General features: G+C 33.5%; 1 long non-coding RNA gene across 2 annotated transcripts; it reads right to left on the reverse strand.

Annotated features, from left to right (window-relative positions):
- Positions 1 to 6,829: 6,829 nt before the first annotated feature.
- On the reverse strand, positions 6,830 to 26,570 carry LOC134695736 (uncharacterized). Of its 2 annotated transcripts, XR_010102837.1 has the most exons (5): positions 26,423 to 26,570; positions 24,219 to 24,262; positions 20,885 to 20,928; positions 7,936 to 7,978; positions 6,830 to 7,109 (listed from the first exon to the last, which is right to left on the reverse strand). It is a non-coding gene; the product is annotated as an uncharacterized LOC134695736 (long non-coding RNA). The 2 variants fall into 2 exon arrangements; XR_010102836.1 differs by lacking the exons at positions 6,830 to 7,109; positions 7,936 to 7,978 and adding an exon at positions 18,689 to 19,073 and having other exon boundaries at positions 26,423 to 26,564.
- Positions 26,571 to 72,089: the final 45,519 nt, after the last annotated feature.

Below are 72,089 nucleotides of genomic sequence, written 5' to 3' on the forward strand. Positions count from 1 at the left end.
GCTCTTTCAACTTGTCTTTTATGTTTTAAATGAATTTATATGATCAACTAGAAATAGTGCCATACAAAGGATCTGTTTTCACCGATTAAATGTCCGGCTTTTTTCGATTTTTTTTTAATAAGACAGCATAAAATGTAAAATCTGACGAAATTGTTATAGTTGATGTAAAATCTGATATTTATACAAATAAGAAGGGATGTTACATAAATATATTCACCAAAGTTTCACCAAAGTTGCATACAATCCCCCTTTTTAGCTCACCGGGCCCGAAGGGCCAAGTGAGCTTTTCTCGTCACTTGGCGTCCGTCGTCCGTCGTTGTCCGTCGTCCGGCGTTAACTCTTACAAAAATCTTCTCCTCTGAAACTACTTGGCCACATTAAACCAAACTTGTCCACAATCATCATTGATGTATCTAGTTTAAAGTTTGTGTTTTTTGACCCGGCCAACCATCCGAGATGGCCGCCATGGCTAAAAATAGAACATAGGGGTAAAAGACAGTTTTTGGCTTATAACTCAAAAACCAAAGCATTTAGAGCAAATCTGACATGAGTTAAATTGTTTATCAGGTCAAGATCTATCTGCCCTGAAATTTTCAGATGAATCAGACAACCCATTGTTGGGTTGCTGCCCCTAAATTGGTAATTTTAAGTAAATTTTACTGTTTTTGATTTTTATCTTGAATATTATTATAGATGGAGATAAACTGTAAACAGCAATAATGTTCAGAAAAGTAAGATTTACAAATAAGTCAACATGACCAAAATAGTCAGTTGACCCCTTTAGGAGTTATTGCCCTTTATAGTCAATTTTTAACCATTTTTCGTAAATATCCATGATCTTTTACAAAAATCTTCTCCTCTGAAACTACCGGGCTAAATTAATCCAAACTTGGCCACAATCATCATTGATGTATCTAGTTTAAAGTTTGTGTTTTTTAACCCGGCCAAACATCCAAGATGGCCGCCAAGGCTAAAAATAGAACATAGGGGTAAAAGGCAGTTTTTGGCTTATAACTCAAAAACCAAAGCATTTAGAGCAAATCTGACATGGGTTAAATTGTTTATCAGGTCAAGATCTATCTGCCCTGAAATTTTCAGATGAATCGGACAAACCATTGTTGGGTTGCTGTCCCTAAATTGGTTATTTTAAGGAAATTTTACTGTTTTTGGTTATTATCTTGAATATTATTATAGATGGAGATAAACTGTAAACAGCAATAATGTTCAGCAAAGTAAGATTTACAAATAAGTCAACATGACCAAAATGGTCAGTTGACCCCTTTAGGAGTTATTGCCCTTTATAGTCAATTTTTAACCATTTTTCGTAAATATCCATGATCTTTTACAAAAATCTTCTCCTCTGAAACTACCGGGCCAAATTAATCCAAACTTGGCCACAATCATCATTGATGTATCTAGTTTAAAGTTTGTGTTTTTTAACCCGGCCAAACATCCAAGATGGCCGCCATGGCTAAAAATAGAACTTAGGGGTAAAAGGCTGTTTTTGGCTTATAACTCAAAAACCAAAGCATTTAGAGCAAATCTGACATGAGTTAAATTGTTTATCAGGTCAGGTTCTATCTGCCCTGAGATTTTCAGATGAATCAGACAACCCATTGTTGGGTTGCTGTCCCTAAATTGGTAATTTTAAGGAAATTTTACTGTTTTTGGTTATTATCTTGAATATTATTATAGATGGAGATAAACTGTAAACAGCAATAATGTTCAGCAAAGTAAGATTTACAAATAAGTCAACATGACCAAAATGGTCAGTTGACCCCTTTATGAGTTATTGCCCTTTATAGTCAATTTTTAACCATTTTTCGTAAATATCCATGATCTTTTACAAAAATCTTCTCCTCTGAAACTACCGGGCCAAGTTAATCCAAACTTGGCCACAATCATCATTGATGTATCTAGTCTAAAGTTTGTGTTTTTTACCCGGCCAACCATCCAAGATGGCCGCCATGGCTCAAAATAGAACATAGGGGTAAAAGGCAGTTTTTGGCTTATAACTCAAAAACCAAAGCATTTTGAGCAAATCTGACAAGGGGTACAAATGTTTATCTGGTCAAATCTATCTGCCCTGAAATTTTAAAATGAATGGGACAACTCGTTGTTAGAGTGCTGCCCCTAAATTGGTAATTTTAAGGAAATTTTGCTGTTTTGGGCTATCATCTTGAATATTATTATAGATAGAGATAAACTGTAAACTGCAATAATGTACAGCAATTTTAAACTCAAAAATAAGTCAAAATGACCAAAATGTTCAATTGACCCCCTAAGAAGTTAGTATCCTTTATAATCAATTTTTAACAATTTTCATAAAATTTGTAAATTTTTACTAACATTTTCCACTAAAACTACACGGACAAGTTCATTATACATGTAGATAGAGATAATTGTAAGCAGCAAGAATTTTCAGTAAAGTAAGATGTACAAACACATCACAATCACCTAAACACAATTTTGTCATGAACTGTCTGCTTCCTTTGTTTAATTCACATATACCTAGGTGAGCGAAACCTCTAGTTTAAGTATAAAAATTCACTACTTAGGAAAACGTCAAATCTAAAATTTATAAAAATGGAAAGGGAGCTTATGTCAATAGATATAAACAATTTATCAAAGTTGCATAAAATTTTGTGAAAGTGTTAGTTATTGTCCCAAAATAGGAAAATCCCCACTTTTTTAAGCATAAAAATTCATAACACGGAAATGTAAAATCTGAAATTTATCAAAATTGAAAGGGAGCTTACAACAATAGATGTTAACAATTCACCAAAGTTTCATGGACATTGGTGAAAGCATTTTTGAGTTATTATACGAAGTGTTAAAAGTCCACCTTTTTTTTATGAATAAAGCCCCATAAATCCAAAACTTAAAATCTGAAATTCATAAAAATTGAAAGGGAGCTTATGTCAATAGATATAAACAATTCACTTAAGTTTCATGGAAATTGGTGAAACTGTTTTTTAGTTATTGTCTGAAGTGTGGACGGACAGACGGACAACGGTATACCATAATACATGTACGTCCCGTCTAAAAGACTGGCGTATAAAAAAAAACCAGTGGAATAATTTATATAGCTTATACAGCTTCATGGCCATGGACCAGCTATAAAAATAACTGTTATAGAATGAGATTGAACTAGGAATTTTCAGGAAAAAAATAATGAGATCCAGAAAAAACTATATTTCTATATTGGAGCAGACAGTAGAAATATGTTTGATTTGGGGCTAAATTGAATACAAAAATATATAAAAAAAACTATTGATGAATGGCCGACTGAATGACACAAAACTATAAAATACTCTATTATATTATTTGAACATTTATTGGTAAACATGTTTGATTATTAATTCTTTAAATGCTACGAACATGAAAAAAGACAGTATTTCAACATCCATAATATTGGGATATATATGTGTTTATAATATTTCGTTATTTGCAGTCAGTTTGGTTATATTTCTACACAATATACTCCAGGCATCGTATATTAAAAATCATACATTTTGCAACCTTAAATATTTTGTGGACTAGGTTTGCGGATGTGTTCGACACGATTCATTTATTCATTCATTAAACTGAAACAAGACAAAACAATATTCTGATACAGATAATATAATACTTTTTCAATATCAAGTATGTTTCATATTCATTTCAGACATGGAATATGTGGTCATACAATCCTAGAATCATGGGTCTTTTACAATTACACGTGCTTGTAAATTTATCTTTATTCATATATACATACATTCGTTGCCAGTCTTTGGAGGACATCTTGATCGAAAATGTTATGTTTCCAGATGAATTTTTACAAGTTCAATACAATGTATTTTATTTTATTTCCTTTTGATTAGGTACGTAATAACTTATGTAATACTAGAGCGATTGGGTCAATTTGGTAAACATTTATTTCAGTTCTACTGCCCCTTAAAATATTTATAAAAGATATCCTTTCAAAACAGTTTATTACCTATAAACATATTGTTTAACATTTCTACTACATAAGGAAACAATAGTGAGCATATCCTTTCATATATAAAGGAAGTCTTTAGAACTATGTGCAATTTCGTGAATCCTTAAACTATTGTTAATGTATGATAATATGTAACATTTATTTAAATTACAAATTAACGTAAAAAATATTAATCTGATATTATCACTTATAAAATAATCTGTCAAATGCTACACATGACCCCTTCTCCCCTTAAACCAAAAGCATATAACATTTGGTTGAGGAAAACTAAAGTTAGAGAAGAAAACTATATTTTGAGACGCGCTTGCAGACAGATGAATAAACAGTCAGACGGACTGACAATGGTCACACTTAATGCCAACTGTAGTGAAATAATGGGCATTACTATATGTATAGTATACACATTTTGATTGAAGGACAGCAAACGATTAGGATAGGTAACATCACAACACAAATGTTTAGGATTCATCAATTAATTTTAGAAGACATTGAACAGAAAAGAATGTTGCATCTTATATCAAAGTTTTGATATACATAAATCATCATAGTATTAACTTGAAGAAAAGCTTTATGCAGGTTCTCTTTGAGCATAATATTTCAGTTCCTATGTATCCCTCTAACTATTTTGAATTTTAATTATTCAAAATAATCCAAAACTCCCAGCCGGTTCAAACCAAGTACTGTACAATTGAATCGGCATGATGTGTTTTGTTAGGGAAGCATGGCATCCTGTTAGAAGTAACAGCAAATAGGTAAAACGAGAAGTACAATTAAGCAGCAGTATAATGTGTTAACAAAAAGTTGGTTTCAGATATCAATCACTCTAAAAATGTAATGTTCCTCTTTTGTATGTCTTAAAATACAAATGACCTACGTATACATATACCCGTTAACACTTAATAATACCATTGATATTTTGTAGGTCACCAGAATACTACGTAGTATAGTCATGTGAGTGATTAGGACTTTACGTTTAAAAATAGCTCTTAAAAGTCTTAGTTTAAATATAGTTTATGGAATTTATGGCTAAACATAGTAAATGAAAATTCCGATTGATAGTATTAATAGTAAAAATTAATAGTTCAAAGCCTATTTTCATCATGCTTCTTATTCAAACGTGTTTTTGAAAATAAGCCAATAATTGATTGTTTTATTCAAAAATAAATTTGAAGTGAATGTACGTGTTTTAGCCTATTATGTAAATAAAACAGGCTGAATTTGTTTTCAATTTGAAGTATCATTTAAAAAATTCAATTTCAATAATTGATGACATTTGTCTTTTTATTATGACATAATATGCTCATTGGTTCAGACTGTAATGAAAGTATTGTATATTAAATTCATAATTGGTACTTTTTATACATGTATCTTTTGATATGATTGATTTGAAACATAAACCGTCACATCTGTGGCCTGCATCATCATAATATGTGTTATAAATTTTAAACACGTTGTTAAATCTAGATATCAAATATTCGTAAGTAATTACACACTGTACTCCATATATTTAAGAGTTATCAGTCCATATTGCGTAATTATTTTTAGCATTGGATACAATAGATTATGGCAATTCCCAGTTATGATAAGATTAAATGGTTCAAAATATTATGTCAAGGATTTCGTCTTTCATGTATTAATCATGCTAATGTTTGCTTTACTGATTTCAGTGCAGTGTAGAGATTAATGAAAACGAATCACGCGTCCTATATATCGCAATTAAATTCTGGTATCCTTGATAAATTTTACAATGCATGATAGTACAGTAAGACCTTATGTGTTGATTTGACATAGAATGGTCAATTTTAAAGGGTTACAAAATACTGAATATTCCATTAGACTAAGTTTGTTTAGTTTTTCACGTAGTAGTTAAGAAAAACAGTAAATAAAAATAATAAGATATTTAGTACATGAGAGTTCGTGAATAAGGTTGTCGTTGTATTTTTAGAATTTAATGGGAATTTTAAAGATCTATTTTTAACTGGTGATTATAAAATGGGAAACACACTGACCTTAGTCATCGGTGTTGCTGGTATAGATCTATGTAATAACCTTTCGTCATTGAATTTACCCGGATCGTGACATTCACTTTTCCGTTCACTGAATTATTTATTTTTGTATTTTAATTATCTTTGTTGATCTTCGAAAAAAAGTGTGAGATAACAACATCAACTACCAAAAACAAAACTTTTAATAACATATTATTTCAATCAGTTTAATTGATCAGGTCTGAAGTTGCTAGTAGTTTTTGTTAATTTGTGTTAATTTGTGTTTCACTGTTCTCACTATCTTTTATTACTTATTCTCACATCGGACTCGGTCTTCTTTTTAAAGTTAGTTTCACTGTAGGTATACTTTTTGATTTTAGTATTTTTTTTTGCTTTTAAGTTGAGTATGACGTCTATTTTTACTGAATTAATATACATGTTCATGTAGAAGCCAGTTGAGAACCACCTCCTGTTGTTGGATTTTCGGCTGAATGATCGGGTTATTGTTTCTTTGACATATTCCCCATTCACAATTCAACTCTCAATTTTATTTTGTGTATAACATATCGTATATACAAAGTATTGATATTTCTTCAAATTTGACGCCTTTTCATTCCTCTCTTTGTGCTCCTATGATTTAAAAGATATTGAGCACGTTTAAATATGTCTTTCTACACGTACATTTATATATATATATTGAGGTCAAGCGCCATACTACACAGTCGCTTTAGCTTAAAACTGATTCAATATTTTTCATTTAAAGTATATATTTAATCATTCAACGCTTTTGTTTGTTATCTTTCACAACGATCACATACTCACAGAAGGCCAGTGCTATGAAAAGTAAAACAATAAAAGTGGCAAACATGGAATAATGCTATATTTTATCAGTAAAATTGCAGTTGAAAAGATTATATAATTTATACTATATTAAACATGACATTGAAGTATAATAAATTTAAAAAAAAAATATTATAAGAAATAATAAGTGAAAATCCAAGTCTTTGACAAAGTCAATACGACACTTGTGAAACGTGGAAATATTTTGTAGGTGATATAAACGTCGTTCCTCTACCAGACGAAGATTTTCATGGCTTAATCGTCTCCCATCGAGACGTTATTTCACCATGTTAATTTCGCACCTACAATAGAATACAAACGATAGATCATGTTACTCAATCAAGTAATAAGGGCTAAATCAAATATAGAACACATTAAGAAAGGATGATATTTTTATAGTTTGCACGCAATTGATTAATGCTACATCACATGTTGTACAAATGAGTTAATGTTGTCTGTTGATTTTTTTAAAAACAGTAGATGATATTCAGGTCTGGTTTCGAATCAATCAATATGATTGGCATAGTCTGCAAAATTGGCACAAGATTACCACCATAAATGTAGTGAGACAATATCTGTACCTACCCCTTTTTTATTCCTACAATACTTACACTAGGCATCAGATGTGACAATTATAACCGAACGGATGGTTAGCGTATTTACTTACGATAGCATTATACAGTCACCACTTTATTTATTTTCCTAACGGATATAAAATCAAAAACAACAATGATGAACATACTCATATACCCTTGTCAAAGTTTGGATTCAACACAGCGAAAAATGACCCATATAAATTGAACTGAAAGCCAACAAAGTTCAAACTAGTGTAATGGACATCTTTTTTCTAATTGAATCTTCCTATTTGATTGATTAGAAACGTTTTACCTGTAAAAGTTTCGGTTAATAGAATTAATCGCGTATGTCTTACATGGAACAAATAAAACAGAAATAAGTATGGGCGACTTCCAATGGAAAGATACTATAAATTTTACGCCATCCAAATCGACACTGCTGAATTGGAAAACAGTTGTTATCGCGTTTATCAAACTACGAAGACACTCGTTGTCAAAAAGACTAGATGATAACCCAGTTAAACGATAATTGTTAACTTTGTTAAATACTCACAATAGATTTGCCAGTATGATATGGCTCTTGTATTTTCGTAGTCCTGAATGAAAAATATAAATGCAATTGACTTTTACATTACTCATTTTTACAACACAAATATTGGGAAAAAACAAACAGCAAGTTCAGTTATATGTTTAAGTTTCAACCAAGCCGTTGTTTTTTCTTTTTTTGATTGGATCTCATTTTTGTTCCATTCCAAGCCTTTCATTACTTTCGTTCTTATTTATCTTTGTAGATATTTGCTGATTCCCCTTACCTTTTTAGAAATCATGAATTGGTTTGCTACATTCATAAAAAAAAATCCAGTTTATCGTATATAAGATAATCATTTCAATGTCATCGTCGTATGACAAATCAAAAAAGTGATTGCGTTTTACCACATGTTACCATTCGCTTGCAGTGTATTATTTCACGCATTTAAGGTGCAGTTATTGACAAAAGTGTCAGCTGATCTCCGTCTGATTAAAGTTTACAGTATAGAGAGTTATTTAAATAGAATAAGTATTTGGTGGATTGATTGTTGGTTGCTTAACGTATACTAGCAAATAGTCCGAGATTACAGCGCATCTATTTTGATATGGGTCGAGCTCTGACGTCCCATGGCCCCACCTTGTCTGGCAAAACAGCCGTTGGACGTCAGAGTAATCTCGGACTAACTAGAAAACAGATTATTCATGTTCAACATGAGAGATGAGAACAAACAAAAACACGAATTACCAAAAGAGTTGTTGCAAGAGTTCAAATCATACAGTAAGCGTAGAACGCTTTCTCAAGAGGAATCGTATCTATCGTGCCAATTCTCACCGGATGTAGCTGTGAATTTTAAATGTACATGTTGTTCATCCCGCACAACCGAATTGAAGCCCACTTTGACAAGGGTTTTACTGCCGTTCGAAAGAAAACCAATGCTTAATTGATTGTTGGTTGCTTCACGCCGCAGTAGCACAAAAAGGCTATATAGCGGCGAGAGCTAATTCGAATATTTTTACAATTTAAAGCATTTTTTTAAAATAAGACAAAAGGTCCTTCAATACACTAAAATTCTTGACTAAAGCAAATTGATTATATACAAATAAAAATCAACAGTAAAATAACGTGATAAAAATTAAAATCGATTTAAATATAATAACATTTTTATATTTTATAATAAATTCCAATTTCTTTTAAAAAAGCAACAATATTTGTAAATGGAACATTATTAAATAAATCATAGATATTATTGACATTGAAATGCTTCTTACGAATATCAGCAAAGTCAATACAATTAATTAAAACATGTTTAATAGTATACTTGCAGTTGCAAGGAACACATTGTGGTTCATCTTCATTTTTTAAAAGATACTCGTGTGTTATTCTAGTATGACCAATACGACATCTAGTAATAACACACTGATCTTTTCTGCACATAATATTATCAAAAGGTTTGCCTAAATTAGGTTTAATTTCATGCAATTTATTATCGTCTTTTTTACTCCATTTATTTTTCAATATATTAAAAACATATTCTCTAATATTAGATTTAAAATCAGTATATGGTATATCACGGTTAGATAGAGGGTCACCAAGGGCATTATTTGCCTCAAGGTCTACAGCTGTGTTTCCAAGGATTTCAACATGACTCGGAACCCATAGAAATATTATTTCTTTCAGAAGAATTTTTAAATTCCTCATTACATATAAAATTTTCAGGATTGTTGGGTTTTTAATTTTAGTATTTCGTATAGCTTGTAAGCATGAAAGTGAATCCGAACATATAATAAATTTGGATTTATCTGAAGAAGCATTAAATTTTAAAGCCAAAATTATTGCTTCTGCTTCAGCAGTAAAGATGGATGCATCAGATGGCAAACGGAGGGTTGCAGCTCTGTCCCTGAAGACAGCAGCAGATGCAACTCTATCACCATCTTTTGATCCATCAGTATAGACAGTTGAAAAATCGAGATAATCGGCTTTAATTTCAGCATAGTGTTGCTGAATTAAAAGAGGATTTGTTTTATTTTTATTGTGTTCACGGAGATCAAATATCATTTTTGGTTTGGGAAGTTCCCATGGAGGACATTTGCAAGTTTGAACTTGAGCAACAGATTTTAAATCAAAAGAAGCTAAATGTGGTTTTAAACGTAAACCTAACGGAGGAATTTTATTTTCATGTTTTGCAAAAATATCTTCATAAATCGGATTAAAAACACAGCTGTAGGCAGGATTATCTGAATGCGCGTTTAGTTTGACAGCATATTGAAGTCCAAGCTTCAAACGTCTGTCAGTGAGTGAGTGCTCATCAGCCTCTACATACAGACTCTCAACTGGTGAGGTTTTAAATGCGCCAAGACAGAGACGCTAACCTTGGTGATGCACAGCATCGAGAATCTGTATGTAGGACTTCCTTGCAGAGCCATACACTATAGAGCCATAATCTAGTTTAGATCTAACAAGAGATCTATTTAAATTGAGTAAAATGTTGCGATCAGCACCCCAGTCAGTGCTGCCGACAACTTTTAAAATATCTAAGGCTTTTAAACATCTCGCTTTTAACATTTTGATATGGGGTAGAAAGGTTAACTTTTTATCGAAAAGTAAACCAAGAAATTTGGTTTCATCAACCATTTTAATTGGGTTGCCGTACAATGTTAGTTCTGGATCAAGATGCAATTTTCTTTTGTTACAAAAATGCATCCCGACCGTTTTTGAAGTGGAAAATTTAAGACCATTTTCCGAGGCCCATTTTTCAATTCTTCCAAGACATAATTGTAATTGTCTTTCAATGTTATTCATATTTTTGCCTCTGTAACATATTAAAAAATCACCAACGTACAATGAACCTTCAATATTACTTTTTAAAACTTCAACAATGCTGTTGATTTTAAGACTAAATAATGTTACAGATAAAATACTGCCCTGAGGGACACCCATCTCTTGATCATAAAGATCAGACATGGTCGAATTAACTCTAACATTAAATTGTCTGTTAGAGAGAAAATTAGAAATAAAATTAGGCATATTGCCTTTCAACCCCATATCAAATAGATCTTTTAAAATACCATATTTCCATGCAGTATCATAGGCCTTCTCAAGGTCGAAAAAGACCGACACCACATGCTCATTTTTCGCAAAACCATTACGGACAAATGATTCGAATCGAACAAGATGATCAAGAGTACTGCGACCCTGTCGGAATCCACACTGGATATTGGCTAATAGCCCATTGGATTCCAGGAACCAAACAAGGCGATCATTGACCATCCGTTCGAGTGTTTTACAGACACAACTGGTAAGAGCAATTGGTCGATAATTAATAGGATCCGTATGATCTTTACTTGGTTTTGGAATAGGCACGACGGTTGCAAGCTTCCAGATTGATGGTAAATCACCAGATTCCCAGATGTTATTCATGAGCTGCAAGAGAGCTTCTAGCGAGGAATCTGGCAAGTGTTTTAAGAGTTGGTAGTGAATATTATCAGGCCCACAAGCTGTATCATGGGCTTTTGACAGAGATGTTTTAAGTTCTTCAAGAGAAAATAGTTTATTATAATTTTCACCATTTTTTGATTTAAAGTTTAATTTAATTTTTTCTTTTTGTTTTTTAACTTTTTTAAAGTCTTCCCTGTAGTTGTTACAAGAAGAAGACTTTGCAAAAGTTTCACCAAGTTTGTTGGCAATATCCTTTTCAGATGTTAATAAATTATTGCCGTCTTTCAAATGTTTTACAGTGGCTTTAGAATTTTTACCTTTTATTTTATTTACCATATTCAAAACTTTTGTCATCGGAGTGCGAGATGTAATCCCCGAGACAATTTTTTTCCAGGATGTTCGTCGGGCTTGCCTACAAGTCCGCCGTGCCTTAGCGCGAAAAATACGGAAATTACTCAAGTTTTCCGTCGTTGGTTGTTGATTGAACCGTCTTTCAGATTTTTTACGGTCACCTATGGCTTGATCACATGCGTCTTCAAACCATGGTTTACTGGGATGTTTTGGATTTGCCGAGGTCTTAGGAATAGTTCTGTCAGCAATTGACGTTAGAACTGTATGAAAAGTTAAAATTGGATCTTGCACAGTCTCAAACATCTTTGACTGAAGTTCCGCTCGACAGAGATTCTCAAACAAGGACCAGTCCGCCTTGTCAAGTTTCCAACGTGGTACTCTCTGTTGGGCAGAATTAAAAAGATGTTCAAGTACTATTGGAAAATGATCACTTCCACATAGATCATAATGAACACGCCATGAATAATCCAGAAGCAGAGAGGGATCGCATATAGTGATATCAATAGAAGAATAAGACCCGTTTCCAGGATGAAGATACGTATTAGATCCATCATTAAAAATGCATAATCCTTCTTACCTTTGGCATTATGAGTCTTGCTACCCCATAATGGATTGTGGGCATTGAAGTCGCCCATAAGTATAAATGGTGAGGGTAATTGATCAGTGAGGTTTTTGAGTTTTGCTTTATCGATAATTGAATTAGGTGGAATATATATCGAACATAATGTAATTGTTTTGTCTAATGATAAACGAATTGCAACTGCTTGCAGATCCGTTGTGAGTTGGACTGTGCTATGAATGACGTTGTCATTCACAAAAATGGATGATCCGCCTGCAGCACGTTCATCTACCTTAGAAAATGTACTATACATGTTGTATCCTTTTAAAGATACGTTGTCACTTTCTTTTAGATGAGTTTCTTGAAGACAAAATGCAATAGGTAAAAAAGACTGAACTAGAAGTGTTAACTCGAGAAGATTTATTTTAAGACCTCGGCAATTCCATTGGATTATATTTGTCATTATTTAATAAAAGAAGGGCGAATGCTGTCGAGTTTGCCAGCATTCTTATTTCGCTCACCCTGAGATCGTGATCTTTCGGGTGGCGGAACACTTTCAGTTTCCATTTCAGTTTCGATGATAAGTGTTGAAAATCTGTTGTGCGAGGAGAGTCGTCGATCTCCAGGACTACGCGCAGCTGGTGTTACTCCGCCTCGACCCCTACCCCGCGACCTCGAATCAGAAGACTTCTGAGAGGATGTATTTCCTGGCTTCTTTTGGACATCCTTCTTTTCTTGAGAACGAAGAGGAGATGGGGCTCTGGTAGACTGTGTACTGGACGAAGAAGATACCTTCTTGGATGCAGATGAAGGAAGACTTTTGGAGGTGGAAGAATCATCTATGTCACTGGGAAGATCCCAGACAGATTCACCGCTCCAATTGTGTATTTCTACTGTTTCTTTTTTCTTTTTATTTTTTTTCTCATTTTTTTTTGGTGATGATAGTGAGCTCTGTAGGGAATATTGAGTTGACTGAGTACTGGTTTTGGAAGATATTGGTTTTCTTGGAATTAATATTCTATCAGTAGGTTCTGTTTCAACAGGCAGCATTTTAAAATTGTCCGCATCAATTGGCCAAGTCATGCGAGTTTGTGTATTCTCGTGACTGAATGAGCGGACAACTTTGCTGGCGTACGATGGTCTGTTTGAAACAAGGAGATCATTCGAAACAGAAGCTATCTGTTTAGCTTCTGGGTAACTAATGTTTCTTTCTGTTTTAATTTTAATAATATTTTTTTCTTTAAGGTAAACAGGGCAGTCCCTAGACGATGAAAAATGGGATTCACCACAGTTTACACATTTAGAAGATTCAGAGTGACAGTTTGTTCCCTCGTGTCCGTCGTCAGAACACTTGAAGCATCTCTGCTTACCACGACATTGTTTGCTTCCATGGCCAAACTTTTGACAAGTAAAGCATCGAATTGGGTTTGGGATAAACATGTCAATGCAATTCCGAAGCAACCTAAAGTAATAGATGGAGGAGGAGTTGGAGTTCTAAAGGTCAAAAGATAAGTATTTAATTTGATTATATTTCCATTCTTTTTAATTTGAAATCTAATAACATTAGTTACACCTTGGCTTGAAAGTTCCTCACCGATTTCGTCCACGGTAAGGTCACCAAGGTATTGACTTCTGTCTCGAATGATCCCCTTACAGCTGTTCAAACTGTTATGAGGAGAGGCAGAAACAGGAAAGTTTGATATTGTAGACATTGTAAGTAAATTTGTTGATTGACTTTTGTTGGAACATTCAACCAACAAATTGCCAGATCTCATTTTTGAAACTTTTTTAACAGTACCAGCAACGCTTTGAATTTGTTTGTGAATTACAAAGGGCGATATTTTTGAAATTGGTTTTTCTTCTGTTCCTTTTATTACAATAAATCTGGGCCAACTGTCATCTTCCCGACAGGGCTCTGAATCATCACATTTTCTTTTCTTATGTATTAAAGCTTTTTTAGAGGGTTTGTTTTGTTGTGCCATATGAAAGGAGAAAGATTCACCATTCTTGCCATCCACCCACCTCGGAGTGCCTACAAGGGCGATGCTGTGTTTCCGTGGCGAACCGGGATCGAGTGCTAATGCTGAAAACGAGCTCCAAATATAATGTAGCTGGTCCTCAAAATCAGCACCCAAGATCCACTGCGGAAAGCACCAGATGTTCCAAGAATAGTATACTCAAGCAGAGCGTATCCATCAAGCGAAAAAGAAAGCGTTCCACTTGATTGACCCATGAGCCATCGCCTTCTTCAGTTATCCAAAATATAAATAGCTTAATTTAAAAAACATGTGTATATTATGAAAATTGTTACAAGAAAGCTTATTGTTGAGGATTAACTGAAGGGCTCGACATGACCAGCCGATTGATCGAACCGGGTCCATCCGACCTCCCGTTTAGATGATTTCGAAGCCAAATCAGCTTATTGAACTATAGTCTCGTCCGTCCGGGTATTTTCTGACCGTAAGGAGTCTGGCTATAGCCCTCATCCACAAGGATCTCGTCAACCACCGACACGGGTAGCAACCCACGGCAAACGGGTTGGAGAGCCTATTTTATTTAAAACATCGGGCATCTCACGATGTTCGGATCACTTTAGTCTGGTCTCTACCCTTCGACCTGTCCAGCATGGGTAACCCTACCAGGAGACGAAGCTCCAGCTGGCATAGCTCTTGGGGTCACTGAGACACGCAAGCCCTCCGACCACGGCAAGGATAGCGATCCACCGGAGGGCTGACCGTAAGGAGTCTGGCTATAGCTCTCATCCACAAGGATCTCGTCAACCACCGACACGGGTAGCAACCCACGGCAAACAGGTTGGAGAGCCTATTTTATTTAAAACATCGGGCATCTCACGATGTTCGGATCACTTTAGTCTGGTCTCTACCCTTCGACCTGTCCAGCATGGGTAACCCTACCAGGAGACGAAGCTCCAGCTGGCATAGCTCTTGGGGTCACTGAGACACGCAAGCCCTCCGACCACGGCAAGGATAGCGGTCCACCGGAGGGAAGCCATAATGAATAATGGGGTACTATTTTTTAACTAAATAGGACAAAAAAAAAGTATAGAGTAGATTGGGTCTAATACTACAAATATATCGTGACCATTCTACATGGTGTCGCTGCAAAACAATACCCATACATTATTGACAGAAATTAGACAAATATGCATTATTATAAGTATGCATGAGCATAATTTTGAAATATTGCGCTTAATTGATTTATATATTGACATGTCGAATTGTTTTAATATTCAGCTTCAAATAAAATAAAATGTTTTTTTTTTATTTAATTTGTTGATTGGCAATCACGTCTTTTTTTCAGAACTATGAGAAAAAAAACTCCATTTAGTTACGCAAAAACCCATTTAGTCCAGTAAAACTAAGTTTGAACGTCAAACCAATTGCAACAGAAAAAGTTGTCGTTCTAATCTATAGCATTAAGCCCCAAATATACAAAGACAAAAGTTCCATCAAATCTAACTTAAAGAATAATTCATGGCCTGTTTTTGGCCTCCCTATTTTCTCATTTTTCAAATTCTTTTTTCGAAAGCTTCTTATTATGTTAAAGTATTCCCTAATGCTTGAAGTTTGTTAGAATGAACTTCAAACCCACCAATTTAAGCAACTGGGTGAGGTGAGGGGATAAACTCTTTGTTATTATTCAAATAATGTAATCATTATTCACTTTTCAGGTGTTTTGTACTGTTTTTAGTTTTGAAGTGCCTGCACCAACATGACCCAGAAATTTCTTTATTAGAAATTCGTTAGCACTTTTTTTGTTGTCTTAATCGACGTAATTTTGACGCAAAAAACAGGCCTTATCGTATCTTGTCCTTTGAATTTCTTAAAGAAATTATCAATTGAAAGGGAGAAATCTCCGCAAAAATTAGTCTTTTGTCACCTAATGGTTGATTTTCTTAAAATTTATGTAAAATATGATCCTTTGATGGGTATTAAGTTCATATTTGACTATATTATATAATCTTCTGCTCATGAAATGTACAAACTTAAGTGATATGGATTTAGTTATTATTTTTGGTAACTTTTCATTAATGAAATTGAAAATTTATGGCTTTCTGGACATTTTTAAATAATAATGTGAAGATTTGGTAATGTTTACATCTGTAAATTATATTTGTTTGGCATCTACCTTGTTTTATCAAGAAAACTTTAAACCACAAGAAAAAGAATATATATGCTTCATCAATTTTATTCAATTTGAGATACTCTACCTTGACATGCTGAAAAATCTATCAAATGGTCAACAAATGAATTATGAAATCTAGGTTGTAGCTTGATAAAAGATATGAAGACACCTTTAGAGTTATTTGTTATACTCTAAACACGGCTAAAATATCAAGAAGCAATGCACTATGTTCAATAGAAGTGATAACGTTATAATTTTGTATCAGTTTTATTGATTGTTATGCTTTTTTTGCAGAGTTATCTTCTTTATCAATGTAAATCTCCATAGGAATTTTAAAATCATATTTTTTTAGTTTTCCTCAAGTTAGATTTGATGAGACTTTTTTCTGAATATTTATGGGTTATTATGCTTAAGATTAAAACTTGAAAATCTTCTGTTGCAATGACCTCAAGGTTAGAGTTAAATTTACGCTAGATTGACCGGAATAATTAGCCTTTTTTCTGCGATGCGTTTCGTAGTTTTTAAATAATTAATGTAAAAGTGAAAAGGGAAGATAGGGAAACCAGATGTATTTTTTTTATATTAAAACAAAATATTTAGTATTGAAGTGAAAGGTGACCAAAACAAATGCACCTTCATAAATATATGATTTTGCTTGTGATAAAACTTAAAAAAAACAAACGAATACTAATCGTTAATGGTATATTTGAAACTAGGATAAACAGCTAGCAAATTTTAAAATACTATGGATTATTTCATGATAAAAAAAGGCACGTTAAATAAGTACAAGTCCCTTCAATACGATTAATGTATCAGACTTACATGTGATATTTGAAACACACATATTTGTGAAAAAACAGCTTCAACCGTAGTTAAAAATGGAAAATTACCTGTCGACTTTGATCAAGTCCCTTTTATACATCGACCGTTTTTATCTTGTTTTTAACCTTTAAATGTTATTTTGATAGCAGATATATCTAGGCCAGTGATAATATGTGTGATGATCATACAGGGTCAACAATATCGTCGAATAACGTATATGGGATTGATTATCGTCGTTTAATTCACATGAAATTGGCAATGATAAAGAAAAATATATTTATAAACATTATTTATTCATATTAATACACAAAACTCGTTCGTCGGATAGGTTGAGTACACACAAACGATATGCTTGATCCTTTACGTTTTTAGTTTTGACAAAAACTGATTCACACGTGTGTTTTTGCGTTTCTGATTTCAATACAGGTTATTTTTAGTTGACAAGGATAACGTTTCTATATATTAGATTTATCACATAAGACTTCTCATGTGAATTTAAAGGTTTGGTCATGCAACAGACTATTGGAATCCAAATGGGTATCAATTGCGCTCATCTACTTGTAGATTTGTTTTTTGTATTCTTAAAAAGCAGAATTTATTCAAGGGCTAGTACAGAAAAGAGATTAGTCCAGTATTTTAATGCCACCTTTCGGTATATTGATGATGCACTGTCTCTTAATAATAAAAGATTCAGTCATCATTTACATTTAGTATATCCAAGTGAACTTGAAATTAAAAAGATACTACCGACACAGATAAATCTAATTCATATTTAAACCTTTTTTTCTCTAAATGACAACTGATGGTAGGTTGAATACTAAAATTTATGACAAACGCGATGATTTTAATTTTCCTATAGTCAACTTTCCATTTCTGTGTTACAAATACCAGCGGCACCATCACATGTCGTATATGCGTCTCAATTGATACGTTACTCTAGAACTAGCTAAAACTACGTTGATTTTATTGAAAGAGGAATATTGCTATCTGCAAAGTTGCTAAGACAGGGCTATGAATCAATCAAGTTGAGGTCATCACTCAAGATTTTTCGCGGTCGTCATCATGAGCTGATTGGCCATTATGACAAAAATCATATTCTATTATTCTTCCTTAGTCATAATAACCTCCCGATATTACCGAACTGAACTAAGAAATAACACGACGGGTGCAGTATACGGTACAGGAAATGCTTACCCTTCCGGAGCACCTGATTTCACTTCTGGTTTTAGTGGAGTTCGTGTTGGTTTTTTTTTCTTATTTATAACTGTTGGTGCAAATTTCATTTGTCTTTTAGAGTCTATGTTTACTCCTTAGTTTTGATTGTTATTGTGTTAGTTTAAAATGTGTCAGACGTATTTTTCTTGATTCATTAAGCACATCTATTTACTACCATTTAAATAACGGTCAATAGGGGAATCTGAGAGAAAAAAAAAATAATGTAAAAAAAAAATAGAATTAGAACTGTTGATGGAACATTTTTTTATTCTCTGAAAGAGCCGTTCAAAATGATTATATATTCATGTAACATTTTAAATTAAAAACTTTAAGTACTATTTAGAGTAACAAAGTGCAATTAACTGTTCTTACAAAAAAACAGCTTGAAAGCGATACACTTAACGTTACAAAATAGCCATAGTTCGAGTGATTAATTAAGCGAAAAATAGGAATATAAAAATATGAATACAAAAGTAGAAAATAAACAAGCAAGTCCTTGACAAAGTCAATATGACACTTGTGAAACGTGGAGGTATTTAGTCTATGATTTAAACGTCGTTCTTCCACCAGACGAATATTTTCATGGTGTTAAAGTCCCTCCTTGAGACTTTTTTCTGCTTTGTTCATATCGAACCTAAAATAGAATAAGGTGAAAATTGCGAGATTAAATATTACGTTTGCCCTTAATACATACTTCGTCAAATGAGGCACTATCATAATTGATTACTTGTTGGTTTCTTAACGTTTGATTTAGAATACTTCATTCATATTCATACTTATAATATGATTTAATCAATACAGTTGATTTTCTCTAAAAATACTCAGACATGATAAAGGCTGAAGTATTATAATACTACTGGATTGATTGATTACTAATTGCGTCAGACTGCATCAGCACATTAAGGCTTTATCGGGTGAAAGCTTCTTTAAATATTAAAACAAGACGTCTACTGTTTAAAAATTGAGACAATCAAACTAATACAACAAATTCATATTTTGGAATAAATTAACAAATCAAAGCATATTTCTAAAATTTGGATTGATACATGTATTATGTAAATTATGTAATTATGTAAACATGGTAATGATTTGATGAAAAATGTATTACCGCTTTATCCAAATATTTTATACAATTTACAGTATAGACTAAAGTCAGACAAAAGGTCCTTCAATAAACTCGAATTCAAGTTTAGACTAAATTGATTATTCACAAATAAAAATCAAACACTAACATAAATAACGTGATTAAAATAAAAAAAAAATTAAAAAAAATTTATACGACATCTTTATATTTTATAACATATTCCAATTTCTTTTCAGAAAGAAACATTATTTGTAATTAGAACGCTGTCAAATAAATCATACATTTTGTTAATATTGAAATGCTTCCTATGAATATTATCAAAGTCAATATAATTAATCATGTTTGATAGTACACTTATTGCACCAAGTACCCAAATTGCACCTATTTAGAAAAAAAAGCAACGGAATTCTTACAAAATTTCCTCGAGACTAAACAATTTGTATTTTTATGATTCTTTTTTAGATATTCGTATGTTATTCTAGTATGACCGATACGTGATCTAACATAGAAATAACACACCGATCTTTTCTGCACATAAATATATTAAAAGGTTACGCCAGCTAGTTTTGATTTAATTTTAAAAGACTCAGAACTCGTAGAAATATAAACTGTTGAAAAATCAGATGTTTTTTTCAGGAATTTGTTTCAGTTTCATTATATTTACAGATATCAAATATCAATTTGAGTTTTGAAAAATTCCCAAGGTTGACTTTTACCCTACTACAGGAGAAGTGTTTTTTGTAGAAATATAAACTATTGAAAAATCAGATGTTTTTTTCAGGAATTTGTTTCAGTTTCATTATATTTACAGATATCAAATATCAATTTGAGTTTTGAAAAATTCCCAAGGTTGACTTTTACCCTACTACAGGAGAAGTGTTTTTTGTAGAAATATAAACTATTGAAAAATCAGATGTTTTTTTCAGGAATTTGTTTCAGTTTCATTATATTTACAGATATCAAATATCAATTTGAGTTTTGAAAAATTCCCAAGGTTGACTTTTACCCTACTACAGGAGAAGTGTTTTTTGTTTTGTATTGAAACAATTGATATCGCTTCATATACCATAAAAACTGATAACAACTTTGATAGAAACAAGAGATACTGCGTTGGGACCAAAAAAAAATTGTTGAGGTGGGAATCAAATACAAATAAAATAAATAGAACCAATTTATTTTTTGGGATTTTTTTTAAGGCGAAAAACATTAAATGATTTTCACGACTTCACAATACGACCGAAATTGAATTGAAAGTATATATGATTACCGGACACATCTCGTCGCTGTGTTATTGTTTTATAATCGATAACGTCCAAATTAAATGAGTACAGTTAACGTAACGATTATTTTTAAATACTTACATCAGGTCTACTAGTCTGTTATAGCACCCTCTGTTCTTTGCGTCCTGCAAGAAGAAATCTTATTTCACTTATCCATCTATCTCTCTCTCTATATATAACCATCTTATTATTGCACAATTGTTATGAGTGTTTATGCATATCAAGAATTGGTGTTCCTATGATTATGTTTCATCTTGTCATCCTGGGTTTATGATTGAGTATTTCTTTACATGTATTCCTTCTTTTCTTGTTAGGCCGAAAGGAGACGTGGAGCGGAATTTACAGTTGTCATTTGCTTATAAATTGAATGAATTCATGACGTTAGTAATTGCCAGATGAACTGCAGAAGATCTGATTACGGTTTAAACATGTGTTAAAGTAGGAAAAGTTTAGGAAAACAAGAATGTGTATATAGTACACGGATGCCCCTCTCGTACTATCATTTTTTTTTATGTTTAATGGCCCCTAAAATTGGGATAAAAACTCTTTTTAAATTAGAAAAATCATGTCAAAGGGAACATGTATACTAAGTTTCAAGTTGATTGGACTTAACTTCATCAAAAACTTCCTTGACCAAAAACTTTAACCTGAAATTTGCACAAATATTTTCTATGTTCAGTAAACCCTGAAATCGTGGTTAAAACTCTAATTTTGGCATTTAAACTAGAAAGATCATAGGGCACATGTATACCAAGTTTCAAGTTGGTTGAACTTCATAAAAAACTACATTGACCCAAAACTTAAACATGATGCGGGACAGACGGACGCACAGACCAGAAAACATAATGGCCCTCTACTATCGTAGGTTGGTCATAATAAAAAAAGGAGAAAAATTGGCTATTAAATTTAGAAATAGACTATACGGGTGCTGTGTTATAATATAGGGCTCATTTGGAGTTTGACAATTTGACGTTATGAAAATAGAATATAATAAATCGACAAAAATGTAGATGGCCAATTTTACATCATGATCATTACAATAAATGTCAGTGCACTTTTGAAGCGATTGAATTATATACAACAGATACGCATGCAATGATTAACGTTAATCCTTTCACAAGACCACAGCTCTATGTATTTCAAGTCACATGCAAAATCTGGGATGTTCACATACAGATTTTACTTTACTCAGCCAGTAGATAGATATATGAAGATGTGGTGTGATTGCCAATAAGACAACTATTCATCCAAATTACAATTTATAAAAGTAAACCATTGTAGGTCAATGTACGGCCTTCAACACGGAGCCTTGGCTCACATTGAACAACAAGCTGAAAAGGGCTCCAAATTTACTAGACTAAGTGTAAAACCATTCAAACGGGAAAACCAACAGTCTAATCTATATAAAAACGAGAAACGAGAAACACGTATAAATAACATAAACAAACGACTATTACTGTACTTCAGATTCCATGTTTGCCAGTCAAATAACTTGCGTATACATTTTTTTCTTGGAAGAGTTTTTATTATAATCATAATTTAAAGACTGTTAGAGTTTATTTTTTTGGTGGCAGCGTCTAAAACCTTCTGGTTAATGTAAATTAAATGCTGACTCTTTAAAATTCATATTTTCCCTGGTTCCAAAACTAAAAAAAAACAGTGAAAAAAAATTAAAATACATATCTTTTTTTTATATATTTTAGGTTTTTAAGGAAAAAATAAAAACATTTAGTTAACAAAAAATATAAGCCGCGAGTTATGGTTTTAGTATTATATGTAAAGCAATACAAAATAGTTTACAGTGGCATAACATTTGTTTCTTCTTTCTTCGGTGTGACTGTCTCTTAGGTATCTTTCGCCCCTATTTTAATTTGTTCTTTAATGCAAAAAGTCACGTTATACAAACGTTTACAGAAGACGGACGACGACGACGGGCGACGACGACAGACGCTAAGTAATGGCTAAAGCTCACTGTTCCTTCCTTTTATCAAAACTAAATTTTGGGAATTGTTGGTCCTCCATGCAACTTCCTACATTATTTCGACTTTTTTTTTATAATTTTTCTTCATTTGAGTATCACCGATGAGTTTTTAGTAGATGAAACGCGCGTTTGGAACACATAATAAATCTCAATCCTGGTATTTATGGTGAGAATATTTATAGATGCAGAAAAAAATATAACTTTAATTGTAATTATCAAGTGCAAGTTCAAACTGTTTATCTATTTCATTTTAGGGAGAAATAATAATCCATTGATGTCTGACGTGTAGCTGATTTACATTTTACAGTGACGTCTTCTGTCATTGGATTAATTGATAGATTGTTGTTAGTTGAGCGCATTAAACATTATAACATTTTTATATTTTATAATATATTCGGTCATTGGATTTATTTCTAAGTAGCGACTATCCTTAGAAATAGAATAAAAATGCAACTTAGTTGATAAGTCCAAACCTGTCAGATGACCTTAACTGTTGCACTGAATCAGCTAACGCTATTATATCATCCGGATCTTAAGACTCGACACAGCCTGTAAAGTAAATCCCGAATCACGAAAGCATAATTCAATTGTTGTGGATTTGTTGTATTGCCATGACACCACGTGAATTCATTGAATGGCTTTGTAAACGTTTATTTCTTTGCAAAGTTCAGTCGCCTACGATTGTGTATTGCTATTATTGAGTGTTGTATTAACCTGCTTTAAAATGGGTATTGCAGTCGCATTCGCCGATATCAAATAGCAATTTGGGTTTTGAAATTCCCAAGGCGACTTTTACAATACTAAGAGAGAAGTTGAGTTTACTGTATGGAGACAAGTTATATCGCCTCATGTCCCCTAAATAGTTGTTGCTAAGCGCTCGGCACTCAGTACTTACTTCAGTCTTTGACTTTATAATCTCATTCTAATGCTAGTAATGGTGCGAGTATTATTTTTGTCAACATATCGAACATATCGAACATTCGAACCAGTATTTAATTGATATTTCTACCGGAGGGACATGCATTGTGATTATATTAATATACCTGTAAAAATGTGTACGTCATCGCAGGACAAAACAACAAACTTTATATTGATCCTAGGTTTCTAGGTGACTGTATAGATAACAATATAACATGGTATCAATCAACCAAAAACACACGGGGATAGAAGCAAATATTTTCAAACGTTTCTACCTACAGAGAAAGAATTAAGTACTTGTTGAGAATTGGACCATTTCTTTTTAAAGTTTTTTTATGGGGAACAATTTAATTTATTTTCACGATTTGCAGCTAGACCGATATTGAATCGGGGTAAAATAGATAAATTTACTGGAATTATCTCGTTGCATTATCATGTTTATTGTTAATTGATAAACGATACTAACTTCCTAATTGTCTGAATACCGTTTACGTAAGGATTGATTAATTTACTTACACCAGGTCTGCTAGTCTGTTTAAGCACCCTGTGTTTATTAGGTCCTGCAAGAAGAAATCTCAGTACAATCATCTATATACTATCATCCTATGTCATCACACAAATATTGCACAATGAGAGATCTTTTTTATTAGTTATTTCACTTTTTGTCATCCCGGGTCTGCTTATTCAAAACGATATGTGTTTCCATTTTTATGATTAGGCCATATGACGACATGAAGTGGATGCTATCGTTGTCATTTAAAAAAATAAAGCTGTCTGGTCATACAGCCCCTTTACTGCAAAATCAGGATTTCTTGTGCAACATTTAAGAAATTAATAATTGCAGTATTTATAATTAAAAATACCATTTTATCATCATAAATTAATAAATCGGAAACAAAAATGGTAATTGTTTGTACTCATTTTAATTGAATGTATTGACGTTGCTCTCCAGATTGTAAGAAAATTTGCATAAGATTTAGGTGCGTTTTATAGTAAAGAAACCTATTAAGAAATATAGATAAAAAAAAGAAAACTGGGCAACAAACTCGGACACACATAATCCCCCCTTTGGCACATAACGTTAAAAAGGGAATGTATGAAGAACAATAAAAGTGACGCCATCAGAATTCGAACTTGATCTGTTTTTGGGATGCGTATTGTGAAATTGTGGATATATATCTCATAATATTTGGTTGATACAAACTAAAGTTCGAAAATGGAAAAAAAAATTAGGGCGTGCGAACGGACGGATAGACCGACAGAAGGACCTACAATGGAAACATGTATTGCCAACTCCGTTGAAAACATGGGCATTATAAAATGTAAAGTAGACTTTTTTAGTTTTCGGACAGAAAAAGATTAGGTCAGTAAAAACCACAACACATGTGTTTAGTTTTCATCATAAATAACCATAATAGTCTTAATATTAAATTACAACAAGCTGTATACATAGTTTCTCAAGAGGCACAATATTTCACTTTCTATGTATCACTTTTCATTTCTTTCATTTTAACTTATCTGTTTAAAATTCTCTTGGCAGCGTGCTCGGGTAGGGTCACATGACATCCTTTTAACAGTAACAACAAATATTAAGCAACAGTATAGTTTTTTATATCTTTGTTGAAAACATAATTAGTTTCACATATGTTGTCACCAGTCTCTAAATGTTAATGATTTGTTCTATTTTTTTAATTGAAAATAGTGTGCTTAAAAATACCATTTAGATTTTAGGTCACGGGAATACCACATACCATTTTAATGTGATTGATCATAAATTTTCATTTAAAAATAGAGCTAAAAAATTTAAGTCTAAAAATAGTTTATGGAATTCATGTCTAAAAATAGTTGACGGAAATTCCTATTGATAGTATTAATAGTAAAACATAAATGGTGCAAGGCCAGTGCTAATCATGTTTCCTTTTCAAACGTGTTTGTTAAAAATGAGAGAATTATTGACTAATTGTTGTCTTCCAATTCTTTTTAACTTGGTTGACCTGTTTGGATGAAATAAAAAAAGCTTTTGGCTAATCACAGCACCGGAAGACAATAATCCATTAGCAGTCTGAAAATTGATTGTATTTCAAAAGAAAGCTATGTACTTGTGTTTTATAGTGAACAAATTAAATATAGTCAACTTGTTTTCAATTTGAAGTATCATCAGTATTTTAAACAAATTGTTTAATTTAAACATTACATATATTCGTACATTAATTACAATAGTGTGTGCCACACAATATATATCGTATTTATTTGCGTTTTTATTTTTAGTATTGGATATTTAAATAAGATAATGGAAATTCCTAGTTATAAATAGATTAAATGTTTAAATAAAGTATGTCAAGGAATGTGTCTATCATATATGACTGTATATCATTTTATTTATTTATATCCCATTAATCTCTCTTGCCTAATTTTGATTACTATTAATACCAAAGTAGTCAATACACATTTTGTTCTCTGAGTTATGGCAAAGTAAAAATAAAACATTAAGTTTCAACAAGTAATAGTCTGCTGTAGGTTATATTTTTTTTTTATTAAAGCACTAAATAATTGATAAAATGTTTTTATTCTTCCTTTCCCATAACATTCCTGAGACGAATGATCAATGCCTTTTTTGAAAAAAAATATTAAAAAATTAAAATAAAAACACGTTACATAAAAACAAATAAATGAAAAAAGACATTCGTGATTCATGAATACAAAATAGAGTAAAGACTTACCAGTAATATGCGACATGTTCATATTTGTAAAAACAACAACAGTTGTAACAGACTTTGTATTTTAATACATACTACCGTTGATCGCATCCTTTTATAACATCGTATCGACAAAATTTTATTTTCTATATTTAACCTGGAAATTTTCACTTTGAAAGATGATGAATCAAAACAATGCAAAACAAATGTTATGTAATTTCTTATAAGCGTGCGGGATGTACATTCATGATAACAACCACTAGCTATCGTGTATTGACTACTTTAGTATAAAAATAAACATGCTGTTCAAATGCATTTTTTTTTTTTTTGTAAAAGCAAGGTTTGACAACAGCACAACACGACAGGAATGTTGGAAATACGGATTGTTATACTAAGGGAACATACTCTTGGTATACTATTGCAAAAAATGTGTCACAAAATGAAAATATTGACATTAAACTTATTGAGGAAACTAAAACTTTAATTGGTTATCATAAGTACCAGGATTATAAATTTATACGCCAGATGCGCGTTTCGTCTACATAAGACTCATCAGTGACGCTCAGATCAAAATAGTTAAAGAGCCAAATAATACGAAATTGAAGAGCATTGAGGACCCAAAATTCAAAAAAGTTGTGCCAAATACGGCTAAGGTAATCTACTCCTGGGGTAAGAAAATCCTCAGTTTTTCAAAAAATTCAAAGTTTTGTAAACAGAAAATTTATAAAAATGACCATATAATTGATATTCATGTCAACACCGAAGTGCTGACTACTGGGCTGGTGATATCCTCGGGGACGAAACGTCCACCAGCAGTGGCATCGACCCAGTGGTGTAAATAGTTATCAAAAGTACAGGATTATAATTTTATACGCCAGACGCGCGTTTCGTAAAAATACGGATTTTTTTTGTGTTATTAAAATGATAGAAATTATTATAAATTAAGGAATGTATCTCCCTCATGCAAATTTCTGATTCCTTTTACGGATTTGGCTATACTTTTTGGACCTTTTGGATTATAGCTCTTCATCTTTTATATAAGCTTTGGATTTCAAATACTGTGGCCACGAGCATCACTGAGGGGACATATATTGTGGAAATGCGCATCTGGTGCAAGAAAATTGGTACCGTTAATTTTATTGGAATAAATGAGAAGGATATCATTCATGATCAATGTAAATAGAGACAAAAAAGTCAAATGAAAAAAGATATTGAATAAAACTTTTGACAAAGCTTGTACATTTTGAATTTGCGTTAGACGCACATTTCGTCTACAAGAGACTCATCAGTGACTCGAATCGATTTTTTTTTTATAAAGTGCATTGGAATGGCAATCATGATAATTTAAATTTCAAGTCACTCAAATTGCAAAACATAGTTTGACTTCTAAACATCATTACATCATGTACACGACAGGGAACAGTCATTGAAAATAAACTTTCACATAAGTCCGCATCTAGGTTTTATTGTTGACAATTGAATTACAGTTAATATTATCAAAGTGTTTTTTACATGATATGATTATAAATTATCTATTACGGTAAATTTGCCATGTGATGTACATTCTTAAATATTAATATGACTTTAAAAACAGGGCCAATACGGAAAAAACAAATATTAATTTTTAAAGCAAGCAAATTTGATGAACAAATTGTGAAAACGTGTATTTAAAGGGCAATAACTCCTAAAAAAAGAAGGGGGTCAATAGACATTTTTTTCATATACAGGCTTATTTGGAGATTGAGCTTTGCTGAATATTTTTGCTCTTTTACAGTTTATCTTTATCATTTATATAATTCAAGATAATAACCAAACACTGCAAAATTTCCTAAAAATTACTATTTTAGTGGTAGCAACCCAACAATGCGTTGTTGAATTCATCTGAAAATTGTATAGCTCAAAGAAAATCACCGAATGAACATTTTTACATCACATCAGGTTTGCTCTAAATGTTATGAGATAAAAGCCAACAACTGCATTTCACCCCTATGTTCTATCATAAGCTCACCTGGTCTGAAGGGCGAAGTGAGCTTTTCTCATCACTTGGCGTCCGTGGTCGTCGGCGTTAACTTTTTACATTTTGATTGATTGATTGATTTTCGGTTGCTTGACGCCGCATCAGCACAAAAAGGCTATATCGCGGCGAGACCTAATTCGAATATTTTTACAATTTGAAGTATATTTTTAAAATAAGACAAAAATAGATATAGGAAGATGTGATGTGAGTGCCAATGAGACAACTCTCCATCCAAATAACAATTTAAAAATAAGTAAACCATTATAGGTCAATGTATGGCCTTCAACACAGAGCCTTGGGTCATACCGAACAAGCTATAAAGGGCCCCAAAATTACTATTGTAAAACCAATCAAACGGGAAAACCAACGGGCTAATCTATATAAAAAACGAGAAACTAGAAACACGTATATATTACATAAACAAACGACAACTACTGTACATCAGATTCCTGACTTAGGACAGGTAGGTACAAACATTTGCAGCGGGATTAAACGTTTTAATGGATCCAAACCTTCTTTCTTTTTCTGAAACAATAGCATGACATCACAACATAGAAAAACACACGATGACATATCAATTGGCAGTCTTAACTCAATCAAAAAACGTAAATTAATACACAATGAACGAATAAATTTGATCTGCGATATCTGATTGCAAATGACAGTTAATAAAATATTAGAGACAAACATTCAAGACCAAAAAGCAAACTAACAAGTTCAAACAAAGCCATGGCAAGACACCACTGAGAAATATTTAACCCTTCGAAAATATTGATCAATATTCACTTTAGAGAAAAACTGGTTTTGAAAAAAATAATTTAAATATTGAAGTTGTTGTGTAATTGCCCAGTAGTTCTAGGGGGTTTCCTCTGTCTGGTGTGATCTACTGGTAAAGAGCAGAGAGACCCGAATGGTGACGTGTATGGCCTGGTAGAGACTGAGAGCCCCGAATAAAGACATGCTAAAAGGGTCACGCTTGACCGGTTACAGCCTCTTCTTGACCTAGATAATCACGGAATAAACCTATCTACAAATAGACGAGATCAATCCCTGTAGGAAACTAAACCATAAGGTAAATATCTACACATATTTACACCTGTTGCATACATAATCCTAGGGGTATACGTAGAGCCCAGCTAGACAGGCCAAGTAACACTTTACTGGTAGTTTTAAAAAGAAGTTTCTAAGTTCATAGCGAGGTGTTTTGCCGCGAGATTTGGACGCCATCTTGTACCAAACGGATGTAAACAAACAGAAGAGCGAGTGATTTTACATTGTTCCGTTGTGTATTTTATTACTGACTTGACTTTTTATTGAATAAAAAACTATTATTGTTTTGAATATATATATTTGTTTCTGATTGATATTGAAATAAAGTCAAATAAATGTATTAAACTGAGTAAATAACCATAAGCCATTATGCAGAGTCGTTAGGGGTATATGATCAACATAAATACCTGCCCTAGAGTTATACTTACCTGCATACCTGGCAACGGGGAGGCTACAGCAACAAGAATTATGGATATTAGGGGAAAGGGTATACATATCGATCAAGATGTTTTGTTCAAAATTCCATACATGAAAGTAACAGAGGGTAAAAAAGGTTGATTTATTGATTGTTGGTTGCTTAACGTCCAGTGGCAAATATTTCATGCATATTCAGGACGAGAACAAGTTCACAATAAAAACAATAGGTAGGTTGATACAATAGAGGCCATCTGGGATGATGGTCGGAGAAATTTGGACGGCCACCGGAAAAAGAGGGTATATTGGATAGGGACAGAAATATTGCCTTGCAACAGGCGCCCTAGGCCACCTACGGACCGCTCAAAAGAGTTGTTGCAAAGGTTCTTAACGTGCAAAGAGCGTGGCACTCTCTTTACACGAGGCATCTGATTTAACGTCCCCCTTCTGACCGGACGTGACTGCGAACTTAATACATCACGCACAGCCAAACGGACGCCCCACTTCGGCAAGCGTTTTACTGCCGGTCGGGAGAAGACTAGGTGGATTTCATTCCGAGATGAGTTTTCTTGGTAGTATTGGTCAGTTGATGAGTAGATCTGGTCTTAATGAAGATTAAGAAACTGTCTATTCAACGAATGCTGTTGGCCATATGATGACAGGAAAAGCTTTAGCTAGGGCAGTAAGGGGACATCTGATTGTAGACACTGCATTGAATGCTTTACTTGTTTCAATGACATTTGATATTCCTCTACCGGATGAGAAACAACATTTGACAAATGAGGAACATGTTCAAGATAGTAACCAAAGTTTCGAATCAAACCAAATAGCAGAAACCTCAACAGAAGAACAAGAACATGTTTCAAATTCATCTCAAGTTGTCTTATCTGTTGCTATTAATCAGTACAATCAGTTGATAAATGAAGATCTTTCTGTCGACACCATTTGTGAGAGCAGCATCCTAGATGACATAAATGCAAGAATTGCAGCTAAAAGAAAGGAACTAGAAGTATCTCGTACAGCTTCACTATGGATGAGATATTCTGAAATGGTGAGTATTCTCAAAAGATTTATTAAAGCTGAGAGAACTGGAAATTGGGAACTCCATTTACAGACTCTATAAGACATGTTACCATATTTTGCTGCAGCTGGTCATAACATGTATGCTAAATCTGACTATATGTACATTTCTATGATGCAAATGCTTCAACAAGACCACCCAGATGTATATAGAATCTTTTTGGAAGGTTATCATGTCCTCAGGAGAAGTGACCGTTACTGGGCTGGACTGACAACAGATCATGTCATAGAACGAGTGTTAATGAGAAGTTGAAAACGTCTGGTGGATTAATCAGGGGTCGTGGTATAACAGAAACTCAAAGATCACAATGGCTTCTTTCTATGCCTTCATGTGCCGATGTCAACACTGCAATGTAGAACCTTACTGCTGTTGGTTTTGATACCAGTGAGCAACACAAAGAAATGTCTCATTCAAGAAAAAAACAACAGAGATGAAATGGACACCCTAAAGATTCTGTCCTTTCTGCAGGAGAGAAACCCATTTACTGATGACAAGTCTTTACGAAATATTGAAACTGGTGTCACTGCTGAATCTAGTGTAAATGTGGACAAGGCAAAAAGAAATCGGCATGAAGATAATAGAATCTATGGCTGGTAAAAATATCCTTGATTATACTTTCAAAAAATCAAATCATGCAATTACTTTAAGCGTAAAATCTGCAATAAAAGTTTGTGGGGAATCAGTACAAGTTGATCCTCACCTTCTTTTTCAACGCTTGATTACAGTATCTAATGATTTCTTTAAAGACAAGTCAGAGACATTTAAATATGAATTATGCAGTCTCCCACCTTCGATATTTGATGCATCTGGCTTTCCAAGAGAGGCACACAAGCCGACACTTGCTGATGATATATGAGCCCTAGGCGAATGTGGCTTGTCAGCAATAGAAAGAAGCGATATATATATAGATTGAGAGTCACTTTTACAGCGTATTCCATGGCCGAAAGGTATCTCATTCTCATCAATCTGCAACATCTATACAGAATATGAAGTAAAAAAGTATAAGAACCCGGTCGTTGTATTTGATGGATATTTAGATGGTCCCTCAACAAAAGATATTACTCATTTACGACGTACAAAAGGTAGAACTCCACAGAGCATATGCCATGCAAAACAAAGAAGGAAATATTTCTATCAAACATAGAAAACAAACAACAGTTCATCAATCTTCTAAGTAGCAAGCTAAGTGAAAAGGGATGCAAAACATTTCATGCTCCTGGTGATGCCGATACACTGATAGTTCAAACTGCTGTTTCTTGTGCACCTAATGGTGGTCAAGATGTTGTTTTGGTTGGGGAAGATACAGATCTTGTTCTCCTTTGCTACCATGCAGATATGACAACCCGAAATATCTATTTCAAGTCTGATACTCAAAAGAAGACAGCAAAGAAATTAAGAATATGGGATGTTAAAATGACCAAAACAGCCTTGGGCGAAGAGACATGCATTTTTGTACAATTTGTTCATGCGGGTATATGGAATCGGTAAGAGATTAGCCCTAAAGAAAGTGATGAATAAGGACCATTTTTAGGAGCAGGCAGTAGTTTTAATGAGCGAGAATAAAAGCAAAGAGGAGGTCATAAAAGCTGGTGAAGAAGCTCCTTTTTTTTTTTGGAGGACTGCCATACGAAGGACTAGACATCCTTCGATTTAGAAAGTTTTTGAACAAAGTTTCAACAGGGACAGCATGTGTACAGGTGCATACACTACCTCCAACAGCAGATGCAGCCAGATTTCACAGCTTGAGGGTTTATTTGCAAAGTCAGACATGGATTGACAAAAGAGACGATTTAAACGCTCAAGAATATGGATGGTTTATAAGTGACAACAAACGTCTTCCAACTTAATCAGTTTTACCACCAGCACCAGAAGTACTTTTAAATATCATAAGATGTAATTGTAAACAAAACTGTGACTCAAAACGTTGCACTTGTTGAAAACATGGACTTGACTGCTCAATTAGTTGTGGAGAATGTAGAGGAATAAACTGTTCAAACTCACCTTCTGTAACTGATGAAGATCTAAATGCTGAGATTTAGCTCTACCTGATTATAAACATTTTATTTCAAACAATAACTAACATTGTTCTGACTCATTATAAATAATCATTAGAATTACAGAATATTCTACAATGTTCCTTTTTTAAAGAAAAATCTTTGACCAATGACATGTTTGTGTAAAATTTGCAAATGACTATGTTTTCTTTATATTTTGCTTACATTTTTTTTAAAGCTTTAAAAACCTATTTGCTTTATTATTTGCTAAATATAAATGAAACCTTTCTATGATGAATTGAAAAATAAATTGATAAAAAGTTAAAAATATCAAAATAAGAGTTCAAATGTATTTTTTTTTCGTATAAAGTAAGATTCTTGCATTCTTTTATCCTATAACATGTTGTTTGAATAGTTGTCCATGTACAAATGGATTTGTAAACTATTACTTGATTTTAATAAGTCTATTATCATTGTAATCTTTATTAAAAGTGTCAAAAGTTATTACAGTCTTTTTTTGGGAAATAAGCCGAAAATTCCGGCTTGAGCCATACAGTTTACCATTTTTACCCATAAAATACAAAAGAAGACTTTTTATATGGCTTAAAGTATACATAGACAATACTAATACACATACATTAATTCTGTTGCAATTTCTTTAAAGTTTAAAGTTTTTTTTTACTTTTAGATTGACTGGACTAAAAACCTGGTTAGAGGTCTTAAAAATTTATACAAGTGAACTCGGAATGGTGTTCTGTTCGAAAAAATCATTTTGCAGCTTTTACGACCTTGATTGTTTCTCGAATGTCGGTTGAAAACAAAACTTTACGACAAAAGAGATGATTTCAGCTTTCCAATTGTGAACTTTCCATTTCTAAGTAGCAACATTCCAGCAGCACCTGCATACGGGGTATATATCTCCCAATTGATACGATATTCCCGTAATTGCATTTCCTATAATGATTTTCTTGATAGAGGGTTACTGCTTACAAGGAAGCTATTGAACCAAGAGATCCAAATGGTGAAGTTGAAATCATCCCTTCGTAAATGTTACGGACGCCATCACGAGTTGGTTGACCGTTATGGAATAACCGTTTCACAAATGATATCGGATATGTTCCTTACGTCGTAACTACAATCCCCTTCCCTTTCATGAATATGACCTACCGAATTAGACTATTTACCGGATTTGTAACCACATAAGCAACACGACGGGTGCCGCATGTGGAGCAGGATCTGCTAACCCTGCCGGAGCACCTGAGATCACCCCTAGTTTTTGGTGGGGTTCGTGTTGTTTATTCTTTAGTTTTCTATGTTGTGGCATGTGTACTATTGTTTTTCTGTTTGTCTCTTTCATTTTTAGCCATGGCGTTGTCAAGTTTGTTTTAGATTTACGAGTTTGACTGTCCCTTTGGTATCTTTCGTCCCTCTTTTAATCGAAGGGACTTAACGCATTTGTATAACGAAGGGCGAACAGGTTTGATTAACATACAGAACCGAAATCATCTCATTTGCATATCAATATAAATACACAAATTTCAGTTTTCCTACCGTAAAAGGGCTTTATAGCCAGTCATAGTCGTTAACCTCTCCCGTAGTAGTAACTCACGCATGACACCAACATATCTTAAAATAGAAGCGACGAGAGATAAGTTTTTATATCTATCGTTAGATTATTTATATTTTTCTTATATTCATTTAAAAAAAATCTATTTTCTTTCTATTTACTTATAGAACATGTCACATTTGTGCAAGCACTGTGGAAAAAAAAAAATTAAAGGTCGAAGTGGTTTACGACAACATGAGATGAGGCATGATTGACAGGGGCCATATTCATGTAATGAATGCAAGCTTGTTTTTTTTCCAGCAAGTCAAACTTTACTTCCTATTTGGCAAGCGAAAAACACCAAAACCATAAGCCATTCATATGAAAAACGTGTGGAAAGTCATTTGTAACAGATGCCTATCTGAAGAACCACTGCCTGTATGGGGACAAGGGAGGCGATCACAAATGTACCCAATGTGAAGCTACATTTAGTCGTGCATCCCATCTGAAAGACCACATAGATATGCACACAGGGATAAATTCCAAAATTTTCAAGATATGCGACAAAGCATACCGCTTCAGAAGCAGTCGTTCGAGGCATGGCAAAACCCACGAAGTTGCTGAAGGTCTTGATATTTAGACCTTCACACAAATAAGAAGGTACACAACACAGAATCAGCCAAATGCACTTTTTGCAATAAAGCTTTCAAATCAAAAAGATATCTTCCAAGGACAAGCTTTGATTTTTTTCAGGTCATTGTATGTCCTAAAATTAAAAAAATTTTTTTTTTACAGAATACGTAAATGCATGGCATGATCCAATCACAAGTCGCACATGTACAAATACTAGCCAAAATTTCATTATTTAATATACGAGATAAACTTAAATAATGATTGGTTTTACTATAAACTCATGATGACAACCAATTAGTACGAACTGCATGTCATGATGATTGTTTATTTTTACGTTCTTTGCGACTAGCTTAAATAATGTGTGTGTGTGTTATCCGTTGTTTTTCTCGGTGTGTGTGGTATCATTTTTGAAAATTTGATTTTCAACAATAAACCAAGCGTTTATCGTAAAAGAAATTATTGTACAAATCAATAGTAGCGGTGTTAAATTGAGACATGCATTTATTTTGCCAAACAAATCATAAAGAAAACAATTTCATGAAATTTTGATTAAAAATATTCAAAGTGTTTGGTTATCCGTTAAAAAAATATTGAGTGTATGTGTTATCCGTCGAACATTTGGAACTGTGTCGAAGTGTTTGCAATAACTGCACGCTTTCTAGCAAAAACAATTGTGTATTTTAAAACTACATACTATCCGACATTCGGTGTGCCAACTTATTAATCAAAATTTAATTGATATAAACAAGAAAATGCAACTACAAACCTTTCAAGCGGCGAATTCGACTGTAACTTCCGGTGTGTGTATATCCATCACGTGATTTTGATTGTACCCCTCGAGAATCATCAGTGACTCGTTTATATTTTACGCATGCAGTCGTATCAAGCTGTGCTCAACAAATCATTTTATTTATCAATATTGTTTATCTTCATACAAATGCATGTTGGCTATGTAAATATTGGTTTTGATAAATATATAACCCAGTATAATTAATTGCACATATCTGACCTTCCAGAACAAATTCAACGACTAAAACAAATTGTTACTGACAAGGTCAATGTACAGGAAAAACTTTAAACCAAAAATGGAAGGCCATTGAGCAACAAGAGCTTTGTTTGACAAATTTGATGGTAAAACTATCCAAACCTAGTCCCCGTATGGACACTGGGAGAAAAACATAATACCCCCAAATTTGGTGAAATTGGGTCAAAAAGAAATCCTGTTTTCGATACCACACAACCATCAACCAGTGGCTTACATAAAATGCCACCCAAAGATGTTCAAGAAGACAGGATCGCCATTAACAGATGCTGACTCTTGACATGGAGTTGACAGAGCTACGTTTTCAAGATAATAGCGAACGAAGGAAACAGTGAAGAAGGTTACTTTACAAGAAAAATATGGTGCTACGCAATTTCTCTTGTGGGGATATTTGGTTTTGAACATTGAACTTACTCTGTTGTGACAGTATCTTGCAACTGCTCAAAGTGTGGTGACATGTAACTAGAAAAATGCATTAAGCTGGTGGCAAATAAACAGTTACAGTTCAACTGATTACAATCCTTTCATCTCGGAACTCTATAAAGCTAGATGTAGATATAATGAATACGCAAATAAAAAATTTCCAGCTGAAAAGGACTGATAGGCTTGAAAAAAGACTGAACAATATTTGATGTCGTGTTTCTCAGAAATACAGAACTACTCACCGAACTGGTAATAAACGCAAGACGACGCTAACGTACAACGTCAATAATATGAAGACCTGCTGAGGATAAAGAACATAATTCAACAACATAGTATAACAAGAAACAACGGAAAAATCGTTGATGAACTTGCAAAATCACAACGGTACTATAAATTAACATCTTTAAAGCCGGTCACCGAAAAAGCACTTAGATTTGCCGAATCATGCGGACTTGCACCAAAATCTGTAACTTTTCAATCAAAAGGGAAAAACTATTAAATTACAACTAGATGAATAAGAGCAACATGTGCAGGGATCTCCATGGATGAAAATCGAACGATGGAGGAATTAATTCATCCCTTTAACTAGAACTTCACTAGAATAAATATTCGAAATCAAAAATAAACTTGAATTTTAACTGAAAATTTAACTGGAACTCGAACTTAATTTGTTTCGATTATGGAGCGTTTTGTAATTACAGATATGTAAGCCAATTTTAATTTTTTTCCAAAAACGGTGTCATTGAGGCCTTGTTTTTTAAAGAGCGGATATTGTGGCTTCTTAAACACGGCATTTCAGGTTTTATCTTCCTGGTGAAAATGGACAAGTTAGTGAATTTATTCTGTTTGTAGTCTAAATGGAACGTGTTATTTTCAGCCCAGGAACCCTAAATCTTCCGAAGAAGATTCTTAATCTGCAAGCCGTAAATTTTTTTTTTATTAAAACATTCGTTTTTCCTATAACAACGACGAATGCAATTTAATTTGTTTAGATGACTTCAACTTTGACGATAACATTATAATAAACTGTTGCTGTGTTTAACAATGAATATTCAAAGTAGATATGTGCGAGTGCCAGTGAATCAACTCTTCATCCAAATAACAATTTATAAAAGTAAAACATTATAGGTCGATGTATAGCCTTCAACACGGAGCCTTGGCTCACAACGAACAAAATACCTTGAAAAAATGTTTTTAATATATTTTTTAGTGAAAAGGTTTACCCCAATAGTTTAAAGCATTGCAAGAAATACTGCTATGCTAGCAACGTCGTTCTATAACGTTAAGATATAAAGTTATAATTCCCGCAAAAAATCGATAACAAGATTATTTCCGTTGTAGCGGATTTAAAAGATTAGTGACCTCCTTTTTTATTTATGCTTTTAAAATTCCCCATAAGCTGCAACTTATGAAGATGTCTGATGGAAAAAAACATTCGTAGATTTTTTTTATTTCAACAAAAATCTATAATAAATAGCAATTAAAAATGGCGGGAAATGTACAAAGGCCTTAAAAAATAAGGAAACTGAGAAAAATAAATGTGTACAAGGTAAAAGTTACAAATGACGGTTTTAGTTAAACCAGTTAAACATCATTTTTCAATTATTTAGCCTTCTTTAAGCATTTTAGAGCACTATTTCTTTATTTCGGTATAACGCAATTCTTAAAGTATTGTTTTAAGTAAGGTCTGTCCGCAAGCAAAATTTCAATGAATTATTATTGGTAGTATAAATAGTGTGATTTCCCATTAACCAAACATGTTAGGGACACACATCTTAAGAAGATGCTGCAATGCAGATTTTGCTCGTACTTTCCGCTTGATGGTTCATGAGAAGAATGTTCACAGACATCATGAACCCCAGAACTAAAGACCGATAACTTATAATACCAGAAAATCCAACCAGAACACCAGTGCCAACATCTTATTTCCATAAAAGACAAATCTGCACTATCAGTAGGCTAAGAACACCGCCAACTACACCAATACTGACAAAATCTGTAAAACATATTTCGCCACTGTCCAAAATATCCCCTTGCAGTGTCTCAATGGGAATTGGAGATTATAGCTCCGTCACCAGTTAAGAAAAAGCTAGTCGATCTATTTGACTCGCCTACAAGACAGGCAGTGGAAGAGCTCATAGAACCCATTATGGTATCCGAGCAACCAACTACAGAACCATCCACAATTACTAGTATTATTAGGGACAGTAAGCATTTGGAATTGCCTGCTATTGGGGATGAAGTCTGTCCTGAAGACATATTTTAAACCCACCCTCCCGCTTCCAGTGTTCCTATGAAGCCTCCAAAGGTCTGTTAGTAGCTGAGTAGGCAAAGAAGACGGGAAAGTATACAAGTAGTGTATTGCTAACAGTAAAAGTATATGGTTGTGTAAAGAAAGACGAATTGTGTATTCTGCCCGATGGAACTGTCTGCTACCTTAATATCAGATCCATCTTTTCACAGTTTGAAGACATAAGAGACACAGACAGAAGTGCTTCAACTTCAACAAATGTCTACGCAAACTGAGGATAAGAGGGTTGTGCTTGTAACAACAGCCAACCAGACGAGTGTTGTGTTTGTAACAGCAGCCACCCAGACGAGGATAGGTGTCAAGATAGAGACAAGCGTTCAAACAGAAGATTGCAGAATAGAAGTGGGAAAAGAAACAGAAGAATTAGATCTGGACATCAAAGAAGATAACATGGACTCTAATTTTTATCATTAGAACTGTTCTTATATTCGGACAATTATAGGCTTTTAGAAATTAGTTATGTTAAAAATTATATCAAAGGTAGAGTAATTAGAAACACTTTTAAGGTTGGGTAAAAGATTTTGATATTTTGGGAAGAGATTGGTTATTTAGAACGAATATAAATGAAATTTAGATGTTTCATTCCAGTTTAGTGTTGTGAGTTGAGAGTATGCATATTTGTACATAAAGTGCATTTATGTATTGTATTTATTTGAATCAACTTTAAAGAAATGTGTATTATAAAGGCATTATATTTATTTTTTCTGGAATATGCCTCGCCTCCAATGGTACCTGTGGAAGAAACGGTGTTTCATGTAATGACCATGTTGCAAATGTAAGTTTAATTGATTGAGTGTTGCTTGCTTAACGTCCAATGGCAAATATGTCATGCATATACAGGACGAGAACAAGTTAACAATAAATACAATAGGTAGGTTGATACAATAGAGGCCATCTATGATGGTCGGGGGAATTTTGACTGCCACTGGAAAATGAGGGAATATTGGATAGGGACAGAAATTTTGCCTTGCAGCAGGCCATCCCGGACCCCTCAAAGAGTTGTTGCAAGGTTTTTAACGTGCAAAGAGCATGGCACTCTCTTTACATGAGGCATCGGATTTAACGTCCCCCTTCTGACCGGACGTGACTGCGAACTTGATACATCCCGCACAGCCAAACGGACGCCCCACTTCGGCAAGCGTTTTACTGCCGGTCGGGAGAAAACTAACAAAGATATGTAGCTGTTGGAGAATGTGGATTTGATTATGCAAACAAATGTGCTGTCGCAATCCCCCCAAAAAATCATTTATAGGTAAAGATAAGCAACAGTAGTATACTGCTGTACACGGGGGAAAATGCAAATAGGTTACTCAATTCAATTATTCTTCATTTGCGTCACCACAACGTTTCAAATGAATATTTACCTGCATCGCATAAGATTCACCTGCATTGTTTTACATCTACAATAAATGATTATCTCAACTGGAAATATTTCTGAACCAAGAATGCACTATTTTGAATATTTCAGTTGACAGCATTCATTTACTTAACGATGCTGTGTTTATGTTGCGAGGTCTAGATCTCAAAGACACGATGTATATCAAAGATTATAAGTTTTCCTTTGTCTCTGTGGAAAACAGGATACCCAAATTGCCCTAGACTATTCACAATTTGCTGACAACTTATTAGATTGTATGGTTACAATGTGGATAGATATACTTTAATTGATACATCAACAGTTTTTAGAATTTAACCAGCAATTGAAAGCCATTGAGCAGCAACAGCTTTGTTTAACATATGTGATGGTAAAACCATCCAAACCTAGCCGTCCCCATTTGGACACTTGTTTAGACACTGGAAGAAAAAAATAGCACTTGGGTCAAAGAAAAACATATTTTCAAATACCACGCAGCCAGCAATCAGTGGCCTACATAAAAAAAAAATGACATTCAATGATGTTCCTCAGCCTGTCAAGCAGACAGCATTAACATTAACAGATGCTGACTCTTGCATGGAGTTGGCAGAGCTTCTATTTGAAGAACAGTATAAAAAGTATAAAAAAATCCAATTAGCTCCCATTCTGATGCTGGAATACCGACAGTGGAAATTAAGCAGAAGGAATAAAACGGGAATTTAAAAGAAAATTGTAATCACGTCCTCAGATGGTGTATGGTGTTAGTGGGAGGTTTACACCATCCAAGGACTGTAGAATGCCTCTCATACGTTTGTCGAACTTTTCAATTTGGAAAAAAGGTACCCAAATCTCATAAGTTACTAAATGACAACCCAACAGAAAGACCACATGAATCTAAAAACCTTACACTAAGTAAACATGATGCAGGTATGGAAACAAAAAGAGTATGATTGTGAGAGACGTGTACCAGATAGTGTGTACTTGTTATCTGAAGCTGTTAATACAGAAAGCTTTGAAACAGCTGTTAATGATAAAGAATACTGGTAAAGACATGTTATGAAATGTACGTTCATAAACTATCAAATATATATGATTGAAGTGCAAAATTTCTTTTTATTGTCAATATTATACACCCTACTTTGCACAGAACAGGCATTGTCTTATAAGTGATGGCGTTGATTCATATATTAATTAAACAATTATAATGTAAAGCAAAAAGGGGAAAATTAATTTGGAACTCGTCTACTTAAACAAACGAACTTTCATTATTACAGAATACCTATAGCTGCACAGACTGTTACAAGGATTTAAAAAGCCGACAAGTGTCACCATTTCAGAAAGCACACAAAGATGCAGTTCCCATGCTTTCAATGTGACGAGGTCTTCCAAAGATATTCGTCGAAGAAAAGCCACTTAATGATGAACGAGGGAAATCTTCAGTAGATACAACAGTGGCCCAATAGATCATACTATTAATCTTGATAAAATTCAGAACCTTTAAGGTGGCACCAAACTTTCATTTTCTCTTCCAGATGATACAGCAGAAATCAGCCTAAAGGTTAATTACATTGTACGTATATTTCCCAAAATTATTTTTTTATAAATCTTCAGTAGATACAACAGTAGCCCAATAGATCATACTACTAATCTTGATAAAATTGAGAATCTTTCGGGGGTGATATAAAATATGGTCGTGTGTTATTCCGTTAAGGCAAATCGATTAACTTTGTTGACTGGGCACCCAACTGTAGTTTTATTATAATTTCGTAGAATTAACTACTATGACACAAACCATCTTGTTAACGAAGCTTTTGTAATAAATAATTCTATGCCTGAAGATGTATTATATACTTGGTATACTTTTTTCAGGCATATTTAAAAAAAAAATAATATTGATGGACAATATGTTGATTTTGATATAGTTTTTAAACTGATATATTTTTTAACCATATTGTGACGGAAAAGTATAATATATAATTTAGTGCTCCCCTACATTTAATGGTGGTACCGGATAGAAGATTATGGTGCCAGGACCGATGAAAAGGATTAAGGACGACACTGACACAATAGACAGTAACTTGGAATCTATTAGAGCTTCGATTTTACACAAAATATGTGAAACAGTTCAAAAATGGAATCGAACGGTCTGATTTTAAAACAATAAATGAGGACAGCTTGTTATAGATTTATGCACGACAACTTCCATAGATTATAAGATTGGGAAATTAAGCCTGCTACTGCTCATCAACTCCTAATTTGAAACAGTTGATTCCAAATCATAGTTTTGTTTGCCACACACACACAAACAACAAATAAAATGCTGATGAGGCTTTGATTTAAAATGTTCAGTAAAAAATAAAATCACAAAAATAATGAACTTGAGAAAATCTATTTGGAAAGTCCATTCTCGCATGGCAAAATCAAATAACAGAAACGCATAAAAAACAAATGGACAAGAACTGTCATATTCCTGACTTTGTGCAGACATTTACAAATGTAGAAAATGGTGGATTTTACATGGTTGTATAGCGCTAACCCTCTCACTTTGATGACAGTCTCGCCAAATTCCGTTATATTTACAGACAATAATAAAATAGTCATACTATGGGTACATCAGTCATCATCGTGAAACAATTTAACAGAAATCTACAAACACATTCATTGGTATGTGTGTATTTTATAAGTCACATAGATTTGTCGTTCAATGTGCATTCAAACAATTTTAAAATTTGCATAGGCAATTTTAGCATGCAGGGTTAAAATATCAAAAATATATAAGAATAAATTTCAGACAGACCCAGATTAAACTAGTCCAAATGTTATATATAGAATTTATAAGAATCCACAAATAGTTAATTCCACTACATAATTAAATGATTTTGACGGTTGGGGTTCAACGTATAATGTAATTCATAATAGAAATATATCATAATGACATGTAATTGAACGATATCATACGGACGCTATCTTAAAGAGTACAGAGTCACGTTATAAGAACCAAAGTATTACAAAAAGTCGCATATTCAAAACCCACCACCAAAAAATGAAAGCCAGTACAAACACATTGACGAGATGTATAAGTACCGAGCCACGTCAATCGGATATCACAAACAAACAATTCAACAGTAACAGTAATGTTAATGATAGGGCAAAGACAAATGAAAGAAATATAAAACACGTATTTAAGATGATGAACAGCATCAGTTCACGGAATCTACATCAAGACCATCGTGTATTATGTGTTTGTATCCAACTTATAGGTGAAAGACCATAAACCGGAGATATTGAACCTGCAAGTATTGTAATAGATTTTGAGCTACATAATTTAATTGTCAAGTACATTCAACTATGTAATGTTGTACCAAATAGAAAAAGAAGATTACAGTATTTGGATAGTATGAGCGGGACAAAACAAGGTTCCGGGTAAATTAGAAAATCTAAAAGGCATGCAACTTCTGTAAGATCCCCAAAACCTCACAGCAAAAATGTTAAAGGGGAACCACAGTATGTATAGTACTAATAATATCTCATTGGAATTTTGCCTGTAGACCGATCTTACTTAATACAATATTTTACGCGGGAAAACAATTGGGGTCACCTATGTTGTTTTCGAGATATGACGTCATCAAAGAGTAAAGAATTGTGTTTTACCGAAAAATAGAAATATCGTTCTAAAATACTAAAATAAGGCAAAATTGTTGAAAAACGATGTTTAATTGGTTGGTAAAACAGTAAATTGTAACTTGTTCCTGATACACATTTCTTAGAGTTAGTCAAAATAGAAACACCAGCTCATTAGTAAAATGTAGCGACTATCAGAAGGTTGATCTAATCAGGAGAAAACTGTATTCCATGACAAAGACTAGTCAAATGAGGAGCCTCCCAAAAGGTTTAGAGACATCATTGCCTGTATACTCTTTAAGGTAGCACAATACAAAGATTTTTTTACTTCCAATCACTAACCTTTGAAATGCTGTAACTTTCACCAGAATGCATAGAAAATAATAAAAGAGGTATATATAAATAGATAAAAGATTAATCTTTTAAATAAATGTATTATTTTTATTATGCAATTATTATGTAATCAACTATTATGTAATTAGTGGCAAAATCTGGTTAAGTTCACTTGAATGAATTTAGCTCTATCGTCTCTTTAGCTATACAGAAAATTTTAACTAAATCTTAACCAACACATCATGGGCTTCAAAAGGGTGTCTCAGATTGTCTCTATGGTATTCCATTCTCTCATAAATCTCTAATTAGTATAAACATCCTAACCACATAAAAGAAGATAATGTTTAATTAGGTGTAAAATTTGTTCAATACATTCTATCTGAAATCTGAAACACCCTTTTGTAGATAATAGCCATAGGAACAACATACAATAAAATCAACCCTCTAGGGATACCTATGCAGAAGCTTATTTCATTTGAAAGTGGAAATTTGGTGAAACATATTTTAGACACAGTTAACATTATGATTGGTTACATAATACTAACATTGCATTATTTGACAGAATAATATGTTAGCTATCCAAAACTACCTCTTTTATAAGTTTTCAAGCATTATTAAGAAAGTTGCAGCTTTTTAAAACTTTGGAGTTAGTTATAAAATCTTTGTATTGTGCTACCTTAATACTGTTAATGTGAAAGTTGTTGTCCATTCGTTTTTGATGTATTTTATCATTTGATTTTGCCATGCGATTAGGGACTTTCGGAGTTGATTTATCTCTGAGTTCTTTATTTTTGTGATTTTACTCTTTATTAACGAACCAATGAGTTCGTGTTGTTTATTCTTTAGTTTTCTTTGTTGTGTCATGTGTAATATTGTTTTTCTGTTCATCTAGTTCATTTTTAGCCATGGCGTTGTCAGTTTGTTTTAGATTTATGAGAATGACTGTCCCTTTGGTAACTTTCGTCCCTTTTTTACACTCATAAGAGGGCCAAATGCATGGCAAATACATATACAAACAACAATGTAATGATGACATTAAAATTTACATAAAAAATAAACCTTAAACACAAGGACAGGAACCATACACAGTTAAATTATGACACAAAATAAGCTTATAGATGCGTACAATATAAATGATAAATGGAACAGTAACCGAAGTGCCTGACCAGACCCGACCTTCAATCTATAAGTTATTTAAAAACTTGTGCATTTTTTTTCACTCCTTAAATAATCGGTTTCGACAGGTATGTAGTCACCATGATACATTACATGGAAGAATGTATTTGTCTACCTTGCCCTTTTTATGGCAAGTCACAATAAGACTGCATATTATAGTAAGGTGCTAAAGGTCTCTTAACATTGCGAGTATAATCCTGATGTCTAATTTGAGCCCGAGTTTTTTAAGATCAAATGAAGATAGGAAGCTTTCATCCGTTTAAGGCAATGCTTTTAATGAATGAAATACTATAGAGCCAAGTGCGGAATTTTAGATTGCTTGGTAAATGACGTTGATGTAACATAGTTTCCAACCAAATATTTCATAATATATAAGGGATCATAATACTTGGTTAAATTTGAAGAAAAGTAGAATAACTGCTTTAAATTTCATTTTAAAGTCTGCTGAGCTGTTGACAATTTGAAAATATCCTCCGTAAATATTTAAATGTCTTAGGGAATGTAATGCATCCCATTCTGAAGTACCATATCTTGAATTGGGGAAGAGGAAAGATAAAGCTGTATTGTACCTTTACATACTTGTTAAGAGATATAAACACAAAGGCTGTAGTTTAAAGAAAAGGGTTTCTATTTACACAAAATTGCCTTATGTTCTTTTGATTGCCTGATTTCAGCAGAATCCTTAAAACTCTTCCTTACTGAAACAATTTTCTCTACTTTTAGCAAATTATAATGTATTTAATCTATAATATCAATAATGAAATCAGCAGAATGACCAGCATACAATTTACTGATACTAGGCAAATTGCACAAGAAAACACTGTTTTAAAGGACAAAATGACTTTTTCATATGTGACGTACATGCATCATACGCTGGTACACACATACATTAGTAATGGATTACATTTACTATATTTTAAACAAGAATATGTCCAAAGTACACGGATGCCCACGGATGCACCGTAAAATTTGGTAAAAAATCTAATTTGGCATTTAAATTAAAAAGATCATACCATAGGGGACATGTGTACTAAGTTTCATGTTGTTTAGTCTTCAACTTTATCAAAACTTTAACATGAAACTCCCACTTTCAATTTCTATGTTCAGTAGACCGTGTAATTGGGGTCAAAAGTCTATTTTGGCTTATCAATTAGAAAGATCGTATCTTAAGTAACAAGTGTACTAAGACTCCAGCTTCATCAAAAACTACCTTGACCAAAAACTTTAACCTGAAGCGGGACGAACGAACGTAGGCACAGACCAGAAAACATAATGCCACTCTATTATCGTAGGTGGGGCATAAAAACATTAAATACCTTAATGGAATAAATTGCCAAGCACATGCAAGGGATAGGGACCATTATTTGTTAAATAAAATTGTTCCTTTTAAAATTGTAAGACCGGCATCGTTGTAGATATAACGGAACGGATGAGACTGTCGTACATGTGAAAATGCCTGTACCAAGTCAGGTATATGACAGTTGTCCATTTGTGTTTTGTCGTTTGATTTTGCCATGTGATTAGGGACTTTTCGATTGATTTTTCCTTGGCGTTCGGTATTTTCATGATTTTACTTTTTTTGGGGCAGCCACGTCCAGTCAGAATTGAAACGTTAAAATTCGATGTCCCGTATAAAGACAGTTCCACGCTGTCAGAACGCGAATAACCCTCTTTGAGGGTACGTCGGTGACAAAATCCCTGTTCCTACCAAACACTCCCTCATTTTCCAGAATTTCACCGACCAACACCCGGTTGGCCTCCATCATTACAAGACGTACCTATTGTACTTATTGATAAAAGGTTCTAATCCTGAACATGAATGGAATATTTGCCAATGGACATCAAGCAACCAACAATCAATTATCCTATGTCGGTAATCAGAAGATTATCATATTTTTATTTCAACCATGAAAGTAAGTACATGATATAACCTGTGTGTTATATTAGTGCATATGTAAATATGTATGCAATTTTGCTGAATATATATTTGAAGGGTAATGACTTTGACTTAAAGTCTGCCTAAGAATCAGGCAGTGGTGAAAACATGACAAAAAAAACCACCCAATTTGACATTGATTTCAGTTCATAATATGTAGTTTTGCACAAATATAACATTCATTTCCATTTTCTGTTCTGGTAATAGCTCCCTTATGAAATTGAAAATGTTGCTGCAGCATTGCCGTAGCGTTGCGGCTTTATAGCTGCAACCTAATCAGGTTGCCAGAGGATTGTTGCCGGAGTAGTGCCGGATGATGCTGCTAGCGGCATTGTTCTGGCATCATTGCGACACTAATTTCTTTTAAAATTAATGAGCACCACAATATAGCCAGAAAATTTGATGATGTCATTTCCTGCGTTTGTAGCTATTCCCTGTACTAGTGTGTTAGAAATCAACCATGTTGCTTGTGATTATAACTGTATTGAAGAATTTTGTGTTCTAGCTGGGTTTTTTTTGGAAGATTTGAAGACTTGTAAGTAAACACATATCAAGTAATTGCATGTATAGAAAAGATCAATCTTGCATTGTGTATTTCAATAACATGGCCTCATCTGAGTTCACTATACATGTATAGGTGAAGTTTGTGGTGTTTTTTTTTGCAGCAGTTCAATTGCATACTTGTAGTTTGGTAAATAACACAATATTATATGCTAAACTTAGGGCACATTAAAAATTTTCATTATTTCTTATGCAGATACCGCTGACATTTATTTTATGTGCCTGTGCATAAAAATTTATAATGCATGAATGCATGTCATATATATGCATTGACAACTTGTTTTTGCTGGCACAATACATTTTATACAAAGCACGGCCTATTCACATGTTTTGTCACTAAAATGATGCAAGAATATAGCCGTATTAGCGCCGCAACAGCGCCACAATCATAATGCCAGAAAACTAATTTGCATACGAAATACGCTTTAGCTGCATCAGTGCCGCAACATGATGCCAGAATATTGCCGCAACGGTGCCAGAATATAGCCGCAATTATGGTGCCAGAAAACTAATTTGCATACGAAATATGCTATCGCTGCATCGAAGCTGCAACAGTTTGCAGCAACAAAGCCGCAGCATAGCCATACTGCTACCGCAACTATGTGCCAGAGGGCTTATATTTCCATAAGGGAGAAGATACAATTTGGTTGAAATGCACTAGAAATTAATGAATAAGGGGAGATAACGTTATTTGCAATTATTCTAACCATATTGTTTGATTTTACCAGACACACACAAACGAAAGACTAATACTTTTCAAATCAGGATGATGGTAAGAATTAAATAGCATGATTAGCAAGGTGGGATTTTACTAATCATGTTTTAATTTTTACCTAAATTGTCCGATTCTTACAAAGACTGGCACTTAAATGCATCGTTGTTATATTTAAAATTTATATTAAAGAATGAGTGCTGTTGTAATTGTATTATGTATGATCAATTTATGTGCAATGACATTAATTCGTGTTAGCATACGACGCTGTGTATATCCTTTAGAAACTATTTTACTGTTATCGTAAAACTAGAGCAGAAGTACTTGGATAATCTGTAGATTGACCTTGTGGAATGGTGTGTATGTACCAGCAACGTCAATTTCTTTTACCTGTAAATTTAAAAAAGTTAGTCGTTGCTAGTATGAACTCAGTTTTAGTATACCTTCATACTTTGAACGACTGAACTATTTTTATGTTTACCTGTGCGAATTTCAAACGCGCAATTTTACACCAGCAATGAAAACCTTCTATTCTTTCCGGGTAGACTTTATATAGATAAATTAAGTGGTATAAGAAAAGCATAATGAGTATATTAAATTTAATGTATGCCTTTTTGTGCTTCTTCGTTACATTTGTTGTTTTTATAGTGATGCAAGTATGTTTGTTTTGTTCATACTTTTAACGACAAAATTATTTTTATGTCTATCTGTACGAATTTCAAACGCGCATTTTTACACCAGCAATGAAAACCTTCTTTTCTTTACGGGTAGACTTTATATGCATAAATTAAGTGGTACAAGAAAAGCAAAATGAGTATGTTAAATTTGATGTATGCCTTTTTGTCATTCTTCGTTACATTTGTTGTTTTTATAGTGATATTAAGATGATAACACAATATTGACTGCTGTATCCCTATTTTTGACATTTTTACTCTTTGAGTATGTTTGTTTTGTTCATACATCGTTGACAATGTAATGGAATTTGATGCGACTGTCATACAAGTGAGAGGTTTAGCTAGCTATAAAACCAGGTTCAATCCACCATTTTCTACATTAGAAATATGCCTGTACCAAGTCAGGAATATGACAGTTGTTATCCATTCGTTTGATGTGTTTGGACTTTTGATTTTGGATTTTCCTTTTTGAATTTTCCTCGGAGTTCGGTATTTTTGTGTTTTTACTTTTTATTGACTTTCTTTTACGATACATCATTAGCACCTCGTCAGGGTGATGATGAACATATAGCCATTGAAGCTATACAATTTTAATTTATATACGCTTGAAAGAGTTTTCGAGCAAATGAAATCATTGATAAATCATAAAATTTAAACAGATATTAGAAAAAATGGATGGTTTCTGACATCTCGTTGAAATTACTCATGTTATACAAGTAACGACAAATTTATTTACACTTGACAAATTTATTTACACTTGTCGTTATTTTAATATTAAACTAGAAAATAGAATATGCAAACTCTGTAATGAGGAAATAGAAGATGAGATGCATTTTCTTTTAACAAGTAAAACTCTGGATAATTTTAGAAATCCCTTTCTAAGCAAAATATATAGTAAAAATAAAAATATTTCAAAACTTGATAACAAATCTCTTTTTATTAGGCTAATGGGAAATGAAGATACAAACATTTTGATAATAATTTGTCAGTTATTAGAGGCTTTAAATATAAACAGAAATAAAATATTAAATTACATTTCTCCATATAAAATTATGTATGATCAAATATGCATTTACATAAGTTATTTCTTTTACATTTGATAAATTATTAGTATATACTACGAGGTGTGCTGTCCAATAAAGGGGCCAGAATAACAGACTATTGGTCATATTGTATTATATATGTTTATTATTTACAAATTGCCTACTTCATTTTCTTTAATATTATACCAATCAACTAAATCAAAATCAATCATATTATGTACTTTGTTTAACCTATTTTGAATTTACTTTACATTATGTTTGAAAATTATATTATAATTATTCTGCTCATTCTGGGCGCCGTGATTGGCAAATAAAATATTTGTTTGTTTGTTTGTTGCATGTAAATTAAATAGTCGTTTCTAGTACATACATATCACTTAATTAATACTAGAGGCTTTCCAAAGTTTTAGAGTGCTGGAACCCCCAAGGGTGACTGGGGTATAGAAATATGGTCACTTGGTCTTCTCCCGACCGGCAGTAAAACGCTTGCCGAAGTGGGGCGTCCGCTTGACTGTGCGGGATGTATCAAGTTCGCAGTCACGTCCGGTCAGAAGGGGGACGTTAAATCCGATGCCTCGTGTAAAGAGAGTGCCACGCTCTTTGCACGTTAAGAACCCTTGCAACAACTCTTTGAGGGGTCCGTAGGTGGCCTGTTGCAAGGCAAAATTTCAGTCTCTATCCAATATACCCTCATTTTCCAGGGGCAGTCCAAATTCCCCCGACCACCATCCTAAATGGCCTCTATTACAACAACCTACCTATTGTATTTATTGTTAACTTGTTCTCGTCCTGAATATGCATGAACTATTTGCCACTGGACGTTAAGCAACCGACAATCAATCAATCAATTAGAGTGCTGGATATGTATATATATATATATATATTGCTTACGAAGCAAGACATCTCGGCACACTTCAAACTTGGGACATGTCAACTCAACATAGTGCAAACTCTGTATATTACAAACATGGTACACTCATAATAAACATGACTTTGATTTATTATTGTGCCATTAAAGACTTATTTTCATTTAATATGAAATTAATACTTAGCAACATATTTGAACAATTTACTAATGGCTTAACAAAAACGGTGTATTTTATGACATACAGCCCATACAAATACATAAGAAAAAATAAAATAATTTTTTTAAACTAAAATCAAGAGAAGACAAAAATGCCTGTACCTATTTTATGTTGCAATCTGGCATATGTAATTAAACTAAATTTCAAGTTTATAATGTTCTATTCTTCAAAAACACATCCACATGGTATCGTAACAATAAATCAAGAGAACAACATAAACTAAAATATAATACAAATACGGAATGCAATCCGCATGAATACACCAAAGACTGGTCAAGGAGAGATAACTCTCATAAAAGTATGTAAACTTTACCAAACGACTTGCCATACCAAACTGACATATAACACCTTATCAGGTATATGACAGTTCTTGGCCATTCGTTTTATTGATGCGTTTTGTTATTTGATTTTGCCATGTGATTATGGACTCTCCGAATTGATTTTCCTCTAAGTTCAGTATTTTTATAAGATAAAACGCTCTTTTTCTTAAAATGATCAGTTTGAAAAAGATGTAGATAATACATGTCCATAATACTTTGAAATGTTTGTAAAGATATATTACAATCACTTCTATCTTCATTTGATTTAATGGATTTTACTTTACCGTTCATTAAAAAAATCACTTGTACTATTAAGGAGAGGAGACAAAAAACCTGCATTAATAATACTGTTATATACTACTTTATATATAATGTTTGTGTATATATTTGTATTGTATAGTTTGCATATGCCTCCAGCACATATAGCTAGGGGTAGAAATGTGCATAACGAATAAATAAATATTTGTGTTTGTATTTAATATTTTTACGGTGAAATTCATTTTTTTCCTTTTTCTTCGTTTTTGATTAACATTAAAAATTGCATCCCCGTTTTTGGGATACGATTGCTGTCAAGCAATCTGTAGACTTTTACCATTGACCCTATGATACACTCCCTCACGTCATTCGTTTTATTCTAAACATTCGGCAACATCTCAGATTCTTATGATTGTCTTGCTTTAAAAGGTAAAAACAAGCAAAACAATTGAACATAAACAACTTTCCTGTAATGTTTTACTCCTAATCTTCATGTGTGATATTTTCCTTGACTTATATGCGTGTTTTTAACAATACGGAAAATCAGAATTAAACAGTATTTATATTTAGTGTTTTTATAAATTAAGAAACACGTCAGAGGGAATTCCCAAATTTTGATAACTTGCGAGAGTTCTCTGAAAGCCGATCGATAATTCTATTTCTGTCACAAGAACTGAAGTGGAGTATTTCTATATTTTACCGTTATGAAACTGATATTTGATACTGTACTCTCATAAAGAAATAGAGAACCATTCATCATATCATTTAATAAACGTTCTTGTTCCAAATCGCAAGTCGCGGTTTGTTCATGTATTAATGTCCTTGCGTGGTCTCACTAATTAGAGACAAAAAGAATTGTAGAGACAAAAAGCGTCAAGAAGCGACAAGAAGAATAATATTAGCAACAAGAAACTATTTAGCGACAAGAAAACATTTTTTTATTAATATTACTTATTCGAAATAAATATTAAAAAAATATGCGAAAGAAAACAATTTCAACGACAGGAAAGTTAATTTTGATAGTGGAAAAAATGAAACTTGTAAATCTAATTCAGTTGCTACATTTATGTACATGATATTTTATAAGGTATCACAGGAAGTATATTTTGTCTTTTTATTTGTTTTTAAAACCATTTTTTGTACAATATATAATTAACTTGCAAAATGCATTATTTGTGCATAATTGTCCAGAAAATACATACACAATTTGACAAATTGTGAAATACAAATTAAGAACTGATATCAAACAAGAGGAAAACATAAATAAAATGTGAATATTTTTCATCATTTTATTTAGTGTATTGTCTCATTTAAAGATATTTATCATGTTTATGCATATATATTGAAGATTAAAGGAAACTGATGACAATCTTGAGTTTTCAACAGGTGTTCACTATTCGGTACAATAATTTTATATTCTGGTGCGTGTAATTGATGAAGGTGTTAATGGATGTTATTGTTGCAATAAAACAAAGGACACGCACCTAGTTAATCTCATTTGTTGCTCTTAATTGTGTGAAGTATTAGAGTGAAGCCACAGCTAATGTTGGTCCTATCAGGAAAAATTAATTGTACAGTTAGGAAGGAAATAATATTTCATGTTTTTGTTTTATTAAATCCTTCAAAAGGAAGGTGACAAATCTTTGTTTTTATTTTCATTTTATAGCATTTACATTTCCTTTGCTTCTTACACATGTTTAATTTCTACATCTATCAATATGATAATAAAAAGTACGAAATCTCTTCATCGATTTATTTTTTATTTCTTCATCTTTCAATATAATCCTAAAAAAATATTTTAATGTATGTGATAACAAAATGTATTCTTGTCGCTAAATAGCTTCTTTTTGCTTTTTGTCACTTATTATTTTTCTTCTTGTCGCTTCTTGACGCTTTTTGTCGCTAATTAGTGAGACCCCACATGCGTGTAGTTTTCCTGATTTCAAGGGGTATCAGATTGAGTGATTCCCCGCTTCATTGATTAATTTGAAACTCATGGGATTCTTTTTATGTCTGTCTGCATATGGAGGGCTATTGTTGTTGCATAATTTTAAATCACATGCATAATTTAAATTAAAATAAATGTTTCATCGTAAAAATTACCTATAACACCCCTTCAGCAGAAATGGAATCTTCCATGTAATCGTTTCGAGTTGTCTCCCTTTTCGAAGTATTCGTCAAGAAGAATTAACTCGTTAATGCCGGTAAACGTCGTATTATATTAAGAACGATCTCAATGTAAACAGAGGAGTGTGTACGGAAATGAGTCATGCCCTCTGACCCAAAGGAACTTCAATAATTAAAGAGTAAGAAATGGGGTTCCTCCTAAACTGGTCCGCCGTTCTATATATAGCTTCGCACCGAAGGTCAGTGTAGCGATAAGTGAACACAACAGGGGTCCAGTTTAGGGTTCCTCCTAGAATTACGGTGATAAGATACGGAAGCAAGTTAACTCGTACCACGGCATTGGAACCACAAAAGTTAACTTGTACTACTGGGAAGTCGTAACATTCAGAAAAATATATAAAAAATATGATGTTTTATGGGTTTCTGTTTGTAAATAAAGTTGAATTACTTGAATTTTACACAGGAGTTAAATGAAAACTTAGACAAAAATAAAGAATGTTTTAAAGCATTAATGTTTTAACTGATCTTTCAAACTAGAACATAGGCGGATCCAGCCCCCCCCCCCCCCCCCCCCCCCCGTTTTGTGTGGAAAAAATTCGGTTGATTATATAGGGAATCATTGAAGCATGACTGGAGTGGCCCCCTCTTAGGTCAGTCAGCGGGCTCCCCCTTAGGAAAAGTTCTGGATCCGCCACTGTAGAACTTAATCCAGAGGAAAGTTAAAACATTGCTTTAACTGTACCTTATTAAAATTGAACATGTTGAATATGTATATATCCAATTTAAGTTAATTAAAGCTGTAATCCATGATCACAAATTGAATGCTATGTTTACAATTGTTGAAAGCCATGTGCTTTTTTTGCGGGGAAAATGCGGACCCCGTTAACAGGAATCAGTTAAATGTCATTGTTACATTTATTTATAGACGGTAAAAATAATTTTGGCAATCATTTTGACTAACTGCTAAGATTTAATTATTCATGAAAAATTTTCTTCGGGTGAAACTGTATATACCTTAATTATCTACATCTGCCACAGTATTTTCTATCCAATATACAAGGAACATAAGCTACAAATTGGTCATTGTACTTTCAAATTATATACATTTTACAGACTTAAGAGGTATTGGGTGAAAGTAACGTATATCATGTATATTCATCATTTAACACCATTTGAATGCATTTAAATAAGTTGGTACGAGTTAGCAATGGTACGAGTTTGCATTAGTACAAGTTTTTTTGTAATGGTACGAGTTTACAATGGTACAGGATAACTATAATTAGATAAAACACAATAAGTACATGGCTCATACACTTGTAACGGGGATTGGCTATTCTTTAAGTTGAGTGACTATTCAGATTGTTACATTTTGCATGTGCAGTTGAATTAGTTTAGAGAATAATACTATCCAGCTGTACCAGGGTTACCGGCCAAAAATGCTTGAGACTCGCGCATGTTCATGCTTTTTTTGCAACAGTATTCTTGGATCTATTTTTTTCCTCTTTGATCTTTTGAATTTTGGCCAAATCTCATGCATTTGTTTAATGAAAATTTGGCAGAACTGCTATACATGTGTCAATGAAAACTATGGCAATCGTATCCCTCAGAGCATTCTGCTCTTTGATTCATCGTATCTAACAAAAAACTATCAATATGTAACTTTGTCAAATGACTTTTTTTATCATTGTTCCCTGTAATTAAATTATGTATTTTATTTATTGTATTACTTTATCCTTTTAATTAGAGAAGTTTCAGGAAACCGGTGTTGATTATATATTGCAGTATAATAGTCACACGATAATTGATAACAGCGGTATTTAAGGACGGCCTGATAACATTTTTATGATATCCCGTTAGTAAAGCAGCTTAAGTTAATGCGGCTGAACTCCATGTGACAAATGCATAACCAAATAAAATGTCAAGTACCGCCTCTTATTAATGTAATTGCCTAAAAAGTACATATATATATATCTGGTAAGAAACTTAAAATATAAACAGGTAAGAAACTTAAAATATAAACAAAGTCTTCTAATATTTTTAATTTGTTTCACGAATTTCTCTGTGTATCCGATTTAATATTTTTATACTTTCGTCCATAAATGGGCACAGACCATTGTGTCGCATGTTCCCTTTCTGGCAATAATGCTGGACCTTTTTTATATTTTATAATATATTACTACTCTTGTCTTACAAAACATCACATCTTCAAAATGGATGCATTTTATCTGAAATATAGTCAGAAATTAACAGAAAGCTCTGCACCTGGCTATAATGGGCAATGTCAAATTTGGACAGGTTTATGTACACCTAATGGCAGATATGGAGTTATTAGTTGTAAATTTCCAGATGCCAGGGGGTGGAGATAATTGCATGTGCACAGGCTTGCATACATGGTGCATCATCAGAATATTACTATTGAGAATACTGATGATGTTTCGCACCTGTATGCATAACTGTCGAACATTTGTCGTTGGAACCTCATGGTTTCAGCAACAGCTGACAGTCCTGCGTTTCAACCAGTTCCTGCTTGGGCCACTCAGATCTCCCTCCATGCAGAGTGGAATTGAAAATGGACAATAATAATTTGGGTTAAATGATTATCGGGTAATTCTTTATTTTTTATTTTACTTCATTTTTTTATGGGGTGGGCCCATTTTTTTTTATTTATCAAAATGAAAGATAAAAAGGAAAAATTTTGAAACTACTGTACAACTACAGATTTTTTTTTCGATATTTGAGTGGCTCTAAAAGAGACCTTTTATGATTCTGTTTGCTGGTGGCTCTGGTATCTCAGTCTGCAGCAGGTGTTGGCAGCTTTTTTTTCACTTCGTTCTGAAAGTTCTACTCCTACATTCGTACATTTTAGTTGTGTCGAGGTTCCCGGCATGTTGTTGTTTCTATGTACTCCTGAAGCAAGCCGTCCTTCCATATTTGTGGAGTAAATTACATTTTCGGGCAAATTAACTCTCAGTGCTCTATGAACTCCTTCATTTTTTGTCGAGCATGCAACTTTTGTTGCAGAAAAGCTCGACATAGGGATAGTGATCCGGCGGCGGCGTTAGCCTACTTCTTAAAACTTTATATTTTAGAAGGTGGAAGACCTGGATGCTTCATACTTTGTATATAGATGCCTCTTGTTACGAAGTTTCTGTCAGTCACATGTCCAATGTCCTTCACCTCATTTTCATGGTTCAGTGACCACTTGAAAAACAAGTTCAGAAATTTTGTAATGCTGAATTGTCTCTTATTATAAGCAGTAGGATAACTATATTTGATATGTGCGTACCTTGCAAGGTCCTCATGCCAGTCAGACAGTTCTGACTTGACCTCGACCTCATTTCATGGATCAGTGATCAATGTTAAGTTATACCGATATTGCCATATCAGATACTATAAGCAATAGGGCTAGTATATTTGGTGTATGGAAGGACTGTGAGGTGTACATGTCCAACTGGCAGGTGTCATCTGACCTTGACCTCATTTTCATGGTTCAGTGGTTATAGTTTAATTTTTGTGTTTTGATCTGTTTTTCTCATACTTTATGCAATAAGTCTACAATATTTGTTGTATGGAATGATTATAAGGTGTACATGTCTAGCGGGCAGATGTCATCTGACCTTGACCTCATTTTTATGGTTCAGTGGTCAAAGTTAAGTTTTGAGTTTTGGTCTTTTTATCTAATATTATATGTGTATGGAAATAATTATGATCTACATGAAAGTCCCGCAGGTTTTATTTGACTTCAATTTCACGGTTCATTGCGTAGTGTTAGATTTTGTGTTTTTGGTCTGTTTTTCTTAAACTATAAGTAATATGTCAACTATACTTGTTGTATGGAAGCATTGTTAGCTGTACATGTCTGCCTGGCATGGTTCATCTGACCTTTACCTCATTTGCATGGTTCATTGGTCTTTGTTTAGCTTTCTTGGTTAATGTTAAGTTTATGTGGCAGTTGTAATAAATCTTTATACTTGGGACTATCAACATAATAATAATGATTAGTAAAGGCGAGACATTTTAGTGTGTGCACTCTTGTGTTTGTATTGTCAAAAAGTTTCATGCTTTCAATAGCTGATGTAGTTAATTGCATTTTTAGGATTTCTTGAAGTAAAAATTTATCTGTTTTATCCATTTGCAGGGCAGTGATCTGGTATGTAGACAAGTAATGTGAACGACTCCACCAGGTGAGTGCATCATCACCTTTACAGACAATGGAATATTCATGACACTGGGTGCAATCACCACCATAGCAGCAGAGGGTAGCATCGAGCACTTTTGGTAAGTCTTCGCTTATTTCATTAATGTTTTTGTTATATTTCTCCATCATTTTCTTTAATATCATGAAGCATCTGCACTTTAGATCCTTGCTAATCACTGTCGTAGGTTGTTTATTTTCCTCTTTGGTTTTACCATGGAAAAAAAACATATTGGGCTGAATTGAGACTGTTCCAAATGTACATGGTCTGTCAGTCTTTCTACTTTCCACATTGGTTCCACAGCTGTAAGGGCTTCTTCAATATCTTTAGCTGAATGTCCATCTCCATCTGTGGTCACATACCGTACCAGACATTTCTGGAGTCCTATCTGGTTTCCCATCTCTTTTCTCGTACTATGGCAGGGTAGCAGCTCTGTATACATTTGCTGTACATTCTTCATGAAGAGGACATTCTATTGGAAAGCCTTTCCCTCTAAGCCAAGTCCCTTTCCAACACATCTTATTCTGTACAACGGCAGCTACAATAAACTTTCTATCTGTTATTGTTTCTATTCCCAGTGCAAAAACTTGAGTCGCATTCTGACCAGGCTTCTTTTTACTAACTATTGTGTTGCTGTTGTATCGTGCATCCACAGTTATGTTAATTTCATTTTCTGGGACACCTCTCCTCTTGTTCTCTTCTTTTACTAGTTCCAGTTTTTGTGCCATGTCTGTTTTGTTCAGCTTGACCATTTCAGCTGCTACTATGCTAGATGTGCGTTGCATACTGCTTCAACATGGTGGTGGTGAGTCCATTTCTGCAAGTAGTTGCTGCACTGAGGTATTTCCAATTGGGCAGTTCTGCAAAGCAGATGCTAGGGCTACATTGGGGGTCTTGGTTTGCCATTAGCTATATCCTAGTACATTTGCATTCTGTCTCAAATAAAATCACAATTTATGCATTTCAAGGTATACTGCCAGCAAGTTCCCCCTTTTGCTGTTCATAATAGTCCACATAAACTTAGGACAGGATGGGGAGTCCACTTGGTGCTTATTATCAGTAGTGTTAAATAAGCTTAGTGTTAGTTGACTGTCTATCCACCTCATGTCAGAATGTATTGATTGTTGACTGATTGTTGGTTGCTTAACGTCCAGTGGCAAATATTTCGTGCATATTCAGGACGAGAACAAGTTAACAATTAATACAATAGGTAGGTTGTTGTAATAGAGGCCATCTAGGATGATGGTCGGGGAAATTTGGACTGCCACTGAAAAATTAGGTATTATTGGAAAGGGACAGAAATTTTGCCTTGCAACAGGTCACCTACGGACCCCTCAAAGAGTTGTTGCAAGGGTTCTCAATGGCAAAGAGCGTTGCACTCTCTTTACACGAGGCTTCGGATTTAACGCCCCCCCCTTTTTTGACCGGACGTGACTGCGAACTTGATACATCCCGCACAGCCAAACGGACGCCCCACTTCGGCAAGCGTTTTACTGCCGGTCGGGGGAAGATATTTCTATACCCCAGTCACCCTTGTGGATAATTTTCCAACATAAAAAAGCACGTATATGATCACTTTTTATGGCAATACTCAAACAGACTATCGTCGTCTTATGAAAGGAAAGCTTGACATTGCATTTACTTGCAATCTATGCCAGAACACAACAGAAAATGCTCCTGTCGAATCTACCAGATAAGAGCGAGACAGTGAGCAACGTTCCACACTGACACGGTGTGGTACCTTCAATATCTCCTTGATTAGCAGAAAATCAAATTCTGTAAATTCCACATTCACAGAAATACCTTCAGTTACGAGCAATCCAACAAATCTTCCCTATGCATCGCCAGTTAATACACCATACAGAAATGGTTTATCAAGAGTGTCAAGACGTATTATACCGCCATTGTCACATCACAGTACCTTTAACGTAGCAAATTTGGCACCAATACAGTCATCAATAGAACAACCAACATCAAATACAGTTGCAAACAGTTCAACAAACGATGCAACTCCAGCGTCACCAAGTTACACGCCACGTCGAAATGGCGTACCTCGAGTATCAAAGCGTATTCTGTCACCTAATTACAGGACATATAACGTTGTTAGTGTTGCACCAGAACAGTCATTAATGCAGCCACAAACATATCAAACATCAAGAATACCCAGCCCTTCACTGCCCAATGCATCTCGGACACATTTAAACAGAACAACCAGTGTGCATGCTCTATTGCCCTTACCACTTGATGCGTCAGTTGACTTTACCAAGATGAAACTGACGACTAGGAGATTGTTGAAAAGTAAGATATATATATATTAAACAAATGTTGAAATTAAATGATTTTTTTGATTTACATAAAATATATCATATTGATTTATTTTAAAAGTATTAGCACAAATAAATATTGCATTTCATAGCTTCCAAACAGTCCTTACTTTCACAGAATGCTCATTATGTTTTCGTTTATTTTTACAGTTCCATATAAGAGCCAGATGGTCCACCAACATTGTCCATCAACGAAAAGGGGACACAAAGAAGTAATTTAAAACTGGTAAGCAGTGACGGTTACAAATACTCAAAGAAGTATATATTGTTTTTCAAGTACAGAATTGATATCACTGGACAATTATCTTTTTGAATCTTTGGCAAAAAAGTGTCTTCTTAAAAATTTTCATGGTGTGAATATGAATTATGAAAATTAAAGTAAGACTTTTGCTATCCTTGAAATATTATCGGTTTACTTAGATAAATTAACTACGGTACGACATGTATATTCTTTATATTTTAGATGTCTAAAGAGGAATTCGCCTTCTGTAGATGACTCAACCGATCAAAAGGCAGTAATTGTTCCGCTACTGTGTCACAGAAGGGAGCGAATTTTCAAAGAAACCCTATACCTACATTCACCCATCAGACAAGGGGGCTTTGAAAAAAGTTATAGTTCATAATGAGGTATGCAAAGCCTAGACAGAGGAACATATTAGCTCATAAAGTGAAATGTAAATTCTTCGGAAACTGACATTAGATATGGATATTTCTGTAAATGTAAGTACATATTTAAGATTAACTCAGAAGGAGTATTAATTTAGTATTTCAGGGAATATTAATTTGCATTCGGAATTTTATGTATATACCTTTTAAATAATATTCTTTTAAATTTTAGGTAAAACAGACAGCACTCCAAGACATCCATATACCTGCAGGTCGTAATGTGGATGATGCTATGCTTCGCCATATAGAACCAGAAGATCATCAGCTGCCAAATCAAAACAACCTAAAAAGAACTGCACTCCGTGTCCGAGAAGACCTTAGGCCAGATTAACCAAACTCTGTTTTTCGGGGTAAAATATTTATGATATTATAGATAGTCAACTTGCAACACACGTGTTTAGCTACCTCTAGTAAATAAATGTAATGCTGCAAAAAAGCTTGTTTCGCTATCCTTTTTATTTTATTTTTATTTTTTATTTGTGATACGGTTTTCTGAAATAAATATGTTAACACTCTACTAATTCAATCAAATTTTCTATATACAGCTCGATACAGATTACCTCCAATGTGACAACTTTTTGATGGAAGACATCATAGTAGACGGCCAGTGTCACTTCGTATTTTCCACGCCCGGGCAGTTACAGCTTTTTTTCCAAATATGCAAAGAAATGGTTTTGTGATGGAACCTTTAAAGTAATGAAAGACCCATTCGCTCAGCTATGGTCCATCCACGCCTTCATTAAAAAGGGAGACAGTTTGAAGCAGGTTCCACTGGTCTTCGTGCTCATGTCTCGAAAGAAGACAAAATATTACAAATCTGTAAGTTTCATAATCGTCAGTTTTTTTTCTTTTTATCGACTTCAAGTTTTTCTGATCTGTCAATGTGACGTTTAACCATTTAAATAGATTCGAATTTTTATATAATTAAAATATTTTTTCAATATACGGAATATTTCTTTTAAATAAGTACAGATTGATTTAATTTTTATAATTGATCATATTTATTATTAAAAAAAAACATGAAGCGCTCAAATATCATTAAGTTGTGTATTTCTTTCTTTTTAATATGGTATGTTCTCTCAGAGCAATATTTATAAACCAAACGTCTATATAGTATTCAACGATCTTTCTCACGTTAATCTAAACAACGCCAATATTAAATGTTTTGTTCTCCGTTTTCTATATATCACATGTAAATGCATACGTTATATTTAGAATGGACGTGCTTTTTTAAAAAAATAAACGGAAACTATCGGCACTGAAAAGTGTGATGGAATTAAAAAAAAACGTTCCTGGGTATTGCTTAGTAGTTCCAGTATTGCCAAGTTTTTGTTTGTTTTGTCACCGACTTGTATCATTGATCTATAGCATTTCTATGTAGAACAGACATGTACTGAATTATGTCGACATCAGGAATACTTCCGTAGCTGAACCAGAATTATCTAAAACGTGGTAGCCACGTGACATATTTGCATACGATACATTGTAAATAATTGAATGGATGTGTATTGATGTTGCATGTTAACTTTTGGGTATTGTTGGGTGATGAATTTTCTGATATTAATGCATGCCCTATTTTTCAAACACGGGAAATTATGATACGTAACATACGCACAACTCCATTTTTAACAAGTACGTCTGTACTGAGTTGAGAAAGAGACTCGTTGTTTTAAAAGATCGGTCCAATGCATTTTTTTTTATATGAAGTCACGGTTGGTTTGGAACAAATATCGAGTGTACTGTTTCTTTTTGATTTTTGATTTAACATACAGATATTTTCTTTCATGGTTATTTAAGAAATAATTGATGCCAGCTATACTTTATTGTAGTTTTAACATGGGTAGGCATTATATTCGTGATTATTTTTGCCAGAGCGATAGCGAGGGCTAAAATAACACGAATATAATGCCTACCCATGTTAAAACTACAATAAAGTATAGCTGGCATCAATTATTTCGATTCTGATTAGGACAATTACGGTAATATCTATGTCCGCTGTGTATAAAGTGTACGGTATTTGTGTAGGCTCTTCCATCAACCTTCCTGTCGATTTTTATCCAACTAGTTCATACCAGTTTAATTTGCCAAAGTTGTATAAATTTCTAAAATTCAAAATTGAAACAGATATTAATGAATTAATTTATTAACTAAAACAATATTTGTGTCACAATATAACAGAAAAGTTATATTTCAACAGTCTTTTCCTTTGAGGTCAATTTCTGACACGCACATTTTCAAGTCAGTCGTCAATGGCGGTGGACGCACAAGGAGAATCGGGTAGGTCTTTATTTACTAAATTAATCGTAAATATTCCGCCGGTTAATATTGTAGCATTGGTAAATATGTTCATATTTGATAGAGGATTTCTTGATAAAGTTGTGCTGACATTCGAGACTTGGCAGGAGGGGCCCTTTGACAGAAATCCATTTCTTGCGGTGGCTACACCTTTTAAAGTTGATCAAAGGGCACGCCTTTGTGCATCTGACGATTTCAAATGCTGTATTTATACATGAGATTAAAATTAATACTGGGTGACAATCTTGTTGCGTTTGTAAAATGGATTGGAAATCTTGGTGGTATATTGGTAATTACGCCTATTTGTTTTTATAGGAGAATGGGGTTCGATTCCCTGCTAGGGTCAATCCATTTTATCAGAAATATGAAACAATTTTGTCATTTCAGTACAACAGTAATAGTAACCTATTCTTTATTTTATATTTTATCGTCGGAACATATGTTTCAATGAAATTAATATACAATGACATGCCTTTTTAACAGGAGAGATGAAACGTGTGTTAGGGGGAGGGGTACCGGTTTTGAAGTTAGAACAGCCAACATGGACGTTGCTGTATCTAGGTCAACTATTTTCAATTACGAATTGTAACACATTGTTGTCATTGTTAAAGTATAAGTAACAAAATGTGTATCATTTTAGTGTTTGAAAGTGTTTTAATTTAAGGAAATACATTAAATGCATACCATTTTGACGAAATTCATTTTTCTGCCGTAGTCAATATACGCATGTGCAAACTAATTTTATTGGATAATAAAGTATGGTTTCTTTACAAAGCTAAAGAAGCACGTCATATTAGAATACATAATTAAACATCCGTGGAACATGATCATGCATACTGTTTCAACCTACTTTACATTTTACTTTCGTTGGTGTTTTTTTTTTGTCATTCGCAATCGCACCACATCTCCTTATTTTGATAGTGATATAGAAGGGAGATAAAAAGTTCAAAACTTGCAGTTTGTATTATATGAATATATACCCATTGTTTATTGGAAAAGTACATTGATAAAGAAATACGAATTGATCTGTTGACATATTTATTTTAATGACATTGAAATATCTGATAACAAAAACAAATTATATTGATTGATTGATTGTTGGTTGCTTAACGTCCAGTGGCAAATATTTCATGCATATTCAGGACGAGAACAAATTCACAATAAATACAATTGGTAGGTTGATATAATAGAGGCCATCTGGGATGATGGTCAGGGAAATTTGGACTGCCACTGGAAAATGAGGGAATATTGGATAGGGACAGAAATTTTGCCTTGCAACAGGCCACCTACGGACCCCTCAAAAGAGTTGTTGCAAGGGTTCTTAACGTGCAAAGAGCGTGGCACTCTCTTTACACGAGGCATCGGATGTAACGTCCCCCTTCTGACTGGACGTGACTGCAAACTTGATACATCCCGCACAGCCAAACGGACGCCCCACTTCGGCAAGCGTTTTACTGCCGGTCGGGAGAAGACCAAGTGACCATATTTCTATACCCAAGTCACCCTTGGGGATAAAACAAATTATAAATAATGTCATATTCAGAGCAATCATGATTACATATTTCATATGCATTTAATAAAATATAGTTTTCTATTTCTTGATCAATAGCAAGCATATATACACGTACAGTACTATTAAGGCTCTTATAACTGGCTGAAAATAATTTTATACATACATATATTGTATTTTATACCGTATGTCAGTTAATTCAGTGTGCACTTCTAAATTAATTAGTTTATTATATCTCATTTATTTAAACTAAAAAAAAAAGATTGAAAACCAATTACTATATCAGCATGCATTCATTCTGAACCTATATCATTAAAGATTATGCAAATTGTTCATGAAGCTGATAGCATAAATATCAAATAAATAAGTCATATATATACATGTTTTTACATTGAATAAAAATAATAAATATATTATACATTGAAAGAATATGTATATTGTCTGCAATAAATGTTCATGAAAGATGATACTTCAATATTGTTCATGAGGCAAGATGATTGAAGTGTGCTCTATACCGACTGTTTAGCAGGTCTTCTTAAGTACTCATTTATCCTTGGTACGATAGCATCTTTCCACACTCTAGGGTCGGAAAGGGAAGGATAGAAATGTAGAATGTACCTTTGCATTATACACTTTCGGTCATGAGGCAGTTCAGACTTGTTGCATTTCCCCCCACCGTGATAGGAATACTGAAGGCGTAGTTGTTCTGTTGTAAAATGTTCAGGAAACAAACGATCTACAAGTTTGGTTGCAAGATGGCCAGGACAGTTGCTGTGCTTAGGCATGTAGTTAAGATCAATCATGTTGATTCTGTAAATTTCGGGCACATCATAGATGGGGTATGCTTCAGAATTTGTATTCACTGGCTGGCATGTGTAGATTGAAGACTGATTTGAAGGTGAACATGTTGAAGTAGAATTACCCTGAAGAAGTTGTATAGTAGTAGATAGCATTGTCATGATGACTTGCTGGTTGTTCTTAATATCGGTCTGGTTTTTTTTCTAGTGTGGAGAGTCGTTGAAATGTGCCATCTAGTTTTCTGTCTTGAATAGGTCTACGATGGAGTGGTTTCTCTGGTGTGTCAAAAGTCATTGGCGTTGAACAAGTAGGAGTTATTGGCTCTGGATAGTTAAATGTTTGATGACTGACTACTGATGGGCTATTGGTTGACTGGACTATCGGAAAATATGTTGCTTCAAATGGATTTGTTGTTGCCGCACTTGATGTTGACTGGTTCAGTGAAGCGAAGGGATTTGATGAATTTGAAGGCTGGCTGGTATAAATAAAGGGATTAAATGCTGCTACAGATTGATGACTGGCTGGTTAAAGTGAAGGGATTGGTGGTTTGCTGCTGGTCTTATTGACTGGTGGTTAACTGGCTGAAGTTAATAAAGCGATTACTAGACACTGCTGGCTGGCTAGTGATGACAGATGAGATTTCAGAGAGCTCTTTTGATGCATGTTGGTCTGTTGTAGGAGCTTGGTGTTGGATAACTGATGCTGGTAGCTGACTGCGTCTGATGACGGATGCCTTTTTCTGAAATTAAGTTAAATGATACCTCATTAAAAAGGCCTAGTCACAAGGAATGTACAGTAGCTAATATATCATGCATTTAATAAATAGATAGTGTTTTGTTAGTAAGATTTATTTTATAACTATATTATTTTTACTACCATGAAAATATCACTGATTAGGATATACACTAATTACTAATGATGTGTTAATAATCAATTGAAAATTCATTAAAGATTTGAATGTTTTTTTTCTTATTAAAATCTCCAAACTAACTGTTAGGTATACAATATGTTAAGTAGCAAATATCTCATTCATGCACAGTTATTCGGGGTTTTTTTAAGTACAAAAGTACAATTATGTAAAATTGTGAAGCCTGAATAAATAAATACAAATCAGAAGATACACAGAACAAAAATAAAGTATTTGGTAATTATAAAAAAAATTAACTTTTAATTTTACAAAATTATTTGACATTCTGCATTTATGACATTAATAAATAAACCAATTTAATATATCTATAGTACAAGTTAAACAGGTTAATATTTGACACTTAAATTATGAGTATCTATAACGATCGGTAAAATACAGATATAATTCATTAGACATATGTATTGCATAGTTAACCAACTCTTGACATTATTGTGTATTTTATGTTTATTTAAGAGGGGTCTGCTGATTTCATGACATTTCATATATTCGTCTGAATAAAGACTGTACGTACGGTAACACAAATTTAAAGTTTTCTTTAATTCTAACAATGTGTTGGTGTCTTTCTGTTTTGTCGTAGAAAATCTCTCAAGACAAAGTTTTACTTCAGTTTGTACGAGTTTCATATTCTTAGAATGAGTATTCACGTTAGCTCTGTAAAGCTCATATCCTCGATCCGTGAGAGTACGTTTTCAGTGAAAACTAAAATTACAAACACATTCATTGAAATGTGTGTATTTTATACGTCACATAGATTTGACGTTCAATGTGCATACAAGCAATTTTAAAATTTACATAGACAATGTTAGCATACAGGGTTAAAAAATCAAAAATATGTAAGACTTAATATCAGAAATAGACCGAGATTTAAACTAGTCCAAAAGTCATATAGAATTTTTTTAAATTTCACAAATAGTTAATTCCACTACATGATTGTATGAATTTGACGTTCAACGTATATTGTAATTCATAATAGAAATATATCATAATGACATATAATAGAACAATATCATACTGACGGATCTTTGAAAGTACAGAGTCACGTTATAAGAACCAAAGAAATACAAAAAGTCGCATGTACAAAACACATCACAAAAAATTGAAAGCCAATACAAACACATTGACGAGATGTATAAATACTTAGCCACGTGAAACGGATATCGCATAAAACCATTCATCAGTAAAAGTAATATTAATAATAGAGCAAAGACAAATGAAAGAACTATAAAACACATTGTTAAGATGATAAACAACATCATTACGCAGAATCTATACACCAAGACCATCGTGTATTATGTGTTGGTACCCCACTTATAGGTGATAAACATACACCGGAGATATTGCACCTGCAAGTATTGGAATAGATTTTGAGCTTCATAATTTAATTGTCACGTACATTCAACTACGGAAGTATGTAATGGTGTACCAAATAGAAAAAGGAGATAAAATATTTGTATAATATGGCCGAGACAAAACAAGGCTCCGTGTAGATTAGAAAAACTAAAATGCATGCAACTTCTGTAAGTTCCCAAAAACCTCACAGCAACGATTGATTGATTGATTGTTGTTTGCTTAACGTCCAGTGGCAAATATTTCATGCATATTCAGGACGAGAACAAGTTAACAATAAATACAATAGGTAGGTTGTTATAATAGAGGATGATGGTCGGGGAAATTTGGACTGCCACTGGAAAATGAGGGTGTATTGCATAGAGACAGAAATTGTGCCTTGCAACAGGCCACCTACGGACCCCTCAAAGAGTTGTTGCAAGGGTTCTTAACGTGCAAAGAGCGAGGCACTATCTTTACACGGATTTAAAGTCCTCCTTCTGACCGGACGTGACTGCGAACTTGATACATCCCGCACAGCCAAACGGACGCCCCACTTCGGCAAGCGTTTTACTGCCGGTCCAAGTGACCACATTTCTATACCCCAGTCACCCTTAGGGACTCACAGCAACGAAGAAAGAACATAAACCGGAGATATTGCACCTGCAAGTATTGGAATAGAATTTGAGCTACATAATTTAATTGTCAAGTACATTCAACTATGTAATGTTGTACCAAATAAAAATAAGAAAATAAAAGTATTTGTATAATATGGCCGATACAAAACAAGGTTTCGGGTAGATTAGAAAAACTAAAAGGCATGCAACTTCTGTTCCCAAAAACCTCACAGCAATAGAGTTAGAGGGGAATCACACTATGCATACTACTAATAATAACTCACTTGAATTTTGCATGTAGACAGATCTTACTAATTACAATATTTTAGGCGGGATAAAAAATTGGGGTCATCGATGTTGTTTTCGGGATATGACGTCATCAAAGATTAAAAAATTGAGTTTTACCGAAACATAGAAATATCGCTCTAAAATGATGAAAGAAGGCAAAATTACTGAAAAACGGTGTTTAACTGGTTTAAGTAAAACAGACAATTGTAACTTTTACCTTATACACATTTCTTAAGAGTTAGCCAAAATGAGGTCACTAGCTCATTAGTAAAATATAGCGACTATCAGAAGGTTGATCTAATCAGGAGCAAACTATATTCCATAACAAGGACTAGTCAAAATGAGGAGCCTCCCAAAACACCAAAAGGTTTAGAGACATGTTTGCCTGCATACTCTTTAATAATGTTAATGTGCAAGTTGTTGTACATTCGTTTTTGATGTATTTTATCATTTGATTTTGCCATGTTATTAGGGACTTTCGGAGTTGATTTATCTCGAAGTTTTTTTATTTTTGTGAGTTCTTTTTATTAACGCATTAATTATTCATAAGAGGGCCAAATGCATGGCAATTACATGTACAAACAACAGTTTAATAATGACATTAAAATTTACATAAAAAAAACAAAAAAAAAACATTAAACACAAGGACAGAAACCATACACAGTTAAATTATGACACAAAATAAACTTATAGATGCGTACAATTTAAATGATGAATGGAACAGTAACCGAAGTGCCTGACCAGACCAGACCTTCAATCTATAAATCAATTAAAGACTCGTGCATTTTTTTTCACTCCTTAAATAATCGGTTCCGACAGGTGTGTAGTCGCCATGATACATTACATGGAAGAATGTATGTGTCTACCATGCCCTTTTATGGCAAGTCACAATAAGACTGCATACTATAGTAAGGTGCTAAAGGTCTCCTAACTTTATGAGTATAATCCAGATGTCTAATTTTAGCCTGAGTTTGTCTTAGATCAAGTGAAGATAGGAAGCTTTCATCCATTAAGGTAGCACTACAGTCAGAATTTTCTGACTCCAACCAACAGTCTTTAAAGATTATTTTCTCAAAAACTACTCTATGGATTTTAAAAATCTTTATCTCATTTTAAAGCTGAAATATTACTCTTTCTTTATCTATAGCTAAATTATTTTTTTGTATAATTAATCTCAAAATATGGCTCATTAATTGACAAACAAGTGGTCATCCAACTTGGATGAAAATGACACATTCATTTCAAATGGTAGTAAAAAATTGATTTCATCCCTTTAATCAACCTTTCACAATGAACAAAACCGTGTCTCAGACTTTTGATACATGCCTCCAGTAAGAAGATATATTGATTTTAGTGCTAGGTGCCAAACCTCATTTCACCTTTCATCTTACAATACCCATAAATTCATTTAGAAACAAATTATCCAAAAACTGGGACACGGTATTGTAGAAAATACTCCCTTTAATCACATATATCAAGGTCAAGCCAAAGGGGATACCCATAAAGTTTCTACTTTCATTTTTTGCTAACAATTCTCATGAAAAATTGTTCTGAGAAATCACCTAAAAACTGAATTTTCCCCTTTGAACCCCTACAAATGCAACATTAATACATAAATTCCACAGGAAACACCCCAGGAGTGTTCTGACACCATTATTACATCAATAGAACCACACAGTTTGTGTCTTTGATTTATTTGGTTAACCAGATGCTCCGCAGGGCGTAGCTTTTTACGACCGCAGAGGTTGAACCCTGAACGGTTGGGGCAATTATGGACACAACATTCAAGCTGGATTCAGCTCTATATTTGGATTGTGAATAAATAGTTGACACAGCATAAATTTCTGACAGAATGAATGTGTTCTAATGAACTTAAAATTTTGGTTTTCTCTTAGAGCAATTCACTATGCTGTTGAATATTAATCCTCTCAAAAAAATGTTTGAAGAAATTTTCATTTTATTTATGAAATTTCAAATGAGAAAATTGAACCTTATTTTTTTAATCACTCCCCCTTTCCCTTATTCCAAAACTAATCTCAATTTAAATTTCTAATGGAGTTTACAACAATAACTACTCATTTAAATACATGTACATCATAAAATATTAAGATGTAAAATAACCTGCTTGTTATCACTGAATGGTAAAGATTATTTTAATTTATCAGTTGGTAGTAAAAAGTGAATATACATTGTATATTGTATATAACAAAGATTTAAGTTGATTCTGGACAAAGAAAGATAACTCCAATTAAAAAAAATTCTTGCAATTGCACAATATTGTGCAATTAGACGTTTCTTGCTTACTATTCTGGACAAAGAAAGATAACTCTAATTAAAAAAAAATGCTATTTCACAATAGTGTGCAATTAGATATTTCTTGCCATTGCACAATACTGTGCAATTGAAAAGACTTGCTATTGCACAATACTTAATATAATAATTTTAGATCCTGATTTGGACCAACTTGAAAAATGGGCCCATAAACAAAAATCTAAGTACATGTTTGGATTCAGCATATCAAAGAACCCCAAGATTTCAATTTTTGTTAAAATCAAACTAAGTTTAATTTTGGACCGTTTGGACTTTTATGTAGACCAATTTGAAAACAAGACCAAAAATGAAGAATCTACATACACAGTTAGATTTGGCATATCAAATAACCCCATTTATTCAATTTTTGATGAAATCAAACAAAGTTTAATTTTGGACCCCAATTTTGACCAACTTGAAAACTGGGCCGATAATCAAGAATCTAAGTACATTTTTACATTCAGCATATCAAAGAACCTAACTGATTCATATTTTGTCAATATCAAACTAAGTTTAATTTTGGACCCTTTGGACCTTAATGAAGACCAATTTGAAAAAGGGACCAAAAGTTAAAAATCTACATACACAGTTAGATTCGGCATATCAAAGAACCCCTATTATTCAATTTTGATGAAATCAAACAAAGTTTAATTTTGGACCCTTTGGGCCCCTTTTTCCTAAACTGTTGGGACCAAAAATCAATACCAACCTTCCTTTTATGGTCA

Source organism: Mytilus trossulus, chromosome 14 (genome assembly GCF_036588685.1).
Source record: "Mytilus trossulus isolate FHL-02 chromosome 14, PNRI_Mtr1.1.1.hap1, whole genome shotgun sequence".
Classification (NCBI taxonomy): Eukaryota; Metazoa; Mollusca; class Bivalvia; order Mytilida; family Mytilidae; genus Mytilus; species Mytilus trossulus.